We start from the raw sequence: 72,089 nt of genomic DNA on the forward strand, positions 1-72,089 counted from the left end.
TCGTCAAGCTTTCAGTCACGCTATGGGTAATCTGAGCGGCTAGGAGAAAGGCCATCCATGAGGGAATTTTCCAAAGCCCCTATGCTATACATTCTTTTGTGGTCCAATTTATTCAGGAGCTGGAGATGATTCGGGAAGGAGGAAAAGAGGTTCGGGCCAACCCAGCTGCACCTAAGTCATTGCAAAATACACGTCGATGCCGGGGTTCGAGCGGGACGAAGAGGGGTGGCAGCCGCGGTCTGCCGGGATAGCGAAGGGAACTACTTGGGGAGCTCGGCCCTATCAATCTACGGTCTCCACGACCCAGATACCCTAGAGGTCATCGCATGTAGAGAGGCTCTAGCACTTGCTTCAGACCTGAATGTGCAGCAGTTTGTCATTTCTTCTGATTCTAAACAAGCCGTCGGCGACATCAACATGGGAGCTACGGGAGACTACAGGGACATTATCAAGGAGATAAAACTTCAAGCTTCAACTTTTACTTGTTCTTTTATTTACGAAAGTCGTGCTGTCAACTATGAAGCACATAGTTTAGCCAAATATGTTGGTCAGGGCGCCACGTTTGGTTTAGCCAACCCTATGATCCGAACTGCATCCCACTCCATGTGGCGTTTGATGAATAAAGTTTGGCTAAACCCTAAAAAAACATACAAAAATTCTGACGGGTAAAACAAAATCAAGAATATCGCCTTCTTTTATTATTATATTAGGTAGGTAGATATAATATAGATATATAAATCCAATCACCGCATAAAACCAAGTTAAACCCTGAATGGAAGTTCAAATAAATAAATAAAGAGGTTCCCACAGTAAAGAAAAACAAGGTTGAGAAAGGAGCTGACCTCGATTTTTCTAACATAGCTGACGTCAATTTGGCGTCTGCTACCGAATCCTCAATTATTTAGGATTTGTCTTATTTTCTTGTCAATTCTTCCGACTGATTATTAGGAGGTTTTGAGATGTCTAACTTGATCCAGTCTTCTTTTGAATGGGTTCAGTTTTACATGGATAACATTGATAGATCTTTTTGGATCGTGTAGGCTAGATCAATCCGGTAACCTACCTTCTGCCTTGCCTTGTGAGCTTGAACCAGCAGCCATGATGACGTTGTGGCGGCTGTGATGATGTGGACAGAGAGTAGATGGCGGCGGTGGTGGAGCTTCCCGTGAGCACCGCGCTAACCCTAGATCGGTAGGGAGTGTTCGGTGGGGATTGTGGCAGCGATTAACCTCGTAACTCATGCCCGGCCCCACCTCTGTTTAAATAGAGGGGGTCACAGGGGCCCACCAACCATGGTTTGGTTGGGCGCCCCCGATCAGGGCGCGATGCAAGGGCCCGTTCGACCCGTTGGGCTCGAACGGGAGAGAGATCAACCTAACATTCTCCCCCTTGATCTCAACTTTACTTTTAACCTTATACTTTCTAGTTTATTTGTTTCATCACATATTGGTACATAGAGCATGTTTCATCGTCACAGCTTAATTGCCGATAGAATCATATAGCTACAACATACGTTATGTTCAGAAACAAATTCTGTTCCTTTTGGGCCTATCCAGGAATCATAAGGCTTTCCCTTAAACCCATGCTGGCTAAGTGTTCCTTGAACACATTGGGTGGTAAGCCTTTTGTTAGCGGATCCGCAAGCATATCCTTTGTCCTTATATGCTCGAGACTTATAGTTTGATCCTGGATTTTATCTTTCACAACATAATACCTTATCTCTATTGTTTTGGCAGCATTACTCGACTTGTTGTTGTGAGCATAGAATACTGCGGGTTGGTTATAACAGTACATTTTTAGTGGTTTGTGAATACAATCTACCACTTTCAAGTCGGGTACAAATTTCTTTAGCCATATCGCCTGCCCCGTGGCTTCGAAGCATGCTATGAATTCTGCATACATCGTGGATGATGCAACTATCGACTCTTTGGAGCTTTTCCACGAAATAGCTCCCCCAGCGAGAGTGAAGACATATCCTGACGTGGATTTTCTATCATCTCTGTCCCCTGCAAAATCTACGTCTGAATACATTTTTATCTCTAGGGAATCACTTCTCCTGTATATTAGCATGTAGTCCTTCGTGCCTTGCGCATAACGCAATGCTTTCTTTACCATCTTCCAGTGCTCCATGCCTAGATTCTCTTGATATCTACCGAGTACCCTGGTGATAAAAGCTAAGTCAGGGCGAGTGCACACTTGTGCATACTGTAAGCTGCCAACTGCCGAAGCATATGGTACTGCTTTCATTTGATCGATCTCATACTGGTTCTTGGGACATTGGAATTTCCCAAAACTATCGCCCTTAACTATAGGAGCAGGTGTGGCTTTACTCGCATGCATATTATACTTTTTAAGAACCTTTTCTAAATATGCTTTCTGCGATAGTCCTAAGACTCCATTGGTTCTATCTCGGTGAATTTCTATGCCCAAAACATATGATGCTTCACCAAGATTTGTTATGTCAAAATTCGAGGATAAGAACTTCTTTGTTTCTTGTAGTAGACTAACATCACTGCTAGCAAGCAAAATATCATCCACATACAAGATTAGGAAAATATATTTCCCATTTTTAAACTTTGCATAAATGCAGTTATCTTCAATATTTTCTTTAAATCCAAAACTTTTAATCGTTTGATTAAACTTTAGATACCACTGCCCAGAGGCTTGTCTTAATCCATAAATGGATTTCTTCAGGCGGCATCCCATATTTTCTTTGCCTTCCATGATAAAACCCTTAGGTTGTTTCATGTAGACATTTTCTTTTAAATCACCATTCAGAAATGCCGTCTTTACATCAATTTGATGTAACTCTAAATCAAAATGAGCAACTAATGCCATTATGATTATGAAGGAATCCTTACATGAGACTGGAGAAAATATCTCTTGTAATCTATCCCTTCTCTTTGTGTAAATCCTTCTGCCACGAGTCGTGCTTTATACTTTTCTATATTCCCTTTAGAGTCATACTTAATTTTGTAGACCCATTTACAGCCTACTATTTTGGCTTCTTTAGGAATTTCCTCTAAGTCCCAAACATCTTTGGAACTCATCGATTTCATCTCGTCTTCCATTGCCTTCATCCATTTCGATGGATGAGGGCTTCTCATGGCTTCTTCATATGAGGTGGGATATTTTTCCATATGAACCATTTCTATGTTATAAACTTTAAAGTCAGTAGAAATAGCTGACTTTCTTGTTCTTGTAGACCTTCTAAGGGCCTCAGTTTCTGGCACATTATGTGCCTCAACTTTTGTCACTTCTTCTAAAATTTGCTGTTGCACCTCCCTTTGATGCTCAACAACGGGTTCAGTCGGCTCCTGACGGATAGGTTCCGGGTCTGCTCCCATAGTTGTCATGGGTGGAGTTGCAACTGGTAGTGAGAAAAATGGCTCCTGAATCATCGGATTAGGTGCATGCACCCTCTTCTCCTCAAGATCAATTTTCCGAGCTACCAAGCTCCCCCTCATCATTTCGTCCTCTAAGAAGACTGCATGTCTCGTTTCTACAAACTTTGTATATTTGTCTAGGCAGTAGAAACGAAAAACCCTTTGATCTGTCTAGATAACCAAAGAAGTGGCACCCACACACTGAAGTGTTGTAGGGACGGCATCCTTCCTGTCCATAGCTCGTACGGTGTTTTGGGCACCGACTTGCTTGGAACTCTATTGAGAATGTCAATGGCGGTTTTATGCACCTCCATCCATAATCCCAATGGCAAGTTGGAATAACTCATCATGCTGCGCACCATATCCATAAGTGTACGGTTGCGCCTTTCAGCTACTCCATTCTTTTCTCCTAGAGTGGGATACATTAAAAGCACGTGAGTTATCATATCTTTCTCTTGCCAGAATTTCTCCCGCCATACAGGATTTTTGACATAATATTATGTCAGCTTTACCCTGTTACGCAGGTATTTTCCCAAACTTTTCCCGCCATGCAGGTTTTATCATAATCATCTTTTCCCGCTATGCGGGTAATTCCCTGTAAGGGAACATAAATGATAGAATTGGCTCTTTTGACTGCATATTCAATCATCAAATTTAGGAATAAATCCGAATGCTCTTTGACACACATGCTTGATCCGACGTTGGTCAAATTAAACACGCATGTTGCTTGTTTCATCTCAAATCATGTTGATTAAAAAAACTTCTTCATAGAGAGTACATGAAAGACATTCATCAACCAAGACTCTCAATGATCTATCTCTTTTCTTTTTATGCCATTCTTTAGAGAGAACATACTCCCTCACGTTATGACCTTTCTTGGTCATCTTTTGGGTCACAAGTACCCAGCCATTCACTTTCACGAATGAAAGCATGCAAAACTTTTAGTCTGAGAAAACTTAGCCAATAATCAACAATAGTGGGCATAAAAAATAACCCTACGTTGGTCTGGTTAAAAGAAATGCACATTAAACTTTTGAAACTTTCTTTTATGTTCTAAATCACCATTGTGGTAGAATTAGAATAAACATCATCCTTATACATTAATTCCATATCAGCGTTGGGCAGAAATGGCAATAATGCATATAACTCATAAACAATGTGATGATAGTATTTCTATTAAACAACTTTGCTAAGAATTAATCATCACCATCAACTTTATTGCAGCGGGAACAAGAAATATACATTCCTCTAGTTCAAGAGCATTTCTTGATCTTTATCCGTTCTCTGAAAATTGACCACTTTGATACAAAATTTATCAGAGATTTAAACTTTGAACATAAGACTCATAAAATTATAGCACTGTTATCATCAACGTTGGTCAGAAAATAACAATACCATATTTTAACTTTAAAACAAATATCTTTCTTTTGTCATAGTGGAAACTATCTGCATCTTATTTCACCCACAGGGGAAAAACATTGCTTAGGGCATTCCTTCCAATTAAACTTTCCCGTTGGTTCCAATTTAATTGGAGGATAAAACTTATACTTTGCAGCGGAAACTTTACAATATTCTATTAAAAAACAATATGTACTCTTTTACTCTCTAAGAAATTTTAACCAGTTGGTTAAAAAATGCATTACAGAAGCAACAATTTAATCTTTTACTTTAGTTCTATTCACTTTTAAAAGTGCACTTTTATTTTCAATAATAAACATGATCATGTTATTAACAACGTTGGTCATAAAAATAACAACCATATTCATTTTAATAATCACTTTAACATGCTCTTAAAAACTTAATTCTATATAAACTTTATTTTCTTCGTAAAAGAGCACTATTAATTATTTACGCAGCGGAAAATCATGAATAAAAATTCACGAACTTTTACTATTTACAGAAATTTTTTCTTTGACAGAATAAAAAATTATGAACTTTTTAATTTTCTTTATAAAATTCATGAACATTACTTTTTCTGGACAAAAAAACTTTGGACTAATTTTTACAGAAAAGCTATAAAAGATTAGCCAGCTCCAGCCGGCCTCGGCCTGGCGCGGGAGGCCCGCAGCGGTCCACGGCCGTCTCCCCCGCAAGCTCTACCGCCCGAGCCACTGGGCTCACTGCGGTGGAGGGCGACGCGGCCCAGTATGCGTGGCTGCCAATTGGCCCAGCTTCTGCGCCCGCGTTGCCGACGCCGGCTTGTGCCACTTTCAGCCCAAAAGGCCCGTGTCCAGTTAGGGTTTTGATCCTGGACGTCCGTGGAGATCCGACGGCCATCCGCGGCTTTCGCTTGGTCAAAACAAGTGCCGACCGATCTCGAACCCTAGCCCCGTTCTCGTTCTCTCCTCGCGCGTCGCTCGCGCCGCTTGCCTCTGTCCCGTACGGGACTTCGTCGGCAACGGCGTCGAGCGCCACCGCGCCAGCCGCCGACGGCGACGTACGCCGCCGTGCCACGCGAGCCCTTTTCCCCTTCCTCCTTTGGCAGGGAGAGAGAGCGACGGTTGCGCCTCCTCTCTCGCCTCTCTCACGATGCGGAGCTCGGGGATGCGCCCTGGCCGCCCGGTCCGGCCACCGGCGGCGGCGGCGGAAGGCACCGCGCCGCGTGCGCCTCCATCTCCTTCCCTTTCTCAATCCCTTTCTTCATTCTTTCCCCCATCCACCACCGCCTCCTCTCTCTGTCACCGAGGACGAAGACGGCGTGAAGCAGCGGTGCCCCCTCTGCCCCCTTGCCGGTGTGCGTGAGCTCCCGATGGAGAGCGCGCCGCCGTCAAGCGGTGCGGTGGTGGTGCCCTTTTGCTCCCTTGGGAGGCTGTGTTCTTCTTCCCCGCACCTCGGCTTGCCGATGCGTGTGGGGATCGAGAGGAACGGCGCGGCCGAAGTGGCGGCGCACTTTGCCGGCGAGGCCCGAGGCCCTCTGCCGGTGAACTTTCCTTTGCCCTCTGATTAGGGTTCTTGGGGAGGGGATCTCTTTTTCTTTCTCTGTTTTATCTTTTTTACCGAAAATCATCTAACCAAGATGGCCTGATACCATTGATAGATCTTTTTGGATCGTGTAGGCTAGATCAATCCGGTAACCTACCTTCTGCCTTGCCTTGTGAGCTTGAACCAGCAGCCATGATGATGTTGTGGCGGCTGTGATGATGTGGACAGAGAGTAGATGGTGGCGGTGGTGGAGCTTCCCGTGAGCACCGCGCTAACCCTAGATCGGTAGGGAGTGTTCGGTGGGGATTGTGGCAGCGATTAACCTCATAACTCGTGCCCGGCCCCCACCTCTGTTTAAATAGCGGGGGTCACAGGGGCCCACCAACCATGGTTTGGTTGGGCGCCCCCGATCAGGGCGCGATGCAAGGGCCCGTTCGACCCGTTGGGCTCGAACGGGAGAGAGATCAACCTAACAAACATATGTTGGTCTAAAATAAGCTTGTTATTAAACATGAACATGATGAATCCTACTAAATCATAAGGATTGGAATCATGTGTGTCCTTCCTTCCACAAAATTTCTTCTAATCAAGGAAGCCCGCCGTCTTGATGAGTTATTCGATTCCTTTATTTAGGATTGAACCCGTCAACAGCAGACATATAAATAGTTGACCTCGGGATCTAGGACAGGATTAGCTAGCTGGTGCACCCTAAGGGCATCTCCAGCCGCGCCCTCAACAGGTCCCCCAGGCCACCTTTTCGGCGCCGGCGCCGAAAAAACGGCCCAGTCGCGCCCCCAGGACGCCGAAAATCGCCGGTTCGGACCTTTTTTCCGCCCGGCGGTCACAAGCCGAACCCGGCACGCTGGGGAGCCGTTGGGGGCGCCGGTGCTAGGGAAAAGCACGCCTGGCCCACACCGACAGGGGAAAAGTCAAGGTTTTCTTCCCCCGACTCGCGTCGCACCCCCCGCGCCCTCGGCCACCACTAGCTATATCCCGGCGACGGTCGCCGCCCTACTCCGCTAGATAGCCATTCCCCGCCAGAAAATAGCAGCGCTTCGCCGCGGCAGCCCCTCCCACAGCAGCTGGGCGTTTCCGGCCGCCGTTTCCGGCCGCGGAGGCACGGTTTAACGGCGGGTACACGCCCACCGAGCGCAAGGTGTTCGGCGTTTTGCCTGTCTCGAGATGGACTCGGATGAGGAGGAAGAGCTCGCCGCGCTGCTGGAGGAGGAAGCCGCGGCCGACGTCCAGGAAGAAGAGCATCCGATGGTGCTCGCCGCCCTCGCCCAGCTGCTAGCGAGCAATGAAAAGCCGCGGCGAGGTGGCTCGGCGCCGGGGCGGGTGAAAACAAAGAACCGGCATCGTCTGCAAGGCTACTGCATGCTCTACTCCGACTACTTCGCCGATGCTCCACTTCATGGCGAGAGAACATTTCGGCGCCGTTATCGGATGAGCCGAAAGCTCTTCCTCAGGATTGTGAATTCCATCCGGGAGTTCGACAACTACTTCAAGTGCAAGATGGATTGCACTGGCGCTCTTGGATTCACCTCCATCCAGAAGTGCACGACAGCGTTGAGGATGCTTACATATGGAGCTCCCAGTGATTCACTCGATGACTATGGGCGCATGGCCGAGTCCACCAGCATAGAGTGTTTCTACAAGTTCTGTCGGGCAGTGGTGGCAGTGTTTGGGCCACAATACTTGAGAACACCCAATGCGGAAGACACCGCTCGGATCCTAGCCCAGAATGCAGCAAGAGGATTTCCTGGGATTCTTGGAAGCATCGACCGCATGCATTGGAAATGGAAGAACTACCCATTTTGGTTGGCAGGGGATGTACAAAGGCGCCAAAGGCGGTTGCAGTGTGGTGCTTGAGGCGATAGCCACACAGGACCTCTGGATTTGGCACTCCTTCTTTGGTATGCCAGGAACTCACAATGACATCAACGTGCTGCAGTGCTCTCCTGTTTTTGCCAAGCTCGTTGAGGGCCATTCTCCTCTGGTGAACTTCGAGATCAATGGGCACCAATACAACAAGGGGTACTATCTAGCTGACGGCATCTATCCGAGATGGTCGACATTTGTGAAGACGATCTCAAACCCTGTGGCAGGAGGCAAGAACGCCTGGTTTGCGAAGCTTCAGGAGGCTTGCATGAAGGATGTCGAGCGGGCATTTGGTGTGCTCCAATCTCGATTCGCTGTTGTTCGGTACCCCGCTCAGACCTGGTCGAAAGATCAAATGTGGGAGATCATGACTTGCTGTGTCATCTTGCACAACATGATCATCGAGAGCGAGCAAGAAGACCCAGTGTTTGACACTGAACCATACTACAGGCAGGGTCCTCTAGCCGAAGTTGATCACCAGCTACTGGCAACTTGGACTGCCTATCTCAGTATGTGTCAGGAGATCCGAGACCCACAGGTGCATCATCAACTGCAGAAAGATCTGATTGAGCACCTATGGAGGCTCAAGGGGGACGCCGCGTGATGAAATACGAGTTTTTATTTGTTGAACTATATAATTTGTATTGAACTATTTGTTGTTGTAGTATTTTGTTGAAGTATTTGATTTTTCTGTGATGAAATATGTGATAAGAAATAATTGTGTTGATAATTGGACGCCGAGACACGGCGAAAGCACGCCGAATATGGGCCTATTCTCGCCCATATGGGTCGTTTATTCGCCGAAATTGGGCTGCAAAGTGGGCCAATTTCGGCGCCTGGGGGCGAGCTGGGGGTGACGACTGGGCGCAAAACCGCCCCCAGCGCCGAGTGTATCACCGGCTCACCTCCAAGGGGCAATTTTTATGCGTCCTGGGGGGGCCAACGGCTGGAGATGCCCTAAAGCCGCTAGTGTCCGACAGGTTCATCTGCCGGAACGCCTCGGCCCTCCATCTGGTGAGCTTGACCAAGAGGTGATCCGGCCAGAACTGGCCCCCATCCTCAACGTGCATCTCCTCGAGCACCATGGCGTTCTCGACAAGGAACCTGGCCAGCTGTACCTGAAAGCAGTTGTGCTCGTTGGACTTGAACTGCAGCGTCACCTTACGTAGGCTCGTCCTTAGGCAGCCGAACGTGCAACTGTTGGCGAAAGCAGCCGGGAGCTCCGAGACCCTGCCGAGCTCCATGTCGTCGCGGTGTTTGGTGCACATGGACCCGAGCCTGTTGAACCTTTCCATGGACTGGGCGAAGGGGCCTCCGACTTGTTCCTTGGTCTCACGATCGTAGTGGTAGTCCCTATTCGTGTTTAACCTGAGGCGGCGCTCGGACATAGCCGGGCAGGCGCGGAGTAGCGTTGCCAATGCCGACGCCGTGTTGCTGTCCCTGTAATGGAAGCTTGTGTCTATTTCCAGGAGCTTGAGGTTTAGGAAGGTCAGCAGGATGACCTCCTCGCCGGGCTTTTGATCGCCCGTGAAAGTTTAGTCACCATAGCGATAACAGTTGTTGGAGACAATAATGTCCTCAATGGTGCTGAGACGCAGGTTGAGGGACCTCGTGGTGCAGAAGCTCGCAAGCACGCGTGCCGCGGGCTTGCACTTGTAAACGTCGCTCTCACGGCGGTTGGTGTCGAGGTGGACTCGTGCCAGGCGCGGCGCCGGCGATGTGAGCGAGAGCTTGAAGGGGAAGCCCTTGTAGCGGAAGGAGCGGAGGCTCGGCATGTCGAGCTGTATGCCAATGTTGCGGGAATCGTCGAGCTCGTTCAGGCACATATTGATCTCGAGCACCAAGGCAGTGACTGTCGGGGATGCGAGGCGGAGGGGCAGGTTGAAAGACTTGGACGTGGGCATGAAGGAACCCTCGGTGGAAACCGGCAGCGGCGTCAGCGGCTTGTTAGTGACGTCCACTAGCGCGAGCCTGGTTAGCGACGGCGTGGCGTCGACCATGGCCTGGAGATACCACCCCAAGTAAGTGCAGTCACGCACCGTCAAATCTGTGAGGTGCGGGAAAGCGAGGCTCGCTGACGGCTCCATCGGTGGTGCTGGTGACGACGCCGGCTTGAGGCTGCAGTTGTGGAGCTCCAGAACCCGGAGCGTCGTGGCGGCGCACGGCAGGGAGGCCAGCGGCGGGACGTACTTGCAGACAAAGACGCACTCGCCGGCAATCTGGAGCTCCTCGAGCACGGCCGCGGCGGGGTCGGTGAGGAGGCCGGCGACCCGGGCGTCATACTCTGGCACCACGTCGTCGTTCCTACAGTAGTGCCATTTGTCGCCGACGAGGTAGGCGTCTTCCAACAGGCAGAGCGTGAGCCTCTTGAGCGCCGTCCCAAGATGGCTGGCGAGGGCGGCCTTGCCGTGGCGGAAAAAGTCGTCGAAGCGGTCACCGTGGTAAAATCTGGAGTGCTGGCGGGAGTAGGGCCTGCTGTCGAGGTTGAGGGCGCCCATGCGGCGCCACAGCGGGCGCCATCGGTGCGAGAGGGCGGCGCTGGCCGCGGCCTCCTTGGCCGGCGCGAAGGACAGGATGCGCTGGAGGAGGTCGTCGGCGAGGGCGGAGAGACGGTCGGCGGAGGCCATGGTGCGACTAGATGGATGTGCGATCGATGAAGGACCGTCGTGGCAGGAGTGATTTGTGGATCTGATCTAGGTAGTCGGTTGAACTTTTTTCTCGAGGAAGCTTCGTTCAGAGTCTAGGAAGTTTCGGCCTTCAGCTGCGCGGTACGTCAATCTGACTCATAGGATTCCTAAAAATAATACCTAAAATCTAAAAAGTGGCCGGCCATCAACTAACAGAAACGGGCGGCCGGCTCGTGGCCGTTCGATCGCGCGAGCGATCGCGCCCAGATCCGCCAGGTGCCACCTGGTCTGGATTGGTTGCGCACCGCGGTCGTGGGCGGTTTTGTCCGCATCCGGACGTGGGAGGCCCACCTGTAAGCGGTAGAGGAGAGAGTAGTGGGGGTCGTGGGCGGCGGTTTTCGAAATCTGCGCCTGAAATCCCTCGCCGCAGCGTGCTCTCTTTCCCCATTCCGTCTTCGTCTTCCTTCTCGCCATCCTCTCCACCGAACGGGGCATGGCGGGGGGAGTGCTCAGATTGGCGGCGGCTTGCGGGTGGTTCTCCTCGCGGGGGAATCGCTGGTGCTCCTCGCCGTCGGAGGTATGCTCGCCCTCCACTTCTACATGCTTCTCCTCCCTCTCTCTATCTCGCGGAGCGCGGATGGTGCCGAAATGCGAGGGGAATGCTCTCTAGGGTTCGGGAACGGTGCGAACTACCCCCGTTTATCCTCGATTTTGGTCATGTTGAGTTCCCTTCTCATATCTCGTAGCACGCGCCCAACGGTGGTCGGGATCTACAAGGTGGCCTGAAATCCCTCACCGCAGCGAGTTCTCTCCCCATTCCGTCTTCGTCTTCCTCCTCGCCATCCTCTCCACCGAACGGGGCGTCGCGGCGGAGTGCTCAGTTTGGCGACGGCTTGCGGGTGGTTCTCCTCGCGGGGGAATCGTTGGAGGCGTAGTTCACGGCACGGGGGTGGCTGGACAGGGTCAACGTGTAGTTGGCCAGGGTACGCGCTAGTCGTTAGGTAGAAGGGATGCATGTCCACGGTGCCCGTTGCGCGATTTTAGGGCAATTTGGCTGTTTAGTTCATGTTCCGTTCAATTTTGCAGAGATTTGAGATCTGTTCATGATTCTTAGTTATTCTGTAAGTTGTATTAGATGTGCGCAATGTTGTGTGCAATGCATTGGCTGATTTTGTAGTTGGTGTTCAGAGATTTAAGTGGTTAGTTGCACAAAATTCTCCTCAGTTGGCTGTGTCCATATAGTACTTGGCTCTCCATATGCTCTGCAGTTGCAGCAGTTGTTTTGGTCAGTTGGCTCACTGTTTTTGTACTAGGTGGTTGTCTATACGGTGTTCAGTTGCATAAGTTGCCTGCTCAGTTGGCTGCATCACTTTTACTAAGTTGGTTGTTCATATGTTATATACTTGTGCCAGTTGCTCTACTTAGTTGGTTTTACTTAGTTGCATATGTTATACACTTTTACTAGTTGGTTGTTTCCCCCTCTGCTGTGTGCAACTAGGGACTCTTGTTTGTGCAATTTTAGCACCAATGCTTGCCAGTTTTCCAATATAATCTACCCAATCCACCAGCGTTGTGGTGGCTGTGGTGGTTTATGTGTTATTCTCCTGCTTTGTGCAACTAGGACCCCTTGATTTGTGCAAATTAGTACCAATGCTTGCCAATTTTCCATTTTAATTGTTCTCAATGTGCAAGTCTTTTGTTGTGGATGTGGTTGTTTTCATGTGTCTCTCTTCATGTTCAACTAGGGACGCTTTTTTCAGAATAAGTTATCTCACTGAGCTTGTTGCCTTTACTTAACTTTTTTCTGCCTAGGTATTACTTGTCACAGTTGGCAAGTAATAACTAGGCAGAAAAAAGTTAGTTGGATTATTTGATGTCCAGTTTGCACAAGGTTTATTGCCCAATTGGCTGCATCATTGTAGTAGTTGGTTGTCCACATCTTCTAACTGTGTTTTTTTGTTGTATTTCCTGCCGTAGGGCAAAAATGGTTATAACAGGAGGAGATGCGGATGGCAATGAAGGAGATGTATTTTTTCACTTTTTTTCTTTTGTTTTTGAGTTATTTTCAACTTATGTATGTATGCTAATGTCTTTTTTTCATGTTTTCTTTTGGTTGCTTAATCAGCGTTCTGGAAGTCAGTCGCTTCGCCGGAACTCGAATCGTCCTGCTAATCGCCAGCCACGACCTGCGCAGAGTGTTGAGCAGGGAGAGGATGTTGAGGTAAGTGGCATACTGATGACACAAGTCCATTTTTTGGGTTTTGTTTGGGTCATATAACAATTTTTTTGTTTTTTCCCATGCTCATGTTTTTTTTTCTTAGGATGCTGATCAATTCCGTGTTGTAAAGCGGACTAGACGTGCATCACTTGGCAAGGGAGCTGAGTCATCTTCTAGGGTAAGTAAAATCTCGAATGTAAGTGGTTTTCTCGCCTTTTTTAGATAGTGATGAAATCTTGCAGCAGTTCGGACCACTATTTTTGTTTTTAGTTTGTCAATAACAACCTTTTGTAGTTGACATCTCTAGTCATATTGATTTAAATACAGTTGACATTAGTTGGCATTAGTTGGCATCTTGTAGTTCACTAGTTGGCATCTTTTCATTGGTGACATCAATGGTCATTTTTTTGTGCAGGCAGCAGTTGCTGGAGAAGCTGTCGCATCTTCCGCAGCAGATGCTGAGGTATGTGGGTTTTTCGTGTGTGTTGATGGGCTATTTGAATAGTTCTTTGCAAACCTTTTTTTAGTTACTGTTTTTTCTTGTGTTGTAGTATCATTTCTTATTGTTGCACATCCACTAGAACTTTTTGTAACTGCCAGGTCTCGTACTTTTTTTATTTTTTTGAAGGTTGCACACTGGCAATCTTGTAGTTGTCCTCATGAGCTTTATTAGTTGCACAAGTACATCATATTAGTTGGCACGATTCATTTTATGAATATATAGCTCATTCTAATACTGATCCAAATGATGATTGCTAGTTTTTTTTCATTCTTTGTTTTTTCTCTTATGTTTAATGTTTGTGTAATGCTTTCATTTTGTAATCAACAGGGCAGCGGTGAAGGAGTTGAGGTGGCTCCAGGGGAAGATGTGGAGCGACCATCACAAGCAGGCAGGATAAGGGCATCACCAGCGTGCTTTGCAAATTTCAACGCCTCTCTAACTGTACTATAGAAGTCAGAGCTAGTTTCGAGGTTGTTCGGGGAGCTATTGAACTTATCAGACACACTTCCAGTGGACCTCACTAAGTTCCTGGTGCAGTCCTACCAGACACAGACCTCTGAAATGGTTTTCCCAGGAAGGGGAAGGATCCGTGTCGATGCTGACAGTGTTCAGAGGGTATTTGATCTCCCAAATAGGGGTCAAAAACTTAGATATTTAGTTGACAAGGATGCCACTAGGAGATTCAGATAGGCTTTCAACATAACTGGAAATTCTCATCCCCAGATCACTACATGGCTCAAGATGATTAAGGATATGGCTGGAAGAACGGATGACACATTCTTTATGGCCTGGCTTGCGGTTGCCTTCAGCACTTTTCTAGCCCCAACCACGGCCTTGAAGCTCAGCCCAAAGTGTTATGGACTTGTGCTAGATCATCAAATGCTAAAGAATACAAACATCTGTCTCTTTGTAGCAGAACACATTAACGAAACTTTTCGGAACATAGACCAGGAGAAGCAAACTGTCTGATGTTGCTTGTATCACTTGATGGTTAGTGAAAACGACCACTTTTTTCCATCTGTTCCTGTTCTTTCTGTGCAGTTATAGTTTGCTGAAATTCTGATAACAATAACTGAACTTGCCTTTTTCTTTTGTTTGGGTCTGGTGCATATACTATACCTTGATGCGCTCGTACATGACATCCCAGTAAGCAACTGCGCGATACGATCGAATGCATGTGATAGTACTCTAATTGCCAAGGTGATCAAGAAGGATACTATCTCTCCTGGTGTGTTCGGCAAATTACAAGTGAGTTCTTTTTTGTTTTTTTTTCCAACAATGTCTTCCTTCTATGTTCTTTTGATGTCTGGTCACTCTTTTTGGAAATTGCACAGAAAGCTGTCATCAGTTGGCACAACAATGCATGTAGTTGCACAGATTGTAGCTTTAAGTTTGGCATGCACACATGTTCATTTTAAATTGGCACACCATCTTTTTAAGTTGCACAGTTTTACTAATCTTGTTGCACATATGTGTTGCATCAGTTGGTAGAAACTTTTTTTAGGTGCCATGTGTGTTGCACAGTTTTTCTGTCTTTTGTTCAGTTGCATATATGTATAGTTGAATTTGTCTACCCCAGTATCTTGTTTGTAGTTGCACAGGTTGTAATGTGTGGTTTCGTTCAACACACAAATCTATTTTGATAACCTTGTTATTTTCTGTTTCTTTTTTTTTCACATCAGCTTAAAGAGGAGTATAGAGGCACGGAGCAGACACCACTGTTTGGTGGAATTTTGCAAGCTGAAGCATTCGTGGCATCCAAGTTACCAATAACATACAATCCGCAGGTTAGTGTTTTGCATACAGAAACTTGTATCACTTACCAATATTTTTCTATTGGCTGGGATGTATGTTCAGTTGGACATGTATAACTTTTGTAGTTGCGAGAATATATAATTTAGTTGGCTGTGATGTATGTTCAGTTGCACATATAAGCTTTTGTAGTTGCACATATTCTTTTGGACAGTCAAAGTGTTCATTTACAACCATTGTCATCAACTTTTGGCAGAATGCATGTTTTTTAGTTTGTTCCACAGTGCATGTGTAGTTGGCTAGAATCATGTTTTTAGTTGGCCAGAAAGTGTGTATTAGTCGTTTTTGCTTATCACATCATGGTCAGTTACAGACATTTTTACTTTTTATTATTTTTTCTAACTAAATGAGTACTGAATTTTTTTGTGTTGATGCAGAAAAAGGCAAATATTGCAAAAGTGGTCAATGAGCTGTGCAAGGCTGTAACTGAACAGGTTGGCACCTTCATTGAAGCAGTTGCCAAGATCGATGACGAGGAACCAGATATTGATCCTTATGTACAACAACCATCAATGCAAACTGGGGCGTCACGCTGTGCTCCAAAAAGAAAGAGACGGGGGTCAACTATAGAAGAAGAAGAGTTTGTTGAGGATGAGTCAGAAGAAGATGAGGAAATGGAAGCAGCGATAGATGCTGACGACGACGAGGACACAGATGCGGATGAATCAGAGGAGGAGGACAAGGATGAGGATGACAATGAAGAAGATGCAGAGGAGGAGGAGGATGAGGAAGAGGAAGATGAGGAGGAGGAGGACAAAAAAGAAGAGGACAAAGGAGAGGAAGAGGACAAGGAAGAAGATAGTGATGCAGAGGAGGAGGAAGAAGAAGGTGAGGCCAAAGAGGGGGACGGGGACAAAGGGGCGGCAGTTGATGGAAGTGAGAGGGGAGAAGACAAAGGTGCACCAGCTGATGGCAGTGAGAGGGAAGAAGACGATGATGAAGAAGACGAGGATGGTTATGATGATAAAGGGGATCCAATGGAGGCAGCGACAGCAGCGATGACGATGATGATGACAACGCCCCTGCTTCTGGTGGTACAGGTGGCAACACATCCAGGAGTACTAGCACTTCTGCCACCCCTGCGAGCAGCGGCAATTCATTGAGTAGCAGGAGCACACTACAGATGCTGATTGACAAAACTTGCTGGAAAGACAAGGATTTGCCGAAGTCAAAGAAAAATGACGAAGCAGAGTCTCAGGGTAGCCTTGATATATTCAAGCTCTGCAACTTGAAGACAGCTTTGCCAACCACCTTTCCTGTGCCAGATTTCAGCGACAAAGATATGTGTGAGAAGATCAACTTTGCCATTGACAAGAGCCTGTTCTTATCAAGTGAAGCTGAAAAGAATCAAATTAACATGGAGGAAGCAGGAAAGGGTCTTGACTAGGTTCATTCAAAGAAAAAATACAAGGAATATTTAAAGCAGCTCCCAGACCTAAGCTCCAGCAAGAGCAAGGCAGCATCCATGGCAAACCCTCACGTGGTCCAGAAGCGTAAAGCAGTTTCAATGAAGAAGAATCTGCAGTTGCCTCAAACCAAGGAGAAGATGGTGAGTGCAAATGCTGAAGTAAATATGGTCAAGGAAGCTGTGCTTCAAACTGATATGCCAACTGTAGTGAGCAGAGAGCTAACCAATGTCAGAGAAGTTCAACAGATCAAGGGGAAGACTCCCCTTTCAACAGTCCCACCAAAACCACCTAAGCAGAAGATTGTCAAGTTTGCCAGGGGCACAAAGGGGGAACAGGCCACAAAAAATTTGGGGTTCAGAGACGAGAGAGAACTGCGAGCCGCAGCCATTGATGCAGGGGTGCCAAGTTCTGCTAGGTTGCTGCCAACTCAGACTGGAAAGATGCCAACTACAGATACCAGTGTGCCAACTGATGTGTCAGTTAGCAGCATGGTCACAGTCAAAACCACCACAGCTGGTGATGCTCCAGCAGCAGAAACAGCGGAAGCCGATGTGATCTGCATTGATAGGTGTGAGTTGGACCCAGCAGCTGTGAATGAAGGATGTGATGCTGCTGATGCTGGCAAGGCAATAGCTCAAGAACTAGATGTTGGTTCACCAGAGAATTGCCACACCCCGATATGCGCAGAACCAGAACTTGGCACGAGAAGTTCTTCGGGACCACCTCTTGCACGAAGACAGAGGAGGGTAAGAAGGCCCGCAGCATCTCAAAGGTCTCCATTCATCGACTACAACAAGAAGAAGACTTTTAGCACCAATGAGGCAGTGAACAAGCTTTACGCTGCCCTCTTGTATTGGGTCAGGCATCACAAAGGAGCAGATGATGGAGCTACCAGGTAAACTAACTCCCCACAGCCTACATACATATCTTTTTCAGTTGCATAGGACCAGCCACTTAGTTGCACAGAAAGCATAGCATGTTGCACAGAACAGGGCTTTTAGTTGCACACGGTTCTGTTTTCATTTTCATGCACATTTTTTTGCTGTTGTGACCCTTCGAGCTAACTTGTCTTTTTATTGCTTTCAAAAAAAAATCAGCCCTGAGATAATCAGGTATGGTGCTTTCTACATTTCTTTAAAGGAGTTAGTTGATTCGATGAAGCCGGTTCAATGGTTGTCAAAAATTGTTATTGAGACTGGAATCTTACACATCATGGATAACTTACCAGAAGGGTCAAAGAAGGTTCTTATGCCACTGAGGTTTTCTGTAAGTTTTTCCAAAACCTTCTTTTTACACTCATCTTTGTTGTGTAGCACTTTTTTTCGTTGACCATTTGAGGGAGGCCTTTCACCTACTAAGGAGTTTTGGGCCATGTTTTATAATCTCTGCAGATAAATTTACAGCAAGGGATCCACAATGTGAATGAGATAAACAAGAAGTTTGATTACAAGAACCGTCTCGGCAAGAAAGACTTGGTGAGTGTTGTGCCCACATGATCAATCTTTTTTTTAGTTGGCACCCACAGCATATCCATTTGCATATGACACATCTGTTAGTTGGCAGACACTTGTTGCAACCAAGTCTTTTACTGTTTTTTCTTAGCTACAGCCTGTATTTTGTGTCTGAAATCATTCCTGGTTGCAGGTCATGCTGCCAGTGCTCGACTGCACTGATGTAACCGATAAGGACGGAGGGAGGCATTATTGGGTCTTCAGTGTCAACTTGAGGGACGGACGCTTCGAAGTTCTTGATTCAAGCAGGATGCTGGACAACATTGAGCTGATGAACACTGCCTCTACCATCGCGGGGGCAGTACACCATCTATGGAGGAAGCATTACCCAAAGTTCAGCATCGAGCACTTCCAGATTATCGACATTGACGTACCGAAGCAGCTCGGCAAGTAAGACAATAAGCATTATTGTATACCATCATTTTGTAGTTTTTAAATTTTTCTACATGTGCAATCTTTAGTATTTTTAAGACACAGTACTAGTCTTCAATCTATTTTATCATTTTTATGAGTTTCTAATCTAGCCAGTTGCAGAGTGGCGCACAAGTAGTTGCACAGTGGGACATAATGAGTTGCAGTAGAACACAAGCAGTTGCACAGTAGGACATAAGCAGTTGCACAGTAGAACAGAAGCAGTTGCACAGTAGGACATAAGCAGTTGCACAGAGTGCATTACCTTTATTTGGTTTTAATTTTATGTGACAATTTTTTTGCCCATTTTGCAGTAATGAGTGTGGGTTGTTCGCACTGCTTAACGCCACCGAGTGGAATGGTAGCCAACTGCCCAACTACGACCCCAAGGAAGTACTCAACATCAGGAAGAAGCTGACATATGATTGGGTCACCAGCGTGCACAACACCGCCCCATGGAGGAAGTTGCTGAGATACGACAAGGAGTAGGTCAGTACTTTTTTTTTCTTTTTTTCTGCTCCATGGAGGAAGTTGCTGGTTTGTACAATTTTATTAAGCAGATTTTGTAGTTGCACACTACTAGTAATTGCGTTTGCAACTCAATATCATCACTTTTGTTGATACATTAGGAGCACTGGATATACAATTTGTTCAACAACTAAATATATAACCAGTTGCCAACAAAGGCACAAATAGCAACTTTTTTTTTACACAGTGCATGAACTAATTCAAGCAGCATAAATTAAATAAAGAGAAATCATAGATGCTGAATGTGTCCACTTGGTCCCAACATTGCTAAAAAAACATCATTCTTTTTCTTTTTTGTTCCAAAGTTACAAATGAGGAAACAGAATCACAGGAGCCTCTGTGGACACGCACCAGCAGTGTGCTCTGTAGATTGGCACTGGCTGCATTTGTTTTTCTTATTTGGGTATAGCTCCAGCGCCGATTTATACCGTCGACTCTTTGCCCTACCCTTTATAGTAGACCTTGGAGGATCCCTGGGCACAAAATCATCAGAAGCTTGTGCAACGGATGCAGCCTCCAACGGGGCAGTAGGACCGTCACGATCACCTGTGTAATAATCATAGAAAAAGTTTAATATTTTTGTTATTGTGCAACCAGCACTGATGTTCTGTGCAACCACACAGTACATTTTGTGCAACTAACAGGTTGCTGTGTGCAAGTTAAGTTGAAAAAAACACATGCAGTAGCACGACCTGTCATGGTACTTGGATTGTAGTCGTGTAACACCCCGGGTGTAACTTTCCCAATTTGTACTCCAACTCTTGCCGTTTCCGGTGTTAAGTTATATTTATTTCCTCGGGTTCGGGTTTTGTCTTGTGTGTGTTGTTTTCGTTCTTCATGCATCTCATATCATGTCATCATGTGCATTGCATTTGCATACGTGTTTGTCTCATGCATCCGAGCTTTTTCCCCGTTGTCCGTTTTGCATTCCGGCGCTTCGTTCTCCTCCGGTGGTCAATTCTATCTTTCTTTCGTGTGTGGGGATTAAACATTTCCGGATTGGACCGAGACTTGTCATGCGGCCTTGGTTTACTACCGGTAGACCGCCTGTCAAGTTTCGTATCAATTGGACTTCGTTTGATACTCCAACGGTTATCCGAGGGACCGAAAAGGCCTCGTGTGTGTTGCAGCCCAACACCCCTCAAATTTGGCCCAAAACCCACCAAACTTTGCTCCATGTCCTAGAGCGTTCGATCACGATCGCGTGGCCAAAAACCGCACCTCATTTGGAGTCTCCTAGCTCCCTCTATGCCTATATATAGCCCCCTCCATTTTCGGATCTCTCCTCCCCCTCGAAACCCTAGTTTAAAAAAAAATAAAAGCAATCCCCGCACCGACGGACGTGTCCGCCCCCGGCCGGACAGCGTCCGCCGCCGCCCGCGCCCAACCTGGCATCGCCACGTGGTGCCAACCAGCCGCCGCCGCCGCCGGCCCGCGGGAGCCCGCGCCCGGCCCCCGCGCCGCCCGAGCGGGCCGCTCGCTCGCCGCCGCCGCCTCAAGCCGCTCGCCGCCGCCGCCTCAAGCCGCGCTGCCGCCGCCCGCCTCTTCACCGACTCCGGCAGCCGGCGCCGCCGCCTGCGCCTCCACGCCGCCATCGCCGCCCGCCGCGCGCCGGCCGGCAGCGCCTCGCCCCGCCCGCGGCCGCCGCTCCATCTCCGGCGATCGGCCGGATCCGGCCGCCCCCTCACCGGCCCCGGCCTCTCCCTCCATCTCCGGCGGCAAGACCGGCGAGCTCCAAGGCCGGCCATCCTCGGAAATCACGCGCGGATGAACAGTACCTGCTACAGTGTCGCCCAGATCTAGATCCAAAAAAACCCTAGCCGGTTGACTTTTCCCTCCCCCCCTAAGTTTTTATGCCTACTTTGACCGCCCGTAACTTTGCATCCGTAGCTCCGATTTGGGCATATAATATATCGAAATGTTCGTCTCGACGAGTACATCATTCCATTCCATTGCATCATTTTCATTTGAGTTCATCTTGATGCCCAAAATGCTGTTAGAAGGAGGCTTCGTGAGTTAATTGTCAGATCTGCTAGTTCACCTTAGACTTTTGTCATTTTTGCCATGTTTATTGTGTGCATGCTATGCCTGTGAGTCCTTCATATGTTTTGTTAAGCATTTTGTCTTCTTTTCAGAGGTGCAACCCATGCATTTTTAGGATGTGTGTGGTGACTTGTGCAAGCTTGCAAAGAGAGGCACCCGGGAAATCTGTTTTCAGAGACTGTTGTTTTCACTAAGTCTGGGATATTTTAGTTCATGATGCCTTATGTTCAGCTTGTTTCCTAGTGATCCGTGCCTCTTTTGAGGATGATCAGTAAAGGAGTTTTTTTAATCATGTTATGCTCTATCCATCCATGTCTTTGTTTGAAATTATGGAGCACCATATATTGAGTCAATCGAGCTCTACTTTTGCTTCATGGTGAACCTGGGCAGATCGTCAACTCATTTGCGATTTTGCCGGCGTTGTTGTAGTTGATCCGTGCATACTATGCCATTGTTCTTGCCATGTCTAGCTAGCATTTTGTGCCTTCTTAATGGATGTATGCTTGCCTTGCCATGACTTGCACCGTGGTAAGTGCATCGAGCTCGTTTACATGCCTTCGTGAGTTATATTTCAGCATGTCTCAGTTTTCACCAAGTCTGAAAACTGATTGTGTTTTAGCTATGTTCGTGTGCCCGTTAATATATTTTGTGAACCCTTTTGGCCCCAGGTCACTTTGGGTCTTTTGTTAATCTTGTTGAGTAGCTCCATGCCATGTTCTTTCTTGTCTTAATCAGGTCATGTGTCATGTTGTTTTGCTGCTCCGAAGCGGGCTTCGTGATCTGAAATTTCAGACAAGTGTTAATTTCACTAAGTCTGGAATCTGTTTTGCATTTGCGTTTTTGCCATGCTTGTTTGAACCTCTTAATGGATGAATTGGCCATGGCTCAGTGCTACTATTTTGTTAAGAATCTTGTGTGCATCCCTGACATGTATTTTGTTGTCATGTTTGGTGGCTGTAGCATGTTCATTTCGTTGCATTTAGATGCCTACTTGCTGTAAATCGCAGACCGGTGTCATATCTTAAAACGCTTGCCATTTCCAAACTGTAACTCCGATTCCAACGATCTTTATATCGTTTTCAAGCGATTTCATCCCCTCTATCCAGTGAAACACTTGGTTTTCCAGGTTGAGGCCAGGTTCATGCATTTCCTGTCATATCTTGTATTTTGCATCCCGCATCGCATCCCGCATAGCATATCTTCATTTCATCATATTGCTTGGTCTTGCACGTGGTTGATTGTATCCTTGTTGCTTGTTTGTCTTGTTGGGTAGATCCGGGAGACGAGTTCGCTACCGAGGATCCCGTTGAGTTTGCTTGTGAGGATCCAGTCAACTCTGACATCTGTGCAGGCAAGATGATCATACCCTCGAAATCACTACTATCTTTGCTATGCTAGTTTGCTCGCTCTTGCTATGCCAATGCTACGATGCCTACCTTTTGCTTGTCAGCCTCCCAATTGCCATGTCAAACCTCTAACCCACCTTTTCCTAGCAAACCGTTGATTGGCTATGTTACCGCTTTGCTCAGCCCCTCTTATAGCGTTGCTAGTTGCAAGTGAAGTTTGGAGGCCGTTCCTTGTTGGAACATCATTTACTTACTTGTTGGGATATCACTATATTGCTATGTTATCTTAATGCATCTATATACTTGGTAAAGGGTGGAAGGCTCGGCCTCTCGCCTAGTGTTTTGTTTCACTCTTGCCGCCCTAGTTTCCATCATGTCGGTGTTATGTTCTCGGATTTTGCGTTCCTTACGCGGTTGGGTTATAATGGGAACCCCTTGATAGTTCGCCTTAATTGACCGTGAGAGCTTGTCATGGGCTAAGTTGGGACTCCCCGGCAGGGATTGAACTTTCGAAAGCCGTGCCCGCGGTTATGGGCAGATGGGAATTTGTTAATGTCCGGTTGTAGATAACTTAAACCTTAACTAATTAAAACAAATCAACTGAGTGTGTTACCGTGATGGCCTCTTCTCGGCGGAGTCCGGGAAGTGGACACGGTGTTAGAGTTATGCTTGCGCAGGTTGTTCTTATAGCTTCTCGCTCGTGCTTTGCCTCCTCTTCTCGCTCTCTTTTGCGTATAAGATAGCCACCACATATGCTAGTCGCTTGTTGCAGCTCCACATATATTTGCCTTATCCATTCCTATAAGCTTAAATAGTCTTGATCGCGAGGGTGCGAGATTGCTGAGTCCCTGTGGCTCACAGATACTACAACTCCAGATGCAGGTCCAGGTGATTACGCTCCAGGTGACGAGTACGAGCTCAAGTGGGAGTTCGACGAGGACTCTCAGCGTTATTATGTTTCCTTTCCCGATGATCAGTAGTGGTGCCTAGTTGGGGTTCGATTCAGGGCCTTGTCGCATGTTGGGTTTTTCTTCTATTTTGGCGCCGTAGTCGGGCCATGAGTGTTTGTATGATGGATGTTATTTATGTACTCTGATGTGACGTGGCGAGTGTAAGCCCACTATGTATCTCCCCCTTTTATCATATATTACATGGGATGTTGTGATGATTGCCTAACTTGCGACATTGCTTTCAATGCGGTTATGTCTCTAAGTCGTGCCTCGACACGTGGGAGCTATAGCCGCATCGAGGGCGTTACAAGTTGGTATCAGAGGCTTCCCCGACCTTAGGAGCCCCATTGCTTGATCATTTTTAGCAGCCGAGTTGTGTCTAGAAAAATGTTTTGAGTCACTTAGGAATTATATATCGGAGAGCTTAGGAATTCTTTTTACTTCCCAGTCTCCTCATCGCTCTGGTAAGGCATCCTGACGTAGAGTTTTGACTCTTCTCTTCTCCAATTTCACTAAAAAAAATTTAGGATCACGCGAGTATCTTGATTTGTTCCGATGGCTTATGATGAGAATACTGTCTTGGTGCCTCCTGTCAGGGGTTTAGTGGAAGTGTCCCGGGGAGTTGAGCTATGAGGTGTTGTCATCATAATTTTATCGTTGCAATTCTGGAATACTTGAGATATGTTCGCCGACATCGAAAATCTCTTTTATGCAGTTCGTTGGTGAGATAACCTCGACGCCACCCAGTACTGGGGCGGGAGTTCGGGAGTATCGCCATAAATTGTATAACGGATGCTTTTCGAAGGTTGAGGTAGATGGTTTCCGAAGTTTTCTTGGTTATGTGTTAAAGGATGGATACAGCTGGATGTAGGATTTGCTAGTTTGGGTGAGATATTATGCTTCCCCTGTATCCCCAACACCTGATTGCATAACCGAAAAGGTTCGGGAGTTTCATAGGTGGGAATTCTAGTAGCTCTAGTTCTTCTTCCACGGATATTGGTTTGAGATTGGGATTTCTTACCGATTATTCGTTCTTGATCCGTACCTTTGTTGATTTATTTCTCTACCTTAATTCTACGTGGCTTCTCAATTTATGGATATGTGACCATTTGAAGAGGAATGCATTCGTTCATTTTGTTCGGATGTGAAGACTATATGTTGCAATTTTCATTCCATTGGTTTCAGCTTCATTTATCTGTCAATGTGCTAACGGTGGTCAACCTCTTCAGGATGGCTCCCGCTAAGAGCACCAGTCAGAACCAGAATCAAGATCCACCACCGCCTCCACCTCCTCCAGAGGCATGGCAAGCTGTGATGGCCGCAACCAATGCAAACACTCAGCTGATCATGCAAATTCTCCAAGAGCGCAATCAAGGCAGTCAAGGGAATCAAGGCAGCAATCAGAGTCACTTTGCTACACTCAACCAGTTCCTTGCTAACGGGCCAAAGACTTTCAGCAATTGTGTTGAGGCAACCGATGCTGACGATTGGCTAGTGGATCTGTGTAAGCATTTCGAGTGCAACAACGTCAGGCCTGAGGACTTTGTGAAGTTCGCTTCCTTCCAACTCAAAGATCAAGTTGCAGAATGGTTCCAGCAGTACAAGGACTCCAGAGGTGGACGTGTTGTCACTTGGGATGATTTCCGTCGAGATTTCCGAGCTCATCATATTCCCCAGAGCGTGGTTGAAAGCAAGCGTGAGGAATTCCGCAATCTGAAGCAAGGTTCTTTGTCTGTCTATGATTACAACAAATTGTTCCAGAAGCTTGCCCACTTTGCCAAGCAGGACGTGCCTAATGAGAAGAGCATGATATATCAGTTCAGGGGTGGTCTCAGAGAAAATATTCAGCTCGCTCTTGTTCTCTTCGAGCCCTTGAGATACGATGAGTTCTACAACATGGCACTGAAGCAAGAGGCTGCTCAGTTGAGGTGTGATGCTTCCAGGAAGCGAGTCAGAGATGTTACTCCTTCTTCCTCTACTCAAGTGGCCAAGTAGCAGAAGTTTTGGCTTCCTCCTCCTCCGTTCCGTCAGCCGTATCAGCAGAAGAGCAAAGGTGGCAGTGGTTCTTCCCACCCACCCAACCCTGGCTTTCAAAACAAGACTTCGTCTCAAGCTCCAAGATCGAGTGCTCCGTATCACCGTCCGCTTTCAGAGGTCACGTGCAACAAGTGCCAACAGAAGGGTCACTATGCCAACAAGTGTTTCAACCAGAGGCGTCTTCCTCCTCCTCCTCCTGTCAGATCGGCAAGTACAGCTGTGGTCAAGCATAACCCCAAGCATGCCAAGGTCAATTTGATGAATGCAGCTCAGAGGCAGAGGACTCGTCAAATGTGATCATGGGTAACCTTCCTGTTAATGATATTCCTGCAAAAGTTCTTTTTGACACTGGTGCATCGCATTGCTTCATCTCGAGACCATTTACAAATAGGCATGAATTGGTTTCACAAGTTTTGCCTAGTCCTTTAGCAGTTGTCTCTCCCGGTAAGCGCATGCAGGCTAACTCCATCGTTCCGGATGTTTCTATCACTTTGGGTGACTACAAGTTTCTATCTTCTCCAACGGTTCTTGGTGACTCGAATATTGATCTTATTCTCGGAATGAATTGACTTTCTAAGCACAAGGCACATCTTGATTGTGCTGCCAGGCAGATTCAATTGACTCATTCCTCTGAGGATGTAATTGTCTTTGCCGCTCGGGATAATACCATCCGTCAGTTTTCTCTCAATGAGAAGGGTGAACTAGATGCCATCTCTCAAATTCCTGTCGTTTGCGAATATCAAGACGTCTTTCCAGAAGAGCTCCCAGGAATGCCTCCGCACCGGCCAGTTGAATTCGTTATTGAACTTGAGCCTAGCATGGAACCTGTGTGCAAACGTCCTTACAAGCTCGGACCCGAAGAGTTGAAGGAGCTGAAAAAGCAACTCGATGAGCAAGAAAGAATGGGTCTCATCCGGCCTAGTACTTCTCCGTGGGGTTGTGGTGTTCTTTTTGTGAAGAAGAAGGATGGAACGGACAGACTTTGTGTTGATTACCGTCCAGTGAACAAGAAGACCATCAAGAACAAATACCCACTTCCCAACATCAATGAGCTGTTCGAACAACTCAAAGGTGCCCAAGTATTCTCCAAGCTTGATCTCCGTATGGGTTATCACCAGATTCGCATTCGTGAAGAAGATATTCCCAAGATAGCATTCAGAACAAGCTTTGGTTCATATGAATACACTGTCATGTCTTTTGGCCTCGCCAACGCTCCTCCAACGTTCTCTCGCATGATGAACTTCATCTTCAACGCCTACACCAATGACTTCATTTTGGTCTATCTCGACGACATTCTGGTTTTCTCGAAGAACAAGGAAGATCATGCCAAGCATTTGCTTTTGGTGCATGATAAGCTCAGAGAACATCAGTTCTACGCCAAGTTCTCCAAGTGTGAATTTTGGCTCGATGAGGTTCTTTATCTTGGTCATATCATCTCTGCCAAGGGCATTTCCGTGAATCCCAAGAAGGTATCCGCAATTGTGAATTGGGAACCTCCTCATAACATGAAGCAACTCCGCAGTTTTCTCGGTCTCGCAAGCTACTGCCGAAGATTCGTTGAAAACTTTTCCAAGATCGCGAAGCCTCTCTCAAATCTTCTTCAGAAGCACGTCAAGTACGTTTGGTCTCCGGAGTGTGATATTGCTTTCAACACTTTGAAAGAGAAGTTGATCACTGCTCCAGTTTTGACTCCGCCTGATGAATCCAAGCCGTACGAGGTCTTTTGTGATGCCTCTATCCAAGGTCTTGGCGCTGTATTGATGCAAGAGAAGAAAGTTGTTGCTTATACATCTCGCCAGTTGAAGCCTAATGAGAAGAACTACCCCACTCATGATCTCGAGTTGGCGGCAGTTGTGCATGCTCTGTTGACTTGGAGACATCTTCTACTGGGAAGAAAAGTGGACATTTTCACTGATCACAAGAGTCTCAAGTACATCTTCACTCAGCCTAATCTCAACCTAAGGCAAACTCGATGGGTCGAAATGATTCAAGAGTATAATCCGAGTATTGAGTATACTCCAGGCAAGGCCAATGTGATTGCTGACGCTTTGAGCAGGAAGGCCTACTGCAACAGTCTGATTCTCAAGCCTTATCAACCCAAGCTTTGTGAAGCTTTCCGTAAACTTAATCTGCAAGTTGTTCCTCAAGGTTTCCTCGCCAACCTTCAAGTCTCTCCTACCCTAGAAGACCAGATTCGCCAAGCCCAGCTTCTTGATGCTATGGTGAAAAAGGTGAAGATTGGGATTGCCAAGAGTCAATCCAAGTACAAGTGCTACCGCCTTGATGACAAGGACACTCTCTTCTTCGAGGATCGTATTGTTGTGCCCAAAGGTGAACTTCGTAAAGTGATCATGAACAAGGCTCACAATTCTCTCCTCTCCATCCACCCTGGGAGCACGAAGATGTATCAGGACCTCAAGCAAGCTTATTGGTGGACTCGAATGAAGCGCGAGATCGCTCAATTCGTGAACGAATGTGATGTCTGCAGAAGAGTGAAGGCAGAACACCAAAGGCCAGTAGGTCTCCTTCAACCTCTTGCCATTCCAGAATGGAAGTTTGACCACATGGAAATGGACTTCGTGACTGGGTTTCCAAAGTCCAAGCATGGCAATGATGCTATATTTGTTGTCATCGACAAACTCACCAAAGTGGCTCACTTTCTGCCTATCAAAGAGTCGATCACTGCAGCTCAATTGGCGGAACTCTATACCTCTCGGATTGACTCTCTGCACGGTATTCCAAAACTGATCTCTTCAGACCGTGGCAGCATCTTTACCTCGAAGTTTTGGGATTCTTTTCAGAAGGCCATGGGCACCAACATCCGCTTCAGCACTGCTTTCCATCCTCAAACAAGCGGTCAAGTCGAGCGTGTCAACCAGATTCTTGAAGATATGCTCAGGGCTTGTGTGATCTCCTTCGGCATGAAGTGGGAGGATTGTCTTCCTTATGCTGAATTCTCCTATAACAACAGTTTTCAAGCAAGTTCGGGCAAGGCCCCATTTGAAATTCTGTATGGCAGGAAGTGCCGTACCCCTCTCAACTGGTCTGAAACCGGTGAACGTCAGCTGCTGGGTAATGACTTAATCACAGAAGCAGAAGAAATGTGCAAAGTCATTCGTGATAACCTCAAAGCAGCCCAATCCCGCCAGAAGAGCTACTATGATAGTAAGCACCGTGATTTGGCTTTCGAGATCGGAGATCATGTTTACCTCCGTGTCTCTCCTATGAAAGGTACTCGTCGCTTCGGTATCAAAGGGAAACTTGCCCCTAGATACGTGGGACCTTTCAAGATTGTCAGCAAGAGAGGCGACCTCGCCTATCAACTCGAGCTTCCTTCAACCTTTGCAAATGTTCATGACGTGTTCCATGTCTCTCAGCTTCAAAAGTGCTTCAAGACTCCTGACCGCACCGTCAATTTCGAGGACATTGAGCTCCAAGAAGATCTCTCCTATCGTGAGCACCCAGTTGCTATTCTCGAAGAGACTGAACGCAAGACTCGCAACAAGTCAATCAAATTTCTCAAAGTCAAGTGGTCTCACCATTCCGACCGTGAAGCTACCTGGGAACGCGAGGATCACCTCCGTTCTGAGTACCCGGAGTTCTTTCAGTCCTAGATCTCGGGACGAGATCTTTTCGTAGTGGTGGAGTGTTGTAACACCCCGGGTGTAACTTTCCCAATTTGTACTCCAACTCTTGCCGTTTCCGGTGTTAAGTTATATTTATTTCCTCGGGTTCGGGTTTTGTCTTGTGTGTGTTGTTTTCGTTCTTCATGCATCTCATATCATGTCATCATGTGCATTGCATTTGCATACGTGTTCGTCTCATGCATCCGAGCTTTTTCCCCGTTGTCCGTTTTGCATTCCGGCGCTTCGTTCTCCTCCGGTGGTCAATTCTATATTTCTTTCGTGTGTGGGGATTAAACATTTCCGGATTGGACCGAGACTTGTCATGCGGCCTTGGTTTACTACCGGTAGACCGCCTGTCAAGTTTCGTATCAATTGGACTTCGTTTGATACTCCAACGGTTATCCGAGGGACCGAAAAGGCCTCGTGTGTGTTGCAGCCCAACACCCCTCAAATTTGGCCCAAAACCCACCAAACTTTGCTCCATATCCTAGAGCGTTCGATCACGATCGCGTGGCCGAAAACCGCACCTCATTTGGAGTCTCCTAGCTCCCTCTATGCCTATATATAGCCCCCTCCATTTTCGGATCTCTCCTCCCCCTCGAAACCCTAGTTTAAAAAAAATAAAAGCAATCCCCGCACCGACGGACGTGTCCGCCCCCGGCCGGACAGCGTCCGCCGCCGCCCGCGCCCAACCGGGCATCTCCACGTGGTGCCAACCAGCCGCCGCCGCCGCCGGCCCGCGGGAGCCCGCGCCCGGCCCCCGCGCCGGCCGAGCGGGCCGCTCGCTCGCCGCCGCCGCCTCAAGCCGCTCGCCGCTGCCGCCTCAAGCCGCGCTGCCGCTGCCCGCCTCTTCACCGACTCCGGCAGCCGGCGCCGCCGCCTGCGCCTCCACGCCGCCATCGCCGCCCGCCGCGCGCCGGCCGGCAGCGCCTCGCCCCGCCCGCGGCCGCCGCTCCATCTTCGGCGACCGGCCGGATCCGGCCGCCCCCTCACCGGCCCCGGCCTCTCCCTCCATCTCCGGCGGCAAGACCGGCGAGCTCCAAGGCCGGCCATCCTCGGAAATCACGCGCGGATGAACAGTACCTGCTACAGTGTCGCCCAGATCTAGATCCAGAAAAACCCTAGCCGGTTGACTTTCCCCCCCCCTAAGTTTTTATGCCTACTTTGACCGCCCGTAACTTTGCATCCGTAGCTCTGATTTGGGCATATAATATATCGAAATGTTCGTCTCAACGAGTACATCATTTCATTCCATTGCATCATTTTCATTTGAGTTCATCTTGATGCCCAAAATGCTGTTAGAAGGAGGCTTCGTGAGTTAATTGTCAGATCTGCTAGTTCACCTTAGACTTTTGTCATTTTTGCCATGTTTATTGTGTGCATGCAATGCCTGTGAGTCCTTCATATGTTTTGTTAAGCATTTTGTCTTCTTTCCAGAGGTGCAACCCATGCATTTTTAGGATGTGTGTGGTGACTTGTGCAAGCTTGCAAAGAGAGGCACCCGGGAAATCTGTTTTCAGAGACTGTTGTTTTCACAAAGTTTGGGATATTTTAGTTCATGATGCCTTATGTTCAGCTTGTTTCCTAGTGATCCGTGCCTCTTTTGAGGATGATCAGTAAAGGAGTTTTTTTAATCATGTTATGCTCTATCCATCCATGTCTTTGTTTGCAATTATGGAGCACCATAGCTTGAGTCAATCGAGCTCTACTTTTGCTTCATGGTGAACCTGGGCAGATCGTCAACTCGTTTGCGATTTTGCCGGCGTTGTTGTAGTTGATCCGTGCATACTATGCCATTGTTCTTGCCATGTATAGCTAGCATTTTGTGCCTTCTTAATGTATGTATGCTTGCCTTGCCATGACTTGCACCGTGGTAAGTGCATCGAGCTTGTTTACATGCCTTCGTGAGTTATATTTCAGCATGTCTCAGTTTTCACTAAGTCTGAAAACTGATTGTGTTTTAGCTATGTTCGTGTGCCCGTTAATATATTTTGTGAACCCTTTTGGCCCCAGGTCACTTTGGGTCTTTTGTTAATCTTGTTGAGTAGCTCCATGCCATGTTCTTTCTTGTCTTAATCAGGTCATGTGTCATGTTGTTTTGCTGCTCCGAAGCGGGCTTCGTGATCTGAAATTTCAGACAAGTGTTAATTTCACTAAGTCTGGAATCTGTTTTGCATTTGCGTTTTTGCCATGCTTGTTTGAACCTCTTAATGGATGAATTGGCCATGGATCAGTGCTAGTCTTTTGTTAAGCATCTTGTGTGCATCCCTGCCATGTATTTTGTTGTCATGTTTGGTGGCTGTAGCATGTTCATTTCGTTGCATTTAGATGTCTACTTGCTGTAAATCGCAGACCGGTGTCATATCTTAAAACGCTTGCCATTTCCAAACCGTAACTCCGATTCCAACGATCTTTATATCGTTTTCAAGCGATTTCATCCCCTCTATCCAGTGGCACACTTGGTTTTCCAGGTTGAGGCCAGGTTCATGCATTTCCTGTCATATCTTGTATTTTGCATCCCGCATCGCATCCCGCATAGCATATCTTCATTTCATCATATTGCTTGGTCTTGCACGTGGTTGATTGTATCCTTGTTGCTTGTTTGTCTTGTTGGGTAGAGCCGGGAGACGAGTTCGCTACCGAGGAGCCCGTTGAGTTTGCTTGTGAGGATCCAGTCAACTCTGACAACTATGCAGGCAAGATGATCATACCCTCGAAATCACTACTATCTTTGGTATGCTAGTTTGCTCGCTCTTGCTATGCCAATGCTACGATGCCTACCTTTTGCTTGTCAGCCTCACAATTGCCATGTCAAACCTCTAACCCACCTTTTTCCTAGCAAACCGTTGATTGGCTATGTTACCGCTTTGCTCAGCCCCTCTTATAGCGTTGCTAGTTGCAGGTGAAGTTTGGAGGCCGTTCCTTGTTGGAACATCATTTACTTACTTGTTGGGATATCACTATATTGCTATGTTATCTTAATGCATCTATATACTTGGTAAAGGGTGGAAGGCTCGGCCTCTCGCCTAGTGTTTTGTTCCACTCTTGCCGCCCTAGTTTCCGTCATGTCGGTGTTATGTTCCCGGATTTTGCGTTCCTTACGCGGTTGGGTTATAATGGGAACCCCTTGATAGTTCGCCTTGATTAAAGCTTTTCCAGCAATGCCCAACATTGGTCTTACCATTTGCCACCTAGCCTTTTCTTTCTCTTGGGTTCTGCAGACTCAAGGGTCATCTTATTTTACCCCCCCTGGGCCAGTGCTCCTCTGAGTGTTGGTCCAACCTGTCAGCTACCGGTGGCCACCAGGGGCAACTCTGGGCTGGCCTACCCGTACCTAGGACAATCTGAGTGTGCCCTGAGAAAGAGATATGTGCAGCTCCTATCGGGATTTGTCGGCACATTCGGGCGGTGTTGCTGGTCTTGTTTTAACCTGTCGAATTGTCTTGTTGTACCGGGTTACCGAGTCTGATCGGTGTGTCTCGGGTGGAGGTCTATTCCTTCTTTGACCGTGAGAGCTTGTCATGGGCTAAGTTGGGACTCCCCTGCAGGGATTGAACTTTCGAAAGCCGTGCCCGCGGTTATGGGCAGATGGGAATTTGTTAATGTCCGGTTGTAGATAACTTAAACCTTAACTAATTAAAACGAATCAACTGAGTGTGTTACCGTGATGGCCTCTTCTCGGCGGAGTCCGGGAAGTGGACGCGGTGTTGGAGTTATGCTTGCGCAGGTTGTTCTTATAGCTTCTCGCTCGTGCTTTGCCTCCTCTTCTCGCTCTCTTTTGCGTATAAGATAGCCACCACATATGCTAGTCGCTTGTTGCAGCTCCACATATATTTGCCTTATCCATTCCTATAAGCTTAAATAGTCTTGATCGCGAGGGTGCGAGATTGCTGAGTCCCTATGGCTCACAGATACTACAACTCCAGATGCAGGTCCAGGTGATTACGCTCCAGGTGATGAGTACGAGCTCAAGTGGGAGTTCGACGAGGACTCTCGGCGTTATTATGTTTCCTTTCCCGATGATCAGTAGTGGTGCCTAGTTGGGGTTCGATTCAGGGCCTTGTCGCATGTTGGGTTTTTCTTCTATTTTGGCGCCGTAGTCGGGCCATGAGTGTTTGTATGATGGATGTTATTTATGTACTCTGATGTGACGTGGCGAGTGTAAGCCAACTATGTATCTCCCCCTTTTATCATATATTACATGGGATGTTGTGATGATTGCCTAACTTGCGACATTGCTTTCAATGTGGTTATGTCTCTAAGTCGTGCCTCGACACGTGGGAGCTATAGCCGCATCGAGGGCGTTACAAGTCGCCTATGGGCAGAACATGAAAAACAAGTTAGATTTTTAGCTTGATCCTCAAACTAACATAGCGCACGCAACTAGGCAGCATGTTCTGTTCAACTGGGCACTATGATATGTGCAACTAAAGTCACTCACCCTAGTTTTTGTTTTGGAGTCGGTGAAGGTACTAACCTGGGTGATGAGCCCCCTGTGTCCTGCCTGTAGGTCCATTGGGAGTAGCACAAAGGGCACTGCTAGTTGGGCCGGGCGGGGGAGGAGGTCTTTGAGGGTTGGCATCACCTATAGGCAGAACAGGACAAACAAGTCAGTTGTGTTTATCTTTTGATGCTCGAACTAACACTGCGTGCGCAACTAGGTAGCCTGTTCGGTGCAACTGAGCACCATGATGTGTGCAACTGGAGTTACAGACCTAGTTTGATGGGGAGTTGGGGGCAGGTAATTACCTGGACGACGAGCCCCCTGAGTGCTGCCTGTAGGGCCATTGGGAGGAGCACGCGGGAGAGGAGGTGGCGGAGGATGCTGTGTACAGCCAGGAGGGGGAGGAGGTCCTTGAGGGTTGACATCACCTATATCCAGAACTGGAAAAATAAGTTAGCTGTGTTATCTTGATGCTTGAACTAACACAGCGTGCGCAACTAGGCAGTATGTTCTGTCCAAGTGGCTACCATGGTGTGTGCAACTGGGCACAATGATGTGTGCAACTGAAGTTACACACCTAGTTAGATCAGGAGTTGGGGCAGGTAATTACCTGGATGATGAGCCCCCTGATTGCTGCCTGGAGGTGGAGGAGGTCCTCGAGGGTTGCCATCATCTGATGGCCCCGTTGCAGCAGTCGGTTTTTTCTTTTTCTTGGACTTGTTCAGGTGGCCGATCTCGGTACGTGCTGCACGCATATGCTTGTATACAATAGCTTGTGCTAGATCAGAACCACTCGCAAACTTTGCTAGTTTCTGAAAATCGTATATCATGTTCCTCTCCCTTATCTGCTTCTTTGATTGAGGAGGCATTTCATCCGGTTGCTCATAACCAGTCCCTGGCGCACTAGGTACAGCAGTAGGTGTCCACCGTCTTAGCAGGTACCTTTCCGGTATGACATCAACGCCAACATGGGTGAACACCTTGAGGATGTGGCAACAGAGGATGCTGTCCTTGTCCATTTTACAGCACTCACACAAATAGGAACCCTCCTCCACCCTTGCCTGCACCAAGTAGTTTCGAGAACCATATTTCGCAACAAATTCCTGGTTCGCTCTGAGCTCAAACACATCAGCACCAACTTGGAATGCATTATAATGTCCAATCAGCTCAAACTCTTCTCTGAACTTGCGGTAAAGGTCTCTAGTATAGGTTTTGTAAGCTTGCTTCTCTATTGGGAAGTTGGACCACAACTCAATCTCAAGGTGTTCTGTCCTGTAAACATCGCAGCCTACCTTGGCAAGGATGTGGTTCTGGATTTTTTCATATTGCTTGACGAAGTTCAGCATTGATTTGTGTGGGTTCACATATCTTTTCAGGACGGCGTTGAACCCCTCACTACGATGTGTAGACTGGAGGAAGGGGAAGAACCTGTGTTTGAAGTAGCACGGCACCCAAGTTGACCTGTATTCGTACAACTTCTCAAAGTGTGTGTGTGTGTCATAGCCTCATACTTCATCATTAACCCAGCCCAATTCTGCTCAAACTCGTCTATAGTGAAGCTGAAGTCAACACACTTGTTGAAATCATCAGAGAGTCCTGGATTCCGGTAGAGCAGCCAACCAACCTTTTCCTGAGCCTTTTTCATGATGTGCCATCGACAACAGCGGTGCACGGTGGTTGGAAAGATGCTCTATATTGACTGCCTCATCGCACCATCCTGATCGGTGATGAAGTTGTCAGGAGGTTTGCCATCCATAGCCTCTAGGAATGCTCCAAAAACCCAATCAAAGCTCGATGCCAACTCCGGCCTCACAACGCGCAACCCAGCATGAAAGATTGGCCATGTCGATTTATTCCTATGAAGGGCGCGAACGGCATATTGTACAAGTTGTTCATGTAGGTGGTTTCAAACGATATGCAATCGTGGTACGCCTCCACATAAGCTTTTCGAGCTAAGCCGTCCACCCAAAATATGTTGACAACTCTGTCCTCTTCATCATATTTCACCTTATAGAAGAAGTCTGGATCGGTTTTTTGTATATCCTTGAAGTGCACAATTGTCTCAATCAGATCACCCTCCTTTGTGTCATCTCTACGGAAACTTGTACAAAGATTTGTTATTGCCTTTGGCCCGAACGGCACCATCATCTCAGATCCATAGAACTCTGCCATTACATGCATCATTCGTCCTGCATAATACAAAAACAAACAGTATATCCTTTTTTTAGTTGCACAAATGGCACATCCAGCTGCACAATAATAGGACACGTGTTGGCACAGAAGATAATCGCAGGAAATGAACACCCAGCTGCACCTTTTTAAAAACACTTTGCAATTTTTGCATACATGACATTGTGTAGTTGCACAGTAAAGACAATCTAGGTGCACAAGAAGCACCAAAAGTGATATACAAAAAGCATGGGAAGTTGGACACCAGTTTCACAGTTAAGCCATTTCAGTTGCACAGTAGTACCATAACAGTTGCACACTGGACTGCCTAGAGGGAAACTTAATTCTTCAAGGGATATAGAAAAACACCACACCTGTAGTCAAGTTGCAGTTATACAAGATGCGCAGAAACTCCTTTTCATCAGGTGAGATGCCTTGGTGGGATCTCAAGTATTTGGACAATGAAGGTTTGTTTACGAGCAGATGATTGTGGTCACGAACAAAGTGCGTCACCTCCCATCGCCCATCTATCAGCTTCACCAACATTTTCGCCTTGCATTCAGTCTGCTTTATTGTCTCGCGTTTGCGCTTCTTCTTCTTCTTACTAGTACCAGCCTCCTCTTCAGCAAATATTGGAGGTTCTTCTTCCATCTCCTCATCACTGTTAACAGATTTTGGATCTGGAATAGGGTCCAGGACAGGAGGAGCCCCAGCTCCTCCATCATCAGCTTTGGGCTTCTTGAACTTGTTGCAGCAAAACTGTTGTTTTATCAATTCATTGGTGCGGGCTGTCCGTCTAGAGGTGTTCATCTTGATAGAGAAACCCATCCGTAGTGCGTAGCTGTTGTAGTGATCCTTAGCAATTTGAAGGCTGTCAAACCTCATGCCAACATAGGGTTCCATAGGTTGAGAACCAGCCTCATCCTCTCCTTCTTCTACTTGCACAACTCTGTCAACAGCCCCAGCTCCTAGCTCAGTCCTGGTTGGACCAGGAACATTTGCCTCGGTTCCTGTGTCATCAAGAGTATGGCTCTCTGACTACAAAGACACCACTACAGGGGCACCACGGGCTGATGACTGGCCTGCCACATTGTCATGGCCCGTAGGGTTACCATCACGACTTGCCTGCGTGTAGTAAACAGATCGACCATTTTTTGTCCAATTTCCTTATTGTATGCTGGGTTGTTGCTGATCCATATCATGAGGAAGCTCATTGAGATCTGGAGGCAACTCATTGAGATCAAGCATTTTTTCCTTGTTCTTGGATGCTGCCACACACTCCCTGCACATATATAAAAAGAAGAAATTGATGTCATCAGTTGGTAACCACAGAAAAAGAGTGTTTCAAACAACCTAAAAACTTAGTAAATAGGCAGTTGCACACCATTTTGTGATAATCTTAGTTCCAAAAACAACATGACCGTAGCATAATCTTTTATTATAATAGTTATGAAATTTTTTTGCACAGATTTGTTATGTTAGTTGCACAGTTTGCAGTAAATAACTGGCAAAAGCATGACTTCTTTTTGCTACAGAGTTTTTCTGACTTTCCCCTTTTTTTTTGTTGTAATGATCTGTAGGTTTCCGTTTCGCAATGAGCTCTTTTCAGATTTTTCTGCACATAAGACGCTACATTTGAGAAGGAAAATCCAGGTGAAAGAAGAAAGAAGAATTGGAGGCAGATTATAGTTATATGTTTTTCATCGCCGTTTATGTTTCTAGTTCTGGTATATTTGAACATATTAATATGGTTTGCAATAGGTGTGGGACCATAATATATGCGTGGGACAAGATTATATGTGTGAATATGTTAATATGGTTTGTGGCTTCATTAGCCATGGACAAAAGTTCTTGTGTTTTTCCTGTTGCACTACAGATTTCTGGTTTTCGCTAGAATAGACGTCTCAATTGCCAGGATACATCTTTCCACTTGGCCAGCATACATATCCAGTTAGACATTCAATGTTTTTAGTTGGCTAGAATAGATGTCTCAGCTGGCCAGGTTGCATTTATTTCAGTTTTTGGCCAACATGCATGTTCAGTTGGACAATTAATGCATTCAGTTGGGTAGAATATATGTCTCAGTTGGCCAGGATACATTTTCTCAGTTTTTTGCCAACATGCATGTTTAGTTGGCCAAAAAACATGTTTTTTATTTGCACATATACTACAGTTTTTCCAAAGTGTTCACTCACAAACATGTATTGCGAAATATACATGTTACTTGGCCAGGATACATGTTTAGTTGGCCAGGATACATGTTTTTTAGTTGGCCAGATAACACGTGGGGTACAATGCATGTTTTTGTTTTGGCTAGCATGCATGCCGAGTTGCCAGAATATAGGTTCAGTTGGCTGGGATGCATGTTTAGTTGCACATTTATGAATTTTTCGTTGCACATATCTATTGGGCAGTCAATTTTTTGTTCATTTTGCAAACAATAACTACAAGTTGGTAGAATGCATGTTTAGTTTTTGGCTACAATGCTTTGTTGAGTTGGCTTTAATCATGTTTTAATTGGCCAGAGAACTTGTTTTTAGTTGGCTTGTTTAACACATCCAGGTGGTAGAAACTTGTCTGGCATGCATCAAGTAGTTTTTGGCATGTTTAACACATCCAGCAGTAACATCAAGTAGGCTGGTGTGATGTGCCAGATTCACCTCTTTTTTGAAGCAGATTCTCCATGGATCCATGGAGAAGGGGTTTACATATGCCTATGCAATAGAAGAAAGGGGGAAGTGAAGAGGTGCAGAGGGGGCTTACCTGCTTGATCTTACTGCCTGGTATGGCTCTGACCACCCTGCCCTTTAGATCTTGAAGCAGCTCCTTCTACTTTGGGGCTCCCATGGCGGCTGTGCAGCAGGAGGAAGAAGGGTTTGGGGGCGATTTCTGTTGGATCTGCTTCTGGCGTGGAGAAGAAGAAAAAGGCAGCGTGGGAGGGGCTGAGGCGTGGGGGCGAGCGGGGGCGTGGGTGCGAGCTGGGACAGCTGGCTACGTGGGGGCTCGATCGGTTTGTTTGGTGGCCGGTCGATCGGTCTGTTTGATGAGCCCCTTTCTTTTCTGTTTCGTGGGGACAGGGGGTTTCCTTTTTCAGCCAGCCGCTCGGTTGCACTAGTGGGCAGCCGGCCGCCCACTAGACACGCCCAAAATAATAATACCTGACTCGTATACGATTGTACGTACTACCTGAGACCTGGACTCGGAATTTTGCATGAAAGGTTGAAATGAGGTAGATGATGATAGCGTAGTATGTGGAGGACGGACGAGACCGATCCAACGAGGAACAATTCCATTCCAACTATATGCACCGAGGTATTCCAGGAGTTTACCAAACCTCTCCCACATGCGAAGGGCCGGCAGATATCTCCCTTCCGTTTCACCCGCACAAAACCTAATTAACTAGAGCCTCCAACCTCAGCAACTTGAGGAATCTGCCTGGTTAGACAAACGATGGCCAGGACACTACAGGGTCGCCCCGTCCGCATGTGGGGGCGGAAGCGGATACGGATGCCGCGCCGTATACTCATCGCGTCCCTCCTGATCCAAAACCCTACGTCCGTCGTTGACGACGGCGCCGCGGGGGAACCTGTGGCCAGGCGGACGCGCAGCCGCCTCCGCGCCGTGGCCGCCGCCCTCGACCGCCTCCCGGAGGAGATCGTCGCGGGGGAGATCTTCGTCCGACTTCCGACCAAGGACGTCCTCCGCTGCCGCGCAGTCTGCCGATCATGGCGCCGGCTCGCCTCCGCCCCGGATTTCCTCCTCGCCCACCACCGGTGGCAGCCGTCGCTCCCCCTCATCGCATTCCACCGCCGCATAGCCAGTTCAAGTACGGAGTCCGGCCAGCCGATCTTGGAGGGCGGTCGGGCCCGGCCTGTCCTCGGGCTCGACGACTACTTCGACAAAAATGGCTTCAAGCTGCACGCCTCGTGTGATGGCCTCCTCTTGCTCGCCATGTCTGATGGTCGTTTCAGCATCTGTAACCCAGCCACGCGTGAGTGCGCCTCACTTCTAGGCCTCACTACGGCCGGGAGTATCAACATCCTGGCACTCTACCTGCACCGCCCGTTGGGTGAGTACCGTGTCCTCTATTTGAAAGGAGGACACCACTTCAAAGCAACTGCTTGCTACATCTTTACGGTGCGGCGAAGGGGCTCGCCAAGGTGTATCGGAGTTCCTTGTACCCCTATCATGGAGAAACCTATCCTGGCCGGGCACAAAATGACCCACATTAGTTTGTCACCACCGTTCGTGTTTCGCAACTGCCTTCATTGGTTACCTGGATGATGGCTCTGCGACGATGGCATAGTAGTGTTCGACACGGTGGCTGAGTCATTTAGGTCCATCCGCGGCCCGCCTGGTGCTACCAGCTGCTGCACTCGTTTGTGTGACATGGAGGGCTCGATTGGCTTCAGTTGCTTGGACGAGAAGGGGACAGTCGCCCGAATATGGGTGCTGGAGGACTATGAGAGGGAGGTCTGGTCATTCAAATGCCATGTTAAATTTCCCGTGGAGGACTTCTGTCACTTTACAGATACGCAACATTTCATTTTGTCCTGCAAAGGAGATGTATTGGTCTACAATACGTCCGCATGTTACATGTTTCACTGTGACAACACCGGCAAGTTGAGGAATTCCCGTGGGAACCCACGTCACAAGATTTGCATGTTATTGGACACATGTTCAAAGAAAGCCTTGTTGAGCATGAGTTCTTCCTGAGGCGGGGTCCTGCCCGTGCGGAGCAACCAAGTTTTTTCCAAAGGATTTAAATTAAGGTACCTCAACATGCCGGTGATTCTATTTGATGTATATGCTTCACATCATTATTGAGTTTCTTACCACAGTGATTCCATGGAGCTATTTTTTAGGAAACTTGTGAATCAGCCCGGTTGTAGCCTTGTAGGTACACCCCACTAACATATAAGACGCCATGTGTCATAAATGGAGAACAGGTATAAAAATGCATGCCTCACATGGTGCCAAGAAAATATGCACGTAAGAAATTTAGGTCTTGTTTGTTGATTTGTCTATGCACTTCATGAAGTGTGAAGGTATAGTGAGCTTCGTTCAACATCAAACGTCAAGCGCTACTCAATAATTGTTGATCTGTTTTGTTTTTCCATGGCAACATGCCTGTGGGTCGGAAGTGTGCTAGACTTTATCTGTTCTTTCCCAAAACAGAATTGCCCCTTCATGGTAGAGACTAGAGAATGAGAACCAAAAACTTGGTATGTTGTGTCTATCTCTATAGTTAGGTTACACTTTAGTGCAGATACATCGTTGAGACTTACAAGTTGGTGGATTAGTTCCATTAGTTTTATACTCAGACTCCAGGCCCTATGCTACCCTGCATTTGATGCCTCCTGAGTTTCAACTATTTTATTGATGTTTGAAATGCATTTTGGGTTAGTATGATTATGCACAGAATATTATATTCCTATTTAGTACAATTGGGACTGCAGCCTCTCAAATTTCTATCTACTGCCCTACCCGTGTCCATTTAAGCTTTGATTATCACAAATCATAACCCACATGGATGCTAGTTCAATTTTATGCTTCAAATTGATTTCTTATTAATACAAGTTACTGATGTTAGTTCTCTATATGCTATTTTTTCAGACCAACACTTTCTACTGGTCTACTGGTCTAGACCGCAAAGTTTGGGTGCTACGAGTGACATAATTTGGATTAGTTAGGCCACAAACCTCGTCCATTGAAAACGCATGTGCACAATACAATGCCTCGTTCTCATTTGTGCTCTTGAGCTCATTTGCTTTTGGTTTAATATACTACTCATGGTTATCGTAATTTTCTTGATACTGGTTATATGTTCTAACTAGATGTTTTCGGGCCGAGAATACAACATTCAATGCACTGGTTCAAGTAAATTTTATGCATCCGGTACATTCAAATAAAGGCTAGACATCATGGCTAGCAAGCTTGCTCCGTCTTTACAAAGAAAATCTAGGTAGACCAAGAGTGACCAAAATATTTTTGTTAGTTTCGGACTACTGAATACGTAGACAGACCGGTATTGCACGACTATTGCTAGGAATGACCGGATGGGGAATTGATGGAAGAATGGTCATTACTTTGTTGAGAGAGAGGGAGGGAGGGAGGGAGGGAGGGGGCATCAACTTTGCATCGGGAGAAGAACCCCCTCTCCCTCGCGTCGCCCTCTCGGGCGACTCGAGGGCCGAAAACCTAGCCCGCCGCCGCCGTCTCCTCCCCCTCCAACCCTCTCCTCGCCGCCGCCTGAGGCAGCCGCCGGCTTCGCCCGGGGCGCTGCTGATGAAGGTGGCGGCGGCGCCTCTCCTGCTGCCCTGCATCACTCGCGGGGGGCCTCGGGACCCGGGGCGGCGGCCCCGGCGGGATTGGCGCCACCGGATCCTCGGCGCATGGTGGCGCAGGTGCGGGCCGGTGCCCCTCGGCCGTGTGGACGGCGAGGTATCCGGTGGATGCGAGCCAGGGCGTGGCGGCGGCGGCTTCGGCTCCGCGGCTTCAGATCTGGCCGCCTACCACCCTCTGCGATGGATTCGCAAGTCCTCCCCCCAGATCTGGCCGGCTCCGTCTTGGACGCCGGTTCTTCGCCGGGTGGGAGTGGGGATGGGAAGATTGCCAGGAGAAATCCCTAGCCGTCCTGCTGGCTGTGACGGCGGCGACGCCCGCGGGCGCCGCGCACCTTCTTGGAGGCGTCGGTCAGGTATACCTTCCCCACCCCTCCCCCTTGTCCTCTCGGGTGAAAACCCCAACGCTGTTGGGCGGCGGCGACGCCCTTGGCGCCGTATCCTTCTTGAAGGCGCTGCTTTGGGAGCAAGGTGGGAATTTGGACTTCGCTGTGATGTGTGCGGTGGGTGTCAGCGGCAGCAGTAACTCCAGCGGTGGTAGTGTTCCCCCTGGTTCAGGCCATGTCCCTGGCTGCTGCTCCTTAGTTCATCCTGGCAGCTCTCCTCTTGAATGCCCGGGTCCTTGGTTTTCGGTGATGCTCTGCTCTAGGTGAGAAGTCGACGGCAGGTTGCGTCTGCCTAGTCTCAACAATGTGGATGCCATCGGTGCCACTCATCCAGGTTCTAGGGTGAACGTGTTCATTGTCGACGGTTCGGCGCCTTTCGAGCCAGGCGAGGAGGCAAGGGCCTTCTTCGACGATGGATCTGGATGGTGGTGTTTCCCGGCTGGTCCCAGGTGTTGTGGTAATGGCTGCCTCTCTCGGTCATCTGATCTTCCTCTCCTTCGCCGGCATCTCCCTTCTCCTAGGCTTCGCGCGTGCAAGAGGCCTTGTCATCTTCAAGCTTGGTGCTTCATGTAGATCCTTTTTTTTTCAGTTTGTTGTATGTCTGGCATGTGAGCTGCTCCCGGCACCATTGTATCTTGCCGTGTTTTCTTTTTTATGGTTTGTGTCGAGATTGTAATCCAGAGTTTGTAATCCTGGCCGGTTGATGGCCGCGAGCCTTCGTTCTAAAAAAAAGGGAGGGAGGGGGGTAGATGTGGGCAACATACTTTGTGGTAGCCGCTGATATGTGGTCAACGGTGATTCTAGCCCACAGGCAGCCCATGTCGAGCACAACAACAAAGATAGTGGCCGCTCATAACAATATCATCTTGAATGTAAAAAAATAAACAGTACTAATAAGATAATAGGATTGAGTTTTTTTTTATCCCAGGACTAGAAAATATTTTACACTAAAAACACCAAGTCTAAAGGGCATCACATTGCAGAAGATGATAGGAAGCGGTAAAATACCAAGAATCAATGAGGTCTACAAGTAAAACCATGGAGGAAGCCACGGCTACGGGACGACCTCCTTTTCGAGCAGCTGGCCGTGGAATGTCCCCTGGGTTCGGCCAAGGCACCCCGGAGCGGTGGAGCGTATGCACCTCCGTAACGAAGCTCCCCCACTCCCCATTAGAGTTTCCTCTCTGAGCATGGATGACCCCAACGCCCTCTGCTTTCGGGTGAGCGAAAGACAGCCGGCTGCACGACATCGATGACATGGTGTGGCTGGTTGAGACCAACACGAGGCACATGGCAGTGCTATTGGTCACACGCTACTCAAACGAACAGGTGTGCAGGTAGTTTATACAAAATTGGAAACAACCAGAATGTTTTGCATTATATCTTTAAAAACTTGAAACCTCTAAAACCCAGCCATGCCACTTCTGTCGTCAACCAGCCCCTACGGCGACCTTCGTCTGATTCCCCTTGCTGGTATGTGCGCACCGCCGACGCCGACCACATTTCCTCACTCCTCAACGCCGCCTCTGCATGATGAGGCCGCCATATCGGTGAATCACATAGTGATCCGTATAGAGGCAAAACAAGTTTCAGTATTCTCATATTTTGCTCGTAGCAATGCACGGGTATTGTGCTAGGCAAGGACATTGGCAGAAGCGGTCGCTAATCATATGCTGTTTTTTTTTTCGCCAAAGAAAAAACTTCATTAGGGAGGAATAGAGTTGCAACGGGCAGCCATTAAGTCTGATACAAGGTCAGGAACGCCCTCCACTCATACATGTGGTATGATTATTACAAGCTTCAGTTCCCTATTTCTCAAGTCCCAACATTGGCCCCTTGAACTCAGGGATGACGTGTCCGGGTCGGTCGTTCTCTCCCACAGATATACTGCAAATGAGTTTGGCGTAGTCAGTCTGAATAACAGAAAGCTTGGGTTGTGTTCTGGCGCATCAGCTTGACACCTTCACGAGGCGCAGAAACTTCATCTGCAAAAGCATCCTGACATCTGGAGAGGGGCACACGAGGCAACGATGAAATAGCCTAGCTGGCCCCGCACCACGGCACATGCACACACCTGCACTGTCATCTCGTGAAGAGAATGAGCCAATCATGTGCTCCAAACTCCAAAAGCAACAAACCAAATTCAACCAAATGGGAGTGAGTTCAACGAGTGTTCATTCATAAGCACCGAAAATACAATGTCACCGACAACAGTGGTGTAACACAGATGTGGTCTTGCATGCATGACCATCCGATTTTGATTCCATGGACTATGTTATCTGAGTACAACAATAGTCCTTCATTTAACTTGGGTTAGGCGTGAAAGAGGAGCTGGCATCGCTGCCGCCGCTTCCGGCTCGCCTCCACAAAATGGGTTCGTCTCCGACGAAATCTTGGGATTTTGGGACAATTTCCTATATGTCGGATCTTTTACTATATTAACATTTTTTTATTTCATTGAACATATGTACATTTTTTTTGAATGGTACGAAACATTTTCTTAAACATACATGAATATTTTTGACATTGTATAAACCTTTCAACAAATGTCACAAACATATTTTCAAAGCGCGTGAAATTTTTACATGTCACGAATATTGTTTTTAAAATGGTGTAAACATTTATTTAAAAATTTAAGTATAATAATTTTTGAAATATGTAATTCCCCCCTAGTACAAACAAAAGTAAAGAAAAAGAGACAAACGACATAAACAAAACTAACTAACATTTGCATCAACTAACGGGTCGACCCACTACAAGCGAAGGCTTGCTGCGTCTCGCTGTGGGAAAGACTGTACAAAACAGTGCCTCACTATTAGAGCTCAAGCTCACACTCTTAGGGTTCGGCTCATCATAGGTCAAGAAGTTTGCACTTTTTTGCCCATTGTATCTGTGGTTTCTTTGCCTAATATATTCAGTACTTTCGGGGTGATAACTCTAAAATCCGGGGATGCCTATTTCTTAATACTAACAACACTATGAAACCAATAGGATTAAAAATTACTCTATCCATTCCAAAATACTTAACGTGGTTTTAGTTTAAATTTACTTTGAAGCATTGGCTTTATTGATTTTAAAACTACCTTGAGTAGCATCAAATACTGTTTGACACAATAAAGAAAGCACAAGAAAACATCAACAGAGTCATCCAACATAAAAATACTACAGTACTTGCATTATAAGGAAAGAAAACGAAATCATGTGTGTATCTTTTAATTTCCACAAAATTCAAGCCTGCAGTTTCGACCAGATACTCCTTGATTTAGGATTAGACCCTCTCTATATATAGCAGTCATATCAGTAATGTACCTTGACCTTAGGATCAACGACAGGATTAGCTAGCTGGAACACCTGAAAACCGGTCGTGTCCGATAGGTTCCTCCTCCGGAACGCGTCGGTCCTCCATCTCGTGAGCTTGTCGAAGAGGTGGTCTGGCCAGAATTGGTCCCCATCCTCGACGTGCATCTCCTCGAGTACCATGGCGTTTTCCACGAGGAACTTGGCCAGCTGCACCTGGAAGCAGTTGAGCTCCTTGGACTTGAATTGCAGCGTCACCTTCCGTAAGCACGTCCTCAGGCAGCTGAACGCGGAGTTGTTGGCGAAGGCGGCCGGGAGCTCCGAGACCCCGCCGAGCTCCACGTCGTCCCGGTGTTCTGCGCACATGGAACCGAGCCTGCTGAACCTTTCCACAGACTGGGCGAAGGGGCCTCCGGCGGCCTGTTTCTCGGTCTTGCGATCGTAGTCGTAGTCCCATGTCATGTTTAGCCTGAGTCGGAGCTCCGACATTGCCGGACATGAGTGGAGCAGCATCGCCAACGCCAACGCCGTGTTGCTGTCCCTGTAGTTGAATTCTGCGTCTATTTCGAGGAGCTTCAGGTTCGGGAAGTTCGGCAGGGTGACCTCCTCGTCGGGGTCTTGGTTGCCGGTGGAACCCTGATACCTGTAGCTGCTTGATGCGTTATGGGAGAATATGTTCTCGATCTTCTTGAGGTGCAGCTTCAGGGCCCTCGTGCTGGAGAAGCTGCCGAGAGCGCGCGCGGTGGGCTCGCACTTGTAGACACCTCTCTCGCTGTGGTTGGTGTCGAGGTGGACTTGTGCCAGCCCCGGCGCCGGCGATGTCAGCGAGAGCTTGAAGGGGAACCCCTTGTAGCGGAAGGAGCATAGGCTCGGCATGTCGAGCTGTATGCCGATGTTGCGGGAATCGTCTCGCTCTTCCCCGGAGACGGTGGTCTCGAGCACCAAGGCGGTGACCGTCGGGCAGCGGAGGCAGAGGGGCAGGTTGAAAGTCTTGGGTGTATAGTAGCGATCCTTCTCGGAAGCCGGCGGCTTTGGCGGCTTATTAGTGACGTTCACCAGCGCAAGTCTGATTAGCGCTGGGGCGGCATCGAGCACGACCTGCAGATATCCCACGACGTAAGTGCAGTTGCGCAGCGTGAGATCCGTGAGCAAAGGAAAAGCGAGCCGCGCGGACGGCTCGAGGTCGCAGGAGTCGAGCTCCAGAACCCGGAGCGTCGTGGTGGCGCACGGCAGGGAGGCCAGCGGCGCTACGTAGGAATTTCGGTAGGAGGGCTCAGCAGCGATGCGGAGCTCCTCCAGCGCGGCCGCAGCGGAGTCGACGAGGAGGCCGGTGACCCGGGCATCGAACTCCGGATCCCCGTCGTGGGAGCTGTAGTACTTGCCACCAACGAGGTAGGCGTCCATCCCGAGGTAGAGCGTGAGCCTCTTGAGCGCCGTTTCGCGGCGGCAGCCGAGGGCGGCCATGCCGTGGCGGAAGAAGTCGTCGTAGGGGTCGTGGCGGTTCCCGTAGGAGTATTGGCGGGGGTAGGGCTTGCTGTCGAGGTTGAGGGCACCCGTGCGGCGCCACAGCGGACGCCATCGGCGCGAGAGGGCAGCGCTGGCCGCGGCCTCCTTGGCCGGCGCGAAGGACAGGATGCGCTGCAGGAGGTCGTCGGCGAGGGCGGAGAGACGGTCGGCGGCGGCCATGGTGCGAGTAGATGGATGTGCGATCGATCGAGGCCGTCGTGGCAGGAGTAATTTATGGATCTGATCGATCGAGTCGGTTTGTTTTGGTTGAACGAGAATAACGCCGCATTGGCGGTTCGTTTGCAGATGATCGGCCCAATACGTTTGTTGGTCTTTCAAGGCCTTCCACAACCCACACTAGTCCTTTTTCGTTCTTGTTTTGTTTTTGAGATAACTTCAACATTCTAATGTTTCCTCAAAAAAAAATTCAGGCCATGTTTGGATTATCGTGTTTCTTTCAAACTAGTAAGCTTGCACGTGCAATGCACGTCTCGCCTTGTACAAAAACAATATAATGAGTAAATCAAATGATGAGACAATTAATTTTATTTTTTGACAAGCACCTACTCCCAATCATGCACACATAAGTAAACCAAAAAAACATACATTCAAGATTACTAATATGTAATACTGCTTGAATATTAACAAAGTCACCATACAAGATTCATTATCCATGGTATGTTGTTAAAAAGTAAACAATTGCTCACAGAACAACAGACTATGAGTAGGATATGACATAAATGAATAAACAATGTCCTATCACCATTGAGATGCCTTCACCAAGATTATGTTCTCTGCTTCGTCTTTATCCAAATTCATTACTCAAAAGGTATTTAAGTTGTTCAATGATCATCACACACTATCCGAGATAAATAGTACTTTCCTGGAGAAAAAAGTTAGAAGAAAGACACTTTGCTAGCAGTGTCGGAGTTCTGTATACATAGTTATACTACCAGGGTAAGAAAATAACAACATAAAAAAAACTAATGTAACATCATGAGTACATGGACACTTCACGAGCACACGAATGCATCCAGAAATGACCCTGGATTGCCATCACAGGGCATTACTATGTGACATTGTGATGTGTTTGTGTGCTTATAAATCATAGTCATCTTCCTTGATATAGAATTCAGGACATGTAAGAAAGCAAAATGTACAGTAACACATGCTGGTAGCATGTGGGAGCTAGGGCGGCAACCTGCTAGCAGCGAGCTATCACAGTTTGGGAGCATTGACCACAACACATAGCATTATAAAGAGGGGAATATAGAACAAGACATATGCACAATCCTGGGATGATGGAGAGTATTCCTATAGCAACCTGATTTTCATACCCGAACAGGGATACACCATTCACACATCATTATAACATCAAATAATTCTATAGATGCATAAGCATAAACATACCAGAACAGGGTGTGGACCTTCTGAAGCTTGGAGTGGCGCTGCATTCCTATCTTTTCATGAGCATGTTATCAGCCTAGATGTGCAAAAACAAAATCGATTGGTATTACACAAGGATTACAAATTAAAAAAAGTCTTTTCTTGGTGGACCATGTATTGTGTTTGTAATCATTCAGAACAAAAAATAAGTTAATACTGAACTTAGAACAAATGATTGAGTATCTTAAGTCCTAAATAGAAGAAAGCTTCCCGGTATGCAATGTTCGGGAGTTCGTATGTGTATATTTTGGCCTCCTGATGGAGGCGTTTCATGAGTACCCTTGTGTTGATCTTACTACCTAAGTGCAGTTTGCATCTGTCAGGTGTTTTCTTTTGTATCCGCTGCTCCTTTAGAGCCCTTTATAGATTTTTGTTGAAATATTAATACAGAAGCAAAAACTGCTACTTTTAGTCAGAAAATAAATAAATCGCAGAACAAAACCAATTTTTCAGTTCTAGACATGTTTTGTTAGCAATTTACCAACCTACTGTCGATTGCCTCGGTGAACTTCCTGTAATCGATAGCCACCAACTCACCACGGACCCAGGTCATCTAACCGGATGTCTTGCCACTCTGCCACTAAAACATAACACCATTTCTGATTCCTTCTACAGTGCCTCCGGTGTTATTCAGGTATCTTCCGCTGAGGCTCCTCTTTCCCTTGTTGAGTTGCCCTGACTCCCGAGTTCTGACTTAAGTGCCAAATAATGAACTTTTTTTTAGTTCCAACTATGTCTTTTGTAACTAATTAAAACATGCAGAACTTTTGCCCGTCATCTCTGTAAATTACATTAAAAGTGGAATAATCATAACTATAATTTTGCAAGTAATCTAGCTTAATCAGCAATCATAGTTATAGTGAATCTACTGGAAAGATGGAAATAAATTTCATCAATGATAAGGATACTAAAGGTGATCTTTATGGATTTGGCCTGAACAATTCTGAAGGGAAGAAATCAAACTAATCTTGACAGGGAAAAATGGGTAGTGTAAAGTTTTAATCAAAAACATCTCCATGTAGCCCAGCAGCTGGAACATCAATGTAATTATCCAATCAGAAGACTGTAGTGAATTACTATAAACAAATACAAATGGGTGTCTTCATGCCTACCAAAAATAACATAAAAACATTCTCCACATCCCAAAACAAACCATTGCTTCCACAACCCCTTTATTTTTCACCACCTTGTTCCCAAAAAATCCAACAAAGCATTATCGAAAGAGAATAACATGTTATGATGTGCTAACTGAATTCCTACACAATTGTAGGATGGTTGGCGTGGCGAATTCAAGAGTTTAAAAGTGACAGGGAAAATAGATTATAAACGGCTAAGCTGATTCGGTTATGACCTTAAAGTTGAGAAGACCGTGTTCAATGTTTTTTCCGTTAATAAACACTGTAGATCAGTATCCATTCTGGTCTACTGTAAAACTAAAACTAAACATTAGTCAATCGCTGCAAAGATAGGAAAATATTGGCAGATTAGTACAGTGAAAAGAGATGAAACAAACGACTAATAAGCTAGAAGGGTCGCAGCATGGTGAAACGAAGAAGAAGAGAGCAAATCAACCACTTGCTTGACTTCCTTACCATGTCCTTGACTCCATGTCCACCCAGTTCGTACTATGCTTAGCCAGCGATAGAATGTATTTCTGTATGGGTGAGTTGAACTGAAACTCTGAAGCAGCATCGTTCTAAAACACTGTGTGTCTGTATGTCCACAGAAATTAGAGGAAGCGACAGAGACTGGGGGTGTGAGCATACAGAGTTACAGACCCAAACTTACAGAGGAAAACCGAAGACAACACGAATGCTGAATAGATCAGAAGATGTGGGGCGAACACAGCGGCGTGTTGCCTCATAGTGCATGTCCATGTCTAACTCTCGTCCCTTCTTCTCTGTGTCCTCCTCCTCTCCTGTCAGGGTCGTCGTCGCGATCCGCCACATAGAATAAAATAAAAAATGAACACATCGCTCGATCAGTCAATCATAGAGACACTTCCCGACCCATCATGTCAGGGCCATCATCGGGCGGCCGTCAGAACGTGGAAGGCACCTCGATCCGCAGGGGCTCCAGGTGTGGGGACTGGCCAGATTGGTGGAGAAGAGTAGGGGGCGCGCGGTGGACGCCGACGGCTCGGGGGGAGGAGGACGAAGGGATCGAGGCGTGGTGCCCAGCCACTTTCCACACGGCACGCCCACTCATGGCGCGGCGGTGGCTCATGGCGACGACAGCGGGACTCGGCCGGCGGCGCGCGTGGACGTGGAGGCGGAGAAGATAGGGCATGAGGAGGGCGGACCGGCAGAGCTGGCAGCAGAGAGGTCGACGAGGGTAGGGAGGAGACCATTGTCCGGCCACGTTCGCCGGCGGCTGTCCCGCGTGCGTCCAAGTCCGCGGAGGCGGCGGCGGCAGAGGTAGCATCCACTCACCTCTCACCGGCGATGAGCGCCGTCACCTGCAGTCGGGCCAGCAGTGGAGCGGTCGAATGCGACGTGAGGAACTCCAGACGGACAGGCGGTGCTCCGGCGGCGCGTGCAGATGGAGGCACAGGTCGAGGCGGTGGTTGGCGGGGAGCCTGTAGGGAAGAGGTGGGGCGAGGAGTGGGGGCGGTGGCCAAAACTGCCCCGATGGCGTGGTCGCGAGAGGACAGAGGGCAGCGACATGTTCGTGAGGATGTTAACCCAATGGCATGGTGGGTAATTAATTAACGTAATGACATGATGGGTAATTAAAGCATAAAACGCGTTTAGTATCCTTGAGGGATGTAGACCATCAGATTGCACGTTTTGATGGATAGGATGATTTGGTTCTCCGCTCTCTCGTGCTTTTATAGGGATAGTAGATATACCTGTAAAAGATACATGCCTCTGCGCGTCATTTCTGGCCGGAAATCACTCTAGTCCGCTAAGATACACTTGTAAAATCGATACGGCTGTGTTGAATTACACTCGATCCAAGCGCGGCATCAACATTCTAATGTGGGTAGCTTTTGTCTAGTTGGACATGGTTTTTGTCTTGTTGAGTTTGTAGTCAGTGGATTTGTGGTCATTCAGATGCATAGGTCAATTTGTAGTCACTCGATTGAGCCTTTTGTCTAGTTGGAATGGTTGGGACTGTTCTTAACCATTGTGAATATGGAGCTATAAGATTGTTCTTAAAGTATAGGGAATTTTCTTAATACATTTATCTAAGTTTACCATTTTCTCCATCTAATTTAGTTCATGTACATTTTGAAGTCTCACACATACATTTCCTAACTACACAACTAACAGTTTGTCCTTTGAGGCAACAACATTCTCGTAGCACTAGGTGTACATTTATTTTCTTTTAAACAGGTGGTGAACATTTTTCTCAAAGTAATTGTTAAAATACATGTCAACAGTTTTTTCAAAAGGCAAATACACTAATTAAATGTAGCATTTTTTCCACAGCAAATTAATTGATGTATACTTGCAAGTCAAACACATACATTTCCTAACTACCCAGCTAGCATTTTTCTCTTGATGAATTAACATTTTCATACCACTAGGTGTACATTTTCATTCTTTAAATGGGTGATGAACATTTTTCAAAGGCATATTGAAATACGTTATCAATACCATTTCCCAAAGGCAAATACATTTATTTAAATATAGCATTTTCTCCACCTAATTTAGTTGATGTACATTTTTAATTCATGCATTTCCTAACTACAAAACTAACGTTTTTTCCCTTTGAGGCAACAACATTTTCATAGCAATAGGTGTACATTTATATTTCTTTCAAATAGGTGGTAAAAACCATTTCTCAAAGGAATTTTTTAAATACATGTCAACACTTTTTCCAAAAGGAAAATATACTTATTAAATGTAGCAATTTTTCCACACAAGGTTAGTTGATGTACATTTTCAAATCAAATGTACACATTGTCTAACTACCCAACTAAAATTTTTCTCTTGATAAAATAACATTTTCATACCACCAGGTGTACATTTTGTTTCTTCAAATAGGTGTTGAACATTTTTCAAAGACATATTTGAAATGCCTTATCAACACTTTTTTCGAAAGGCAAGTACATGTGTTTAAAGGTACATTCTCTTCACCTAATTTAGTTTATGTACATTTTGATGTCTCATATATACATTTCCAACTACAAAACTAGCATTTTTCGTTTGAGGCAACAACATTTTCATAGCACTACGAGTGCATTTCTTTTCTTTCGAATATGTGGTGAACATTTTTCTCAAAGGCATTTCTGAAATACATGTCAACACTTTTTCCAAAAGGCAAATACACTGATGAAATGTAGCATTTTCCACACCAAGTTAGTTGATGTACATTTTCAAATCAAACACATGCATTTCCTAACAACCCAACTAACATTTTCTCTCGATGAATTAACATTTTCATTGCACTAGGTGTACATTTACTTTCTTTAAATATGTGATACACACAATTTTCTATCAACAATTTAAGTTGTATTGTGCAGTTTCAAGAATCTTTTCCTAGCAAGCTATCCTCACTGCCATTTTTTTAAGCATTTCATATTCCGGAAACAACATGTGCAAGTACCATATTTGGAATAAGGTTACTCATAGGCTAGTAGCCCTTCAACCTTAAATTTCACTTGATTTTTTTTACAGTTGTTCGGTTTCTCACACAATATGATTACTATAGTGACATTTTCCCTAGAATACAGAAATTTTGTTGATCTAGGTATCTATGTCTGGAAATGCATCACAACCTACAATGGTATCTAAACAAACAATTTTTTTTTCAAATGTTAGCACCATCTATTATTAGTGTCACTCTCTTTTATTGTTATATTCTTTAGCTTTTCCAATTTACTCGTTCATTCCTTCGTAGATATACTTTAGTCAAGTTCTATATGTAGACACGGAATTCTCCATTTTTCCTTTAATGGAAGCGTGTAATTCCACCTTTAAACTTACTTCTTTCTTCCACATTTATGTGTTTCTTCAGCTGGATGTGCAAGCTTTAGCAGAAAAAATCGTGTTTCAATTGCTGAGAAGCAAGTACAAAAGAATTAGACTACCATTTATCTAGGATTTCATGGATAAACATGTACGCTTATTCTGAATTCACTAGTTTAGTTGTGGACTCAGCTATTCTATTGAACAATTGTGCAGGAGGATCATATGGGGGAGTTGCCATTTCACATAATGGTGCAGTTGATGCTAGCACTTACCCCGTGTTTATTTTCTACTGAGTGTCAGTCGAATCGTGATGTTGGTCTTGTCTCCAAGACACCACTTTTGGGTTGTAATCTTTGGATTATACTGTGTGGCATGGAGTTTGTCAATGTCAACTACCTGCGCAGAAAGACTTAAGTAGTATTTCGTTATGTTGTCTCTTTCATAACAATGAGATTGATTGGCTGGCTAAATTCGTCCCATGAATGTTTGTTTTCGATCTGGATATTCTCCATGCGTGAATGTTGTCTCATTGAATATATATATATAACTGAATGGTATTGGTTGTTTATTAGTCTGTGGTATGCTTTCCTCCTTGTTTAATTTTTGGAAATAAAACTAGGTGATCATGCTGTTACATGTGACCTGGATTTCAATGGTAGGAAATTTTGCTAGCCACCATTGTACACATACCATCAATTGCCTTGGCCAATAAACTGGAAAGTGTTCTAACATGAGACGTATTATGTGCATCATACTGCCTCTATATCAAAATATAAGATGTTTATATATACCCCCTTTGTATAAAAAACCTCTTATATTTTGACATAGAGTTCTTTTAGAAATGGAGGAGGACCCCCGGCCTCTGCATCTGGACGATGCATGTAGCCACTTTATTAATTATTCACGCAAGACCTTACAAAGTTATACAACAGTAAGACTAAAGCCACCGTTTAGGTAACATCTGTCGCTACTCCTATCCAGTTGATGTAGAGATGCTGATAGTCTGGGCCTAATGCCAAACAGACCTCGCAGCCAAACAGACTTCGCAGCCAAACTTATCATCTAAGACCTGAGGTCCCAACCAGGACGCCTGTCGGGTATGGGGCACCCACCAGTCCGGCGCACTTCTCAACCAGGACGCCTGCCGGGTATGAGGCCGCCGCTGCCACCTGCCACCATGCTACCTCTTGAGCAATGCGTTGGTTTTCCCTTGAAGAGGAAAGGGTGATGAGCAGAGCAGCGTAAGTATTTCCCTCAGTTTTTGAGAACCAAGGTATCAATCCAGTAGGAGGCCACGCACGAGTCCCTCGCACCTACACAAACAAATAAACTCCTCGCAACCAACGTGATAAAGGGGTTGTCAATCCCTTCACGGTCACCTACGAGAGTGAGATCTGATAGATATGATAAAATAATATTTTTGGTATTTTTATGATAAAGAGAAATAAAGAAGCAAGTAAAATAAATGGCAAAGGAAATAACTAAGTATTGGAAGATTAATATGATGGAAAATAGACCCGGGGCCATAGGTTTCACTAGTGGCTTCTCTCGAGAGCATAAGTATTACGGTGGGTGAACAAATTACTGTTGAGCAATTGACAGAATTGAGCATAGTTATGAGAATATCTAGGTATGATCATGTATATAGGCATCACGTCTGAGACAAGTAGACCGACTCCTGTCTGCATCTACTACTATTACTCCACACATCGACCGCTATCCAGCATGCATCTAGAGTATTAAGTTCAAGAGAATAGAGTAACGCTTTAAGCAAGATGACATGATGTAGAGGGATAAACTCATGCAATATGATATAAACCCCATCTTGTTATCCTCGATGGCAACAATACAATACGTGCCTTGCTGCCCCTACTGTCACTGGGAAAGGACACCGCAATTGAACACAAAGCTAAGCACTTCTCCCATTGCAAGAAAGATCAATCTAGTAGGCCAAATCAAACTGATAATTCGAAGAGACTTGCAAACATAACCAATCATACATAAAAGAATTCAGAGAAGATTCAAATATTGTTCATAGATAAACTTGATCATAAACCCACAATTCATCGGTCTCAAAAAACACACCGCAAAAGAAGATTACATCGAATAGATCTCCACAAGAGAGGGGGAGAACTTTGTATTGAGATCCAAAAAGAGAGAAGAAGCCATCTAGCTAATAACTATGGACCTGAAGGTCTGAAGTAAACTACTCACACTTCATCGGAGAGGCTATTGTCGGCATTCTGGAAACGGGGGTTCCCAGACTTGCCTGCCTGCGACCTGCGGCGTGGCTCAAGCGGGGGCCCAGCGCGGCCCATCTTTATCAGCTCAAGCTCAAAGACCCTCGCGAGGGGCCAAGCCTCGCGGTGCGGACGACAGGAAGCTTCCTGAGAGGAGCCTCATCAGGCAGGCTCGCGAGGAGGCGGAGAGATCAAGGCAGGGGTACCTCACGAGGAACCCGTGATGCAAGCCATGACGATCGAGACCAGGCGGGCGCCGACCTGCGCAGTGTCCTTGTTTCCCCTTTGGTGCAAAGGGGGCAAGCACAGGCCAAGGCATCAGGCAAAGGTTACCATCCCGGTGCAACGAGACCAAGACCGGCCGGACGGCAGGACGGAGGTCACCGTGGAGCCCAAGACGGCGTCATCGCCAGTGCTTTTGGCAGCCGAAGACCACCTTTGGTCAGGATAACTTGTACTAGATGTTCCCCTTCGAAATGGCCAATTGTTGGCGCCCTTCCCGCTCATTATTTGGGGAGAGGCCCAGGGCCTCTATAAATAGAGCTAGCCACCACAGAGTAGAGAGAGACCCCCGGAGAGATCTGGTAGAACCCCAGGAGAGAGAGAGAGGCGACTGAACTCACCCTAGCAGTTCATCGCACCAGCTCAAGAACACCTCTCGCGAGGCTATTCTGCCCTTGTACTGTCCATCATCAGCCCCAGAGGCAATCCACCACACCACACACTGGGGTAGGGTATTACACCACAACGGTGGCCCGAACCAGTATAAACATTGTGTCTCTTGTGTTGTCCATCATTTTCATCTTAGTTCGCACGAGAGGTGAAGGAAATATGCCCTAGAGGCAATAATAATGTTATTATTTTATTTCCTTATATCATGATAAATGTTTATTATTCATGCTAGAATTGTATTATCCGGAAACATAATACTTGTGTGAATACATAGACAAACATAGTGTCACTAGTATGCCTCTACTTGACTAGCTCGTTAATCAAAGATGGTTATGTTTCCTAACCATAGACATGTGTTGTCATTTGATTAACGGGATTACATTATTAGGAGAATGATGTGATTGACATGACCCATTCCATTAGCTTAGCACCCGATCGTTTAGTATGTTGCTATTGCTTTCTTCATGACTTATACATGTTCCTATGACTATGAGATTATGCAACTCCCGTTTGCCGGAGGAACACTTTGTGTGCTACCAAACGTCACAATGTAACTAGGTGATTATAAAGGAGCTCTACAGGTGTCTCCAAACATACATGTTGGGTTGGCGTATTTCGAGATTAGGATTTGTCACTCCGATTGTCGGAGAGGTATCTCTGGGCCCTCTCGGTAATGCACATCACATCAGCCTTGCAAGCATTTCAACTAATGAGTTAGTTGCGAGATGATGTATTACGAAACGAGTAAAGAGACTTGCCGGTAACGAGATTGAACTAGGTATTGAGATACCGACGATCGAATCTCGGGCAAGTAAAATACCGATGACAAAGGGAACAACGTATGTTGTTGTGCGGTCTGACCGATAAAGATCTTCGTAGAATATGTAGGAGCCAATATGAGCATCCAGGTTCCGCTATTGGTTATTGACCGGAGACGTGTCTCGGTCATGTCTACATTGTTCTCGAACCCGTAGGGTCCGCACGCTTAAGGTTTCGATGACAGTTATATTATGAGTTTATGAGTTTTGATGTACCGAAGTTAGTTCGGAGTCCCGGATGTGATCACGGACATAACGAGGAGTCTCGAAATGGTCGAGACATAAAGATTGATATATTAGACGGCTATATTCGGACACCGGAAGTGTTCCGGGTGATTTCGGAGAAAACCGGAGAGCCGGAGGCTTACCGGAACCCTACCGGGAGATGTAATGGGCCATATGGGCCTTAGTGGAGAGAGAGAGGGGCAGCCAGGGTGGGCCGCGCGCCTCCTCCCCCCTGGTCCGAATTGGACTAGGAGAGGGGGGGCGGCGCCCCCCTTTCCTTCTCCCTCCCCACTTCCTTCCCCCTCCTAGTAGGAGTCCTACTCCTACTAGGAGGATGACTCCTCCTGGCGCGCCAATAGGAGCCGGCCGGCCTCCTCCCCTTGCTCCTTTATATACGGGGGCAGGGGGCACCCCTAGACACACAAGTTGATCCACGTGATCATATTCTTAGCCGTGTGCGGTGCCCCCTTCCACCATAATCCTCGATAATATTGTAGCGGTGCTTAGGCGAAGCCCTGCGAAGGTAGTACATTAAGATCGTCACCACGCCGTCGTGCTGACGGAACTCTACCCCGACACTTTGCTGGATCGGAGTCCGGGGATCGTCATCGAGCTGAATGTGTGCTAAAACTCGGAGGTGCCGTAGTTTCGGTGCTTGATCGGTCGGGCCGTGAAGACGTACGACTACATCAACCGCGTTGTGCTAACGCTTCCGCTGTCGGTCTACAAGGGTACGTAGATCACACTCTCCCCTCTCGTTTCTATGCATCACCATGATCTTGCGTGTGCGTAGGAAATTTTTGAAATTACTACGTTCCCCAACAGTGGCATCCGAGCCTAGGTTTTATGTGTTGATGTTATATGCACGAGTAGAACACAAGTGAGTTGTGGGCGATATAAGTCATACTGCTTACCAGCATGTCATACTTTGGTTCGGCGGTATTGTTGGACGAAGCGGCCCGGACCGACATTACGCGTACGCTTACGCGAGACCGGTTCTCCCGACGTGCTTTGCACAAAGGTGGCTAGCGGGTGACAGTTTCTCCAACTTTAGTTGAACCGAGTGTGGCTACGCCCGGTCCTTGCGAAGGTTAAAACAGCACCAACTTGACAAACTATCGTTGTGGTTTTGATGCGTAGGTAAGATTGGTTCTTGCTTAACCCCGTAGCAGCCACGTAAAACTTGCAACAACAAAGTAGAGGACGTCTAACTTGTTTTTGCAGGGCATGTTGTGATGTGATATGGTCAAGACATGATGCTAAATTTTATTGTATGAGATGATTATGTTTTGTAACCAAGTTATCGGCATCTGGCAGGAGCCATATGGTTGTCGCTTTATTGTATGCAATGCAATTGCGCTGTAATGCTTTACTTTATCACTAAGCGGTAGCGATAGTCGCGGAAGCATAAGATTGGTGAGACGACAACGATGCTACGATGGTGATCAAGGTGTCGCGCCGGTGACGATGGTGATCACGACGGTGCTTCAAAGATGGAGATCACAAGCACAAGATGATGATGGCCATATCATATCACTTATATTGATTGCATGTGATGTTTATCTTTTATGCATCTTATTTTGCTTTGATTGACGGTAGCATTTTAAGATGATCTCTCACTAATTATCAAGAAGTGTTCTCCCTGAGTATGCACCATTGCGAAAGTTCTTCGTGCTGAGACACCACGTGATGATCGGGTGTGATAGGCTCTACGTTCAAATACAACGGGTGCAAAACAGTTGCACACGCAGAATACTCAGGTTATACTTGACGAGCCAAGCATATACAAATATGGCCTCAGAACACAGAGACCGAAAGGTCGAGCGTGAATCATATAGTAGATATGATCAACATAGCGATGTTCACCAATGAAACTACTCCATCTCACGTGATGATCGGACATGGTTTAGTTTATTTGGATCACGTAATCACTTAGAGGATTAGAGGGATGTCTATCTAAGTGGGAGTTCTTTAGTAATATGATTAATTGAACCTAAATTTATCATGAACTTAGTACCTGATAGTATCTTGCTTGTTTATGTTTGATTGTAGATAGATGGCCCGTGATGTTGTTCCGTTGAATTTTAATGCGTTCCTTGAGAAAGCAAAGTTGAAAGATGATGGTAGCAATTACACGGACAGGGTCCGTAACTTCAGGATTATCCTCATTGCTGCACAAAAGAATTACGTCCTGGAAGCACCGCTGGGTGCCAGGCCTGCTGCTGGAGCAACACCAGATGTTATGAACGTCTGGCAGAGCAAAGCTGATGACTACTCGATAGTTCAGTGTGCCATGCTTTACGGCTTAGAATCGGGACTTCAACGACGTTTTGAACGTCATGGAGCATATGAGATGTTCCAGGAGTTGAAGTTAATATTTCAAGCAAATACCCGGATTGAGAGATATGAAGTCTCCAATAAGTTCTATAGCTGCAAGATGGAGGAGAACAGTTCTGTCAGTGAGCATATACTCAAAATGTCTGGGTATAATAATCACTTGATTCAATTGGGAGTTAATCTTCTAGATGATTGCGTCATTGACAGAATTCTCCAATCACTGCCACCAAGCTACAAGAGCTTCGTGATGAACTATAATATGCAAGGGATGAATAAGACTATTCCCGAGCTCTTCGCAATGCTGAAAGCTGCGGAGGTAGAAATCAAGAAGGAGCATCAAGTGTTGATGGTCAATAAGACCACTAGTTTCAAGAAAAAGGGCAAAGGGAAGAAGAAGGGGAACTTCAAAAAGAACATCAAGCAAGTTGCTACTCAAGAGAAGAAACCCAAACCTGGACCTAAGCCTGAAACTGAGTGCTTCTACTGCAAGCAGACTGGTCACTGGAAGAGGAACTGCCCCAAATATTTGGCGGATAAGAAGGATGGCAAGGTGAACAAAGGTATATGTGATATACATGTTATTGATGTGTACCTTACTAATGCTCGCAGTAGGACCTGGGTATTTGATACTGGTTCTGTTGCTAACATTTGCAACTCGAAACAGGGACTACAGATTAAGCGAAGATTGGCTAAGGATGAGGTGACGATGCGTGTGGGAAATGGTTCCAAAGTCGATGTGATCGCGGTCAGCACGCTACCTCTACATCTACCTTCGGGATTAGTATTAGACCTAAATAATTGTTATTTGGTGCCAGCGTTAAGCATGAACATTATATCTGGATCTTGTTTGATGCGAGACGGTTATTCATTTAAATCAGAGAATAATGGTTGTTCTATTTATATGAGTAATATCTTTTATGGTCATGCACCCTTAAAGAGTGGTCTATTCTTATTAAATCTCGATAGTAGTGACACACATATTCATAATGTTGAAACCAAAAGATGCAGAGTTGATAATGATAGTGCAACTTATTTGTGGCATTGCCGTTTGGGTCATATCGGTGTAAAGCGCATGAAGAAACTCCATACTGATGGGCTTTTGGAAACACTTGATTATGAATCACTTGGTACTTGCGAACCGTGCCTTATGGGTAAGATGACAAAAACACCGTTCTCCGGTACTATAGAGAGAACAACAGATTTGTTGGAAATCATACATACAGATGTATGTGGTCCGATGAATGTTGAGGCTCGTGGCGGATATCGTTATTTTCTCACCTTCACAGATGACTTAAGCAGATATGGGCATGTCTACTTAATGAAACATAAGTCTGAAACATTTGAAAAGTTCAAAGAATTTCAGAGTGAAGTTGAAAATCATCGTAACAAGAAAATAAAATTCCTGCGATCTGATCGTGGAGGAGAATATTTTAGTTACGAGTTTGGTGTACATTTGAAACAATACGGAATAGTTTCGCAACTCACGCCACCCGGAACACCACAGCGTAATGGTGTGTCCAAACGTCGTAATCGTACTTTACTAGATATGGTGCGATCTATGATGTCTCTTATTGATTTACCGCTATTGTTTTGGGGTTATGCTCAAGAGACGGCCGCATTCCCGTTAAATAGGGCACCATCAAAATCCGTTGAGACGACGCCTTATGAACTATGGTTTGGCAAGAAACCAAAGTTGCCGTTTCTGAAAGTTTGGGGTTGCGATGCTTATGTGAAAAAGCTTCAACCTGATAATCTCGAACCCAAATCGGAGAAATGTGTCTTCATAGGATATCCAAAGGAAACTATTAGATACACCTTCTATCACAGATCCGAAGGCAAAACTTTTGTTGCTAAATTCGGAAACTTTCTAGAGAAGGAGTTTCTCTCGAAAGAAGTGAGTGGGAGGAAAGTAGAACTTGATGAGGTAACTATACCTGCTCCATTATTGGAAAGTAGTACATCACAGAAACCAGTTTCTGTGACACCTACACCAATTAGTGAGGAAGCTAATGATGATGATCATGAAGCTTCAGAACAAGATACTACTGAACCTCGTAGATCAACCAGAGTAAGATCCGCACCAGAGTGGTACAGTAATCCTGTTCTGGAAGTCATGCTACTAGATCATGATGAACCTACGAACTATGGAGAAGCGATGGTGAGCCCAGATTCCGCAAAATGGCTTGAGGCCATGAAATCTGAGATGGGATCCATGTATGAGAACAAAGTATGGACTTTGGTTGACTTGCCCAATGATAGGCAAGCAATTGAGAATAAATAGATCTTTAAGAAGAAGACTGACGCTAACGGTAATGTTACTGTCTACAAAGCTCGACTTGTCGCAAAAGGTTTTCGACAAGTTCAAGGGGTTGACTACGATGAGACCTTCTCACCCGTAGCGATGCTTAAGTCTGTCCGAATCATGTTAGCAATTGCCGCATTTTATGATTATGAAATTTGGCAGATGGATGTCAAAACTGCATTCCTGAATGGATTTCTGCAAGAAGAGTTGTATATGATGCAACCGGAAGGTTTTGTCGATCCAAAGGGAGCTAACAAAGTGTGCAAGCTCCAGCGATCCATTTATGGACTGGTGCAAGCCTCTCGGAGTTGGAATAAACGCTTTGATAGTGTGATCAAAGCATTTGGTTTTGTACAGACTTTTGGAGAAGCCTGTATTTACAAGAAAGTGAGTGGGAGCTCTGTAGCATTTCTGATATTATATGTAGATGACATATTACTAATCGGAAATGATATAGAATTTCTGGATAGCATAAAGGGATACTTGAATAAGAGCTTTTCAATGAAAGACCTCGGTGAAGCTGCTTACATATTGGGCATTAAGATCTATAGAGACAGATCAAGACGCTTAATTGGACTTTCACAAAGCACATACCTTGACAAAGTTTTGAAAAAGTTCAAAATGGATCAAGCAAAGAAAGGATTCTTGCCTGTGTTACAAGGTGTGAAATTGAGTAAGACTCAATGCCCGACCAATGCAGAAGATAGAGAGAAAATGAAAGATGTTCCCTATGCTTCAGCCATAGGCTCTATCATGTATGCAATCCTGTGTACCAGACCTGATGTGTGTCTTGCTATGAGTCTAGCAGGCAGGTACCAAAGTAATCCAGGAGTGGATCACTGGACAGCGGTCAAGAACATCCTGAAATACCTGAAAAGGACTAAGGATATGTTTCTCATATATGGAGGTGACAAAGAGCTCATCGTAAATGGTTACGTTGATGCAAGCTTTGACACTGATCCGGACGATTCTAAATCGCAAACCGGATACGTGTTTACATTAAACGGTGGAGCTGTCAGTTGGTGCAGTTCTAAACAAAGCATTGTGGCGGGATATAATGTGAAGCGGGGTACATAGCTGCTTCGGAAGCAGCAAACGAAGGAGTCTGGATGAAGGAGCTCATATTCGATCTAGGAGTCATACCTAGTGCATCGGGTCCAATGAAAATCTTTTGTGACAATACTGGTGCAATTGCCTTGGCAAAGGAATCCAGATTTCACAAGAGAACCAAGCACATCAAGAGACCCTTCAATTCCATCCGCGATCTAGTCCAGGTGGGAGACATAGAGATTTGCAAGATACATACGGATCTGAATGTAGCAGACCCGTTGAATAAGCCTCTTCCACGAGCTAAACATGATCAGCACCAAAGCTCCATGGGTGTTAGAATCATTACTGTGTAATCTAGATTATTGACTCTAGTGCAAGTGGGAGACTAAAGGAAATATGCCCTAGAGGCAATAATAATGTTATTATTTTATTTCCTTATATCATGATAAATGTTTATTATTCATGCTAGAATTGTATTATCCGGAAACATAATACTTGTGTGAATACATAGACAAACATAGTGTCACTAGTATGCCTCTACTTGACTAGCTCGTTAATCAAAGATGGTTATGTTTCCTAACCATAGACATGTGTTGTCATTTGATTAACGGGATCACATTATTAGGAGAATGATGTGATTGACATGACCCATTCCATTAGCTTAGCACCCGATCGTTTAGTATGTTGCTATTGCTTTCTTCATGACTTATACATGTTCCTATGACTATGAGATTATGCAACTCCCGTTTGCCGGAGGAACACTTTGTGTGCTACCAAACGTCACAACGTAACTGGGTGATTATAAAGGAGCTCTACAGGTGTCTCCAAAGGTACATGTTGGGTTGGCGTATTTCGAGATTAGGATTTGTCACTCCGATTGTCGGAGAGGTATCTCTGGGCCCTCTCGGTAATGCACATCACATAAGCCTTGCAAGCATTTCAACTAATGAGTTAGTTGCGAGATGATGTATTATGAAACGAGTAAAGAGACTTGCTGGTAACGAGATTGAACTAGGTATTGAGATACCGACGATCGAATCTCGGGCAAGTAAAATACCGATGACAAAGAGAACAACGTATGTTGTTGTGCGGTCTGACCGATAAAGATCTTCGTAGAATATGTAGGAGCCAATATGAGCATCCAGGTTCCACTATTGGTTATTGACCGGAGACGTGTCTCGGTCATGTCTACATTGTTCTCGAACCCGTAGGGTCCGCACGCTTAAGGTTTCGACGACAGTTATATTATGAGTTTATGAGTTTTGATGTACCGAAGTTAGTTCGGAGTCCCGGATGTGATCACGGACATAACGAGGAGTCTCGAAATGGTCGAGACATAAAGATTGATATATTAGACGGCTATATTCGGACACCGGAAGTGTTCCGGGTGATTTCGGAGAAAACCGGAGAGCCGGAGGCTTACCGGAACCCTACCGGGAGATGTAATGGGCCATATGGGCCTTAGTGGAGAGAGAGAGGGGCAGCCAGGGTGGGCCGCGCGCCTCCTCCCCCCTGGTCCGAATTGGACTAGGAGAGGGGGGGCGGCGCCCCCCTTTCCTTCTCCCTCCCCACTTCCTTCCCCAGGGGCCGGCCGGCCTCCTCCCCTTGCTCCTTTATATACGGGGGCAGGGGCACCCCTAGACACACAAGTTGATCCACGTGATCATATTTTTAGCCGTGTGCGGTGCCCCCTTCCACCATAATCCTCAATAATATTGTAGCGGTGCTTAGGCGAAGCCCTGCGACGGTAGTACATCAAGATCGTCACCACGCCGTCGTGCTGACGGAACTCTACCCCGACACTTTGCTGGATCGGAGTCCGGGGATCGTCATCGAGCTGAACGTGTGCTAAAACTCGGAGGTGCCGTAGTTTCGGTGTTTGATCGGTCGGGCCGTGAAGACGTACGACTACATCAACCGCGTTGTGCTAACGCTTCCGCTGTCGGTCTACAAGGGTACGTAGATCACACTCTCCCCTCTCATTGCTATGCATCACCATGATCTTGCGTGTGCATAGGAAATTTTTGAAATTACTGCGTTCCCCAACAAGAGGATCGCACGTAGATTCGTAGGGGAGAGATCTCCGCGCGCACCCCAGTTTTCGAACCTCAAGGGTCTGCCGGAACCCGAAACCCGACATTTGGCGCGCCAGGTAGGGGTGCGCCGGAATCCTCCTTCCGCTGTTCGCGTGTGATCTTCCATCGTGTCCATGGCTGACACTCGTCGGGCTCGCGCCAAGCGCCGGGCTGCTCACGCCGCTCGCGTCGCCCAGACGGCGCCCGTCGACGGCCCCCTCGTCGTTCCCCTTCGCACGCCGCCAACGCCGCCACCGGGCCAGCGGGGAACGAGCAGCAGGCCTCGTCCCAGCACCCCTCGGTGCAGCGGGAAGGCCGCACCGCCACCACGTCACTGACTCCAGCTGGCTCGTCGTCTCATGCCCGTCGCGCACCCATGGATGCGCACGCCTCACTGCTCTTGGCACAGGAGCTCCTGCACTATCACCCCGTCGACGACCTCTACGAGGATTGGCTCGCCCGCATCACCGAGCTCGTCAGTGCCGCAGGGGGCTCCCCCTTGCGGTCCCTCTTGCTGCCTCGCCCTCCGTCCCGTGCAGGGGGCGAGGATTAGGAGGCGCCTCCGCCGCCTCCTCCCCAAGAAGGTGCCTTGGCTCCAAGGCGCGCAGCCCCAGGGTGAGACCCTCCACGTTCGGCGCCAGCGCAGCAAGAAGGGAGCTGCCAAAAGATCCCACGTCCCCGGGAAGGTGCTCGCGCGCTCCCAGTGCCGGCGCGCCAAGATCGCGCCCCAGCGCCTCCATGACAAAACCCTGCGCTGCTCCCAGCGGCTGCGCGTGGTGACCCGCAAGAACGAGTCCAGCACCAGCAAAGGGCGCCGGTAGCCACGGCGGGCTGCCTCGCCTTCACCCCCGAGCTGCACGGCGTCACATGGCCAGGCAAGTTTAAGCCTGACCTCCCTCCCCGCTACGATGGCACAGCGGACCCCGCGGAGTTCCTACAACTCTACGAGCTAGGCATCGTAGCCGCCAACGGAGACGAGAAGGTCATGGCGAATTGGTTCCCCATGGCGCTTAAGGACGGCGCCCGCACCTGGCTCCTGAACCTGGCGCCCGACATGATCTCCTCCTGGAGCAAGATGCGCACCCGCTTCATCGCCAACTTCCAGGGCACTCGCGACCGGCCCCCGAACGTGAATGACCTACGCCGCATCAAGCAACAGCCAGGAGAAACCCTGCAGAAGTACATCCAGCACTTCAACTACGCTCGCCTCAAGATCCCCAAGGTGACTGAAGAAGCCATCATCTCAGCCTTCTCTGACGGCGTGCGCGATGTCACGATGAAGGAAGAGCTAGCAATCCATGAAGACCTGTGCACATCCCTGGAGCTGTTCAACTTGGCGACCAAATGCGCCAGGGCTGAGGAAGGGCGTCTCTCCCTCCTTGAGCTCCCGACAGCCGACCCGGAAGAAAAGAAGCTCAAGGCCAAGGACGTGAAGCGCAAGGGGGTTGCCGTGCTAGCAGCGGAACCGGACACCAAGCGAGGCAGGGATTAGCCTGGGTCATCTAAGGGCAGACGGTACTGCGTGTACCACGACCTCCACACCCACAACACTAACGAATGTCAAGAGCTCAGAGCCATGCGAGATGGGCGAATCGGCCGACGCCCAGAGCGCAACGACATGGGCTATGGCCGAGGAGGAGGAGGAAGAGGCGGTGGACGATGGGAAGACCGTGGCCTTCGCCAGGGATGGCGTGACCGCCCTCGCGAGGACCCACGCCAACGCAGGCCTCCCTCCTCTGCCGCCTCCACCGAGGAGGAACGAAGACCAACACCAAGACGATGGGGCTGGGGGCTTCCAAGAGCCGCGTGCAATTGCTTGCAACCTGGGTGGCGCCCAGGCCCCAGCCTCACAGCGCATCTTCAAGCAGTTTGCTCGCGAGGTGAATGTAGTCCTTCCCAAGCTTGAGGCCGCGCGCCCTCTCAGGTGGTCTTCGTGCACGATCACATTCAGTTCCGCAGACCAGCTCAAGTGTGCGGCAACGGCCGGAGTCCTCCCGATGCTTTGCTCCCCAGTCATCAGCAACGTGCAGGTCACCAGGACCCTCATCGATGGCGGAGCAAGACTCAACGTCTTGTCCGTCGAGACGTTCGACAATCTCCAAGTGCCATACGACCAGCTTCAGCCGACCAAGCCTTTCTCAGGTGTCACCAATCGTTCCACTGTTCCAATTGGGCAGGTTCGCCTTCTGGTCACCTTCGGGCAACGCAACAACTACCGCACCGAGCTCATCGACTTCGACATCGCTCACATCCGCCTGCCATACAACGCCATCCTCGGGTACCCAGCCCTAGCCAAGTTTATGGCAGTGACTCACCATGGTTACAATGTCCTCAAGATGCCAGGAAGCGGTGGAGTCATCGCCGTACCCTGTGAAGAAAGGGACGCAGTGTGCTCGCTCGAGCGTACGTTCCAAGCCGCAGCAATCGAAGACCCAGATCGCAGGAACGGGATGCCTCCCAAGGCGACCCTCAAGAAGAAGAAGACCTCACCTGGCCAGAGCCACAAGGAAGCAGGCACCTCCGGAGGTATTGCGTCAGGATTCGCACCCGATCAGGGAGCGCCGCCCTCTCACGCATAGGAAGGCGCGCCCAGCGCCCTCCTCAGGCAGGGCTCGGGGGTTCTCTCCTGGAGAGCCACCGACCTTGCCAAGGTCGCGGGGGAGGCGCTCGGGCACCACTTGGAGGGGTGTTTTCAGGCACGCTTCCCTCAGAAAGGTACAAGTCAAAGAAGACCAAACCCTCAGGAGTTCATCGCAAGGAACACCCAAGAGCTACAAGAGTCCAGAGTCATGCGCGGCAGCCGCCGCTTACCTGCCGTGGCCCCACATCCAGGCGAGGATGGAGGACTGCGCGTTTGCGTTGACGTACCAGGGCTCAACCGAGCTGCGTCCCAGGAGCGCCTATGGCCTTTGGCCGTAGGGCGCTGCGTGGGACCACCCCACAGCTACGTTCGCATGCCCTTCGGCCTACCGAGCGCGGTCGCCGCACATTAGCGCCTGTTGAGGAGCATTCTGGAGGCTCGGGAGGTCAGGCATCGCGCGGTCCTAGCGGAGGTGGCGATGGTCCCCGAAGACCTGCACGTGCCACCAGAGCCTCCCGAGGCCCCTGGGCCTGGGGGCTCACGAGGGCCGACATCTTCACCGCGCATTGCTCACTTCCTCAGCATCACTTCATCTTCAACAACACCAGGTGACATCTTTTAGAGTTTTACTTTCAGCTGGGAGCGCCCACAGGGCTGCACCATTCCCAGGCCGCGTGGGTCCGTCCCCGCGGCATGTATCCATTTTATTTATGCTCTTTATTTACCTTGTTGGGGGCGCCCATCGGGCTGCATCATCCCCACGCCGCTCGGGCCCGACCCAGCGGTAGTTGCTTTTCCAGCATTTACCCTAGGATGAAGTTGTTCTTTCACGCTTAATTTGATTCCCATAATTATCTCCTAATGCTTGTCGTCGTGCAAAGCGCTTGCACGTTAAAAGGGGGGCGCCTGAGCATCGCGACTCATGGGCTCTTACCGGCTCTCCAGCCCTCACCCCCTGGCCTTGACCCACGGCATCGCGACCTGTCATACCAGCGGCAGCTGAGCTCGCTCGGAGGCCGGGACCTGAGGACGTAGAGCATTTGCATTCTAACAACCCTGCAGGAACACACCAATTGATAAAGGCCCAGAGCCAGGCGCAACCCGCCTCGAGGTAGGGCCTCGTGAGTCCCGCGCTGGCTCACGGGTGCCCAGATACACCTCTCCTAGCCCTACCGTGCCGGCCACGTGTCAGGGCGGGGCTGTACACGCCCCGGGGGATCCTCCCGGAGGGGAGCCCCCTCCCACGCACCAGTGGAAGCACCATGCTCCGCGCTGGCTGACGACACTGCCGAGGAGCGGCTATGCCCGTACACATACGGAAGCGCTATGCTCCGCGCTGGTGATAAACAACTAAGGGCGGCCCATGGCCGTACCAACCTCAGGGAGCCCAGGGCTCAGTGGCCGGCACCATCACAACGCCTCCCCTCGGGAGTGCCGCGCGAGGGGGCTGGACACGGGGGCTACGCCCGGGCCTCGCCCGAGCGCACGCCACCCAGCCAGGTCCCTTGGACCTGGTCGTCGCGCGCCACTCCCCAAGCGGAACCAAGGTACGAAACCCATTTGAGCGTCTAGGGGGACTCCTGAGCATCGCGACTCAGGAGCCTAACTTGCCACGTAGCCCCTCACTCCTTAGTCCCATCCTCGGTTTCCGGTCGGGGCTAACGCTGGGTGAGGTACGCGCGGGGTCGGGCCCTGCCAACGTAGAACGATCAATCCACTCCTCGCTCCCCCCTTCCCTACTTGTTGCTCGCGCGTCAAGGGGGACTCCTGAGCATCGCGACTCAGGAGCCTAACTTGCCACGTAGCCCCTCACTCCTTAGTCCCGTCCTTGGTTTCCGGTCAGGGTTAACGCTGAGTGAGGTATGCGCGGGGTCGGGCCCTGCCGACGTAGAGCGTAAACAAGTAGGAGAGGAAAATGCAAATTCCGGGAAATTCAAAGCAAATATTACAAGCCATAAGATTGTTCCACAACGCCAAACACAAGTTTTAACGCCTCCACGAGGCATGGTGCATGTGCAGGAATAAAACAGGATGGAAGTCGCGAAGGAGTCACTCCCCAGTAACGCCGTCACCAGTGGTGGAGTCACGCTGGACGGCTTCGCCTCTCGAGGTCGCAAGGCCAGCGGCACCGCGCCCGGGCAGGACACTGGGGGAGCGGAACTTCCTCAGCAAAACCTCGGCTCGGCCCCTCACGGCCTTAGCGGCGGCAGCGGCATGGTCGCCGCTCACGGGCTCCAGTAGGCTGTCGAAGTCGACGTTGGGGTCGCGCAGGTAGACATGGCTGAGGACGCGAGTCAGCACCATAGAAGACAGGGCACGCGTCTCGGCCTCGACCGTGGGGCCAAGGCCGTCTGCGACGTCCTCAAGCGCATCAACCAGGAAGGGGAGCAGCTTGGCGGGGCCGTCCTCCGCACCAGCCAACGGCTCCTCTAGGCCGCTCTCATACAGTGTCTTCAGTATGCATCGAGCCTTCTTCTCCAGCTCCACGAAGGCCGCCCGGTTCTCCGTCAGGACCTTTGCCTTGGTGTCCAGCTCGGTCCTCTCCGCCTTCAGCGACCGCTCCAGCGTCTCTAGTCGGCCGTGGCGGACATCAAGCTTGGCGTCCCGGTCCTTGGCGGCGGCCTCCCTAGCCTTCATCTCCTTCTCCTTCTCCTGGCGGTTGCGCACCTCCTTGGCGAGCTCGTCGCGCAGGCCCTGCAGCTCGGCCTCAAGCGTCTTGCAGCAGCCCTGGGCATTTGCGACGTCGCCCAGGGCAGCATCGCGAGCGGCCTTGGCTTGGTTGGCGGCCCGCCTCTCCTCGTCAGAGGACGACACGGCCTGGCTCAGCACCGCTCGAACGGAAGCAGCAGAACGGGCCCAGCCAGAGGCCAACTCCGGGCGCCTGGCCACCAGACGAGGTTCCGGGCTCAGGAGATCCCCCCGCAGTTGGCTCAGCTCGTTGGCAACCTGGTCCAGGACAGCAGCGGAGGGAGCAGAAGAGACAAGAACCTGTGGAGCTGGCGGAGAAGATGGCAGCGTGGCCACGGCTTGGCAGGAAGGGACCTCCTGAGCCTTGGCCACCACGGCCACAGCATCGGGCATAGTCGACTCCAGGTCCAGCGGGGCCACGGGGGCTGACTCCTCACCGGGGTGCCCCAGTTGTCCTCGCGAGGGCGGTTGGGTCGGAAAGGCGCAGGCCTCGCCGTCCTCTCCCCCAACAGCCGAAGGCGTCTCCCCGGCAGACAGATTCGCCCCAAGCAAGGCTGCAGAAGCCTCCTTCAACCTCTTGGCCGCAGGTGCCGGCCTGGTAAAAGAGCGCAAACGTCAAGACTCAGTGGCAGAAACCAAGCAGAGTACGAATCGAGCACTTACTGGACATCGTCCGTGGACTCAAGCAACTTCCGGCCAAACTTGAAGCCCGAGAGCCTGCAGCGGGGGTCAGCCTTGGAGGGCCCGGAAGCAGAAGGCGCGTCAGGAGAGATGGAGCTGGCCTTGGACACCCCAGGGACCAGAGCAGACCCTGGGGGAACCAGGCTCGACCTGCCCTTCCTCGTGACCGAGGAAAGCCCTCCCTTCCTCGCCTGGCGCTGGCCTCGTCGTCGTCCGGCATGGAGCGGAGGGCCTGGGACCTGCTGTTGGGGAACGTAGTAATTTCAAAAAAATTCCTACGCACACGCAAGATCATGGTGATGCATAGCAACGAGAGGGAAGAGTGTTGTCTACGTACCCTCGTAGACCGTTCGCGGAAGCGTTATATCAACGCGGTTGATGTAGTCGTACGTCTTCACGTCCAACCGATCCAAGTACCAAAAGCACGGCACCTCCGAGTTCTGCACACGTTCGGCTCGGTGACGTCCTCGCCTTCTCGATCCAGCAAGAGGGGCGAAGTAGTAGATGAGTTCCGACAGCACGACGGCGTGGTGATGGTGTTGGTGAAGAACAATCTCCGCAGGGCTTCGCCTAAGCACTACGAAAACTATGACGGAGGATAAACTAGAGGGGACGGGGTTGCCGGCACACAACTTGGTGTTTCTTGGTGTGTCTTTGGTGCTAGCCCTACCCCTCTATTTATATGTTGAGCCCTGGGGTC

General features: G+C 47.9%; 2 protein-coding genes and 2 pseudogenes across 2 annotated transcripts; 1 reads left to right on the top strand and 3 right to left on the bottom strand.

Moving 5' to 3' along the window:
* Window positions 1-9,082: 9,082 nt before the first annotated feature.
* LOC147983806 (uncharacterized) lies at window positions 9,083-10,816 on the bottom strand. Its single transcript, XM_087540870.1, has 2 exons — window positions 9,758-10,816; window positions 9,083-9,703 (listed from the first exon to the last, which is right to left on the bottom strand). Exons 1-2 carry the CDS (start codon window positions 10,814-10,816, stop codon window positions 9,083-9,085), a joined length of 1,680 nt encoding a protein of 559 aa, XP_087396996.1.
* Window positions 10,817-19,532: 8,716 nt separating this feature from the next.
* On the bottom strand, window positions 19,533-38,061 carry LOC147983807 (protein FAR1-RELATED SEQUENCE 5-like; annotated as a pseudogene).
* Window positions 38,062-39,272: 1,211 nt separating this feature from the next.
* LOC147983808 (F-box protein At5g49610-like) lies at window positions 39,273-40,588 on the top strand (annotated as a pseudogene).
* Window positions 40,589-44,391: 3,803 nt separating this feature from the next.
* Window positions 44,392-47,535, bottom strand: LOC147983809 (uncharacterized). The gene has a single exon (XM_087539597.1). It carries the CDS (start codon window positions 47,533-47,535, stop codon window positions 45,850-45,852), a length of 1,686 nt encoding a protein of 561 aa, XP_087395723.1. The 3' UTR covers window positions 44,392-45,849.
* Between the last annotated feature and the right edge of the window lie 24,554 nt (window positions 47,536-72,089).

Source organism: Triticum urartu, chromosome 2A, assembly GCF_056163025.1.
Source record: "Triticum urartu cultivar PI428250 chromosome 2A, HENAU_Tu73, whole genome shotgun sequence".
NCBI lineage: Eukaryota > Viridiplantae > Streptophyta > Magnoliopsida > Poales > Poaceae > Triticum > Triticum urartu.

Coding starts and splice junctions, on each gene's coding strand:
- LOC147983806 (XM_087540870.1), bottom strand. CDS start 10,816: ATGGCCTCCGCCGACCGTCTCTCCGCCCTCGCCGACGACCTCCTCCAG. Junction 9,704..9,757: donor GCACCATTGAGGACATTATT/GTCTCCAACAAC, acceptor GGCGATCAAAAG/CCCGGCGAGGAGGTCATCCT.
- LOC147983809 (XM_087539597.1), bottom strand. CDS start 47,535: ATGGCCGCCGCCGACCGTCTCTCCGCCCTCGCCGACGACCTCCTGCAG.